Source organism: Coregonus clupeaformis, chromosome 16 (genome assembly GCF_020615455.1).
Source record: "Coregonus clupeaformis isolate EN_2021a chromosome 16, ASM2061545v1, whole genome shotgun sequence".
Taxonomy (NCBI): Eukaryota; Metazoa; Chordata; class Actinopteri; order Salmoniformes; family Salmonidae; genus Coregonus; species Coregonus clupeaformis.
Window position 1 is genome coordinate 20,049,151 of NC_059207.1, and position 69,850 is coordinate 20,119,000.

The 69,850-nt window shown below is 44.6% G+C and overlaps 1 protein-coding gene across 1 annotated transcript; it reads right to left on the minus strand.

Moving 5' to 3' along the window:
- Positions 1 to 13,643: 13,643 nt before the first annotated feature.
- On the minus strand, positions 13,644 to 60,215 carry LOC123492762 (glutamate receptor ionotropic, delta-2-like). Its single transcript, XM_045225957.1, has 4 exons — positions 60,207 to 60,215; positions 57,836 to 58,002; positions 22,758 to 22,998; positions 13,644 to 14,179 (listed from the first exon to the last, which is right to left on the minus strand). The coding sequence occupies exons 1-4, from the start codon at positions 60,213 to 60,215 to the stop codon at positions 13,751 to 13,753; spliced, it is 846 nt and encodes a 281-aa protein (XP_045081892.1). The 3' UTR covers positions 13,644 to 13,750.
- Between the last annotated feature and the right edge of the window lie 9,635 nt (positions 60,216 to 69,850).

The following is a 69,850-nucleotide window of genomic DNA, read 5'->3' on the forward strand; positions in this document are numbered from 1 at the left end:
AATAACACACATGGAATCATGTAGTAACCAAAAAAGTGTTAAACAAATCGAAATATATTTTATATTTGAGATTCTTCAAATTGCCACCCTTTGCCTTGATGCCAGCTTTGCACACTCTTGGCATTCTCTCAACCAGTTTCACCTGGAATGCTTTTCCAACAGTCTTGAAGGTGTTTCCACATATGCTGAGCACTTGTTGGCTGCTTTTCCTTCACTCTGCCGTCCGACTCATCCCAAACCATCTCAATTGAGTTGAGATCAAGGGATTGTGGAGGCCAGGTCATCTGATGCAGCACTCCATCACTCTCCTTCTTGGTCAAATAGCCCTTACACAGCCTGGAGTTGTGTTGGGTCATTGTCCTGTTGAAAAACAAATGATAGTCCCACTAAGCCCAAACCAGATGGGATGGCGTATCGCTGCAGAATGCTGTATCACAGACTGTGTCAGCAGCAAAGCACCCCCACACCATAACACCTCCTCCTCCATGCTTTATGGTGGGAAATACACATGCAGAGCTCATCCGTTCACCCACACCACGTGTAACGATCCCGGCTGTCTGAGTCGGGGTCTGGTCGTAGTCTCCAGTTTCCCGAGGGTTCGGGAACGCTCCGGGGAGCGCTCTGGTTTCCGCACCTGATTCCTGTTAGCAATCTGCACACCTGGGCCTAATCAGCACCTTTCTTAGGCTCTGGCCCAACATCCAGTTCCTGCCGGATCGTTAGCCATGAACAGTAGGTGTACTGTGTATCAGTTAAGAGTATCTTGCGTGAGTTTTTGTTATTTTGTACTTTGTTGAGTTTTGTGTTCTTACCTCCGTTTTTGTTCCACCTGCAGTCACACGTCCGGAACCTTCACTCCACCTCTGCCTGATGGTCGGCGGCTGCCGCGAGCCATCACTGGACCCAGACTGCACCCCCAACTACTCAACCACGCCGCCCCTCTGTCCCTGGATTATACTGCACCTTTTTGTCGTATCCAATAAACCCTCACCTTCGTTCAACTCTCCTTGTCCTGGTCTGCTTTTTGGGTTCTGGCTGAGGGAACTGTGACAGAACGATCCGTCCAATTAGAACCCAGCGGACCTGGACTCTGTTCGCCATGCCATTACCCAGCAGGAGAAGATGTTGGGCCATCATAGCATGGTACTACAGGAGATCGCGTTGTCAGTTCGGAACCTTTCTACCGGCCTGACGGAGGTCCCAGAACCAACGCCAGTGTCCGGTGGAGGACTCACTACACGGTTTCACCCATCTCGCCTGCCGCTTCTGAAGTTGTGTCCCTCCCGTGAGCCCAAGGTGCCGACACCGGATAAGTATGAGGGGAGCTGGGAAGATGCCGTTCCTTCCTTATGCAGTGTGGATTAGTGTTCGATCTACAGCCCTACTCTTATGCCACTGACAAGGCTAGGATAGCCTTTTTGATTGAGTTGCTGCGTGGTCGGCGCTGGAGTGGGCTTCAGCCGTTTGGGAACGACAGGATCCCTGCATGGCTTCATACCAGGGGTTCACGGCCGAGATGAGGAAGCTCTTCGACCATTCCGTCCGAGGGAGGGACGCAGCTAGGCGTCTGTTTTCTCTTCACCAAGGAACTCGCGTAGCGTGGCGACTTCGTGATCGAGTTCAAGACGTTGGCTGTGGAGAGTGGGTGGAACGAGGAGTCTTTGCAAGCGGCCTTTTACCAGGGCCTGTCGGAGCAGCTCAAGGATGAGTTGATCTCCTATCCGGAGCCTAGTGACCTGGACAGCTTGGTAGCCTTGTCTATTCGGGTGGATAATCGAGTCCGAGAGCGAAGGAGGGAGAAGCAATGGGGTCCGTCCAATCGATCAGCTTCTCAGTTCCCAGTCGGATCGGGTGGTGGACCAGAACACGTCGATCATTCTCCACCACTAAGGATTAGTAGAGAGGACCTCTCCCCGATTCTGAACCCATGCAAGTGGGGCGGCACGGGTTAACCAAGGAGGAGCGTCAACCTAGACGTAAGACCAACTGCTGCCTCTACTGTGGTCGCTCGGGACATTACATCTCCACTTGTTCCCGGCGGTCGTCAAACTGCCCGGCTCGCTAAAGTTGGGAGGACTTTTAGCGAGCCAGTTTCAACCTCTCAGTACCTCTGTCAGACCCCGCTTCCCGGCTACCCTTGTGAACAGGAATCAGAGCTTAGCGCTTAACGCTTTTATCGATTCAGGTGCCGATGGAAGCTTTCTTGATGCCGAGTTGGTGGAACAGCTGGGGCTTTCCAAGGAGCAATTGCCGGAAGCCATTGAGGCGACCACTCTGAGCGGCAGTAGTCTGGCACGTATCACGATGAGGACTGAACCGGTTAAGATGCGGTTGTCGGGGAATCATTCGGAGATGATTTCATTTTTCATTCTGCCGTCTTCCCATGTTCCTCTGGTCCTTGGATACCCCTGGCTGAAGGAACACAATCCCACGTTCGATTGGGCGACGGGCAAGGTAACGAGTTGGAGCCTTGATTGTCATGCTAACTGTCTCAAGACTGCCTGCCCCCATTCGGTTCCCAGTCAGGTGATTGAGGCTAAACCCCCAGATTTGTCCCTGGTTCCCGAGACATATCACGATTTGGGGGAAGTTTTCAGTAAGCAGAAGGCTCTGTCACTTCCTCCCCACCGACCATATGATTGTGCCATCAACCTGGTTCCTGGAGCTGTCTACCCCAAGGGAAGGTTATACAGTATCTCCCGACCTGAACGTGAGGCGTTGGAGACCTACATCAAGGAGTCCCTAGCTGCTGGTCTCGTTCGGTCCTCGTCATCACCCCTGGGGGGCAGGATTCTTCTTTGTGGGAAAGAAGGATGGCTCTCTTCGACCGTGTATTGATTATCGGGGGTTGAATGACATCACGGTCAAGAACAAGTATCCCCCTGCCCTTGATGAGTTCTGCCTTCGACTCCTTACAGGGTGCTACGGTGTTCACCAAGTTAGACCTACGCAATGCGTATCACCTGGTCCCGGATCAGAGAGGGGGACGAGTGGTTGGGGGTTTCAATACACCGATGGGGCACTTCGAGTATCAGGTGATGCCGTTTGGACTGACCAATGCTCCAGCGGTATTCCAGAGTATGGTGAACGACGTCCTGAGAGATATGATCGGTCTCTTCGTGTTTGTTTACCTGGATGACATTCTGATCTTCTCGAAGGAACCTTCCGACCACGTCCAGCATGTCCGGCAGGTTCTGCAGCGATTATTGGAGAATCGCCTGTTCGTGAAGGCCGAGAAGTGCGAGTTTCACGCCCACACGACATCCTTTCTCGGGTACATCATCTCCAGGGGTGAGATTAGGATGGACCAGGAGAAGGTTAGAGCGGTTCTGGAATGGGCCCAGCCCGGTACGAGATTGCAGCTCCAGAGATTTTTGGGGTTTGCGAATTTCTACCGCAGATTCATCCGGGATTACAGCCGTGTGGCCGCTCCATTAACTGCCTTGACTTCCAGCATCAGGACCTTCAAGTGGAATCCGGAGGCGGATCGAGCGTTTCTGGATTTGAAGAGGCGATTCACCAACGCACCGATTCTCTCTCAACCGACACGGCCCGTCAGTTCGTCGTTGAAGTGGACGCGTCTGATGTGGGAGTTGGCGCCATCCTGTCGCAGCGATGCTCCACGGACAGTAAACTCCATCCCTGCGCCTACTACTCTCGTCCGCCTTTCGCCTGCGGAGAGGAATTACGATGTGGGTAACCGGGAGCTTCTCGCGGTGAAACTTGCCTTGGAGGAGTGGCGCCACTGGTTGGAGGGGCGGAGCAACCGTTTATTGTCTGGACTGACCACAAGAATCTTGCTTACGTGCAATCGGCTAAAACGTCTCAACTCCCCGTCAGGCCAGGTGGCGTTGTTTTTCGGACGATTCAAGTTTGCCCTGACGTTCCGACCTGGATCTAAGAACGGCAAGGCGGACGCCTTGTCCCGGATGTTCTCCAAGACGGAGGAGAGTGGGTCCAAGACCGAGACTATTCTCCCCCGGCACTGCGTCGTGGGAGCAGTGATGTGGAAGATTGAGGAGGAGGTGCTGGCGGCCCTTCGGACTCAGCCCGGTCCCGGTAGCAGTCCACCGGTCGGTTGTTTGTGCCTGAGTCGGTTCGTCCTGCTGTCCTCAAATGGTCCCACGCCAGCAAGATGGCTTGTCACCCGGGCGTGGCTCGACGATGGCGTTTCTTCGCAGACGTTTTTGGTGGCCTGCCATGGCCGAGATACTCGGGGGTTTTGTTGCTGCCTGTCCAGTGTGTGCGCAGAATAAGAGTACCAATCGGCCCAGCTCTGGACTACTTCATCCCCTTCCTATTCCCCGGCGTCCATGGTCGCATCTGGCCCTGGACTTCGTCACGGGGTTGCCCGCTTCTGAGGGGAACACGGTGCGTTCTGACTATCGTGGACAGATTCAGCAAGTTCGCCCACTTTGTGCCTATTGCCAAGCTTCCCTCTGCCTCGGAGACGTCCGAGATCCTGGTTAGGGAGGTTTTCAGGGTCCACGGGTTGCCCAGTGATATCGTTTCCGACCGTGGCCCTCAGTTTACCTCTGCTGTCTGGAAGTCCTTCTGTTTGGCCATTGGAGCTACAGTCAGTCTCACATCTGGTTTTCACCCCCAATCCAATGGTCAGGCGGAGAGAGCCAACCAGAAGATGGAATCCACGCTACGCTGTCTGGTCTCTTCCAACCCCCACCTCCTGGGCCTCTCAGTTGCCTTGGGTTGAGTATGCCCACAATACTCTCCCCTACATCGGCCACTGGGATGTCTCCCTTCCAGTGCCTGTATGGCTACCAACCTCCCCTGTTCCCTTCTCAGGAGAAGGAGCTCTCAGTGCCTTCTGTTCAGGCCCATTTCGGCTTGCCACCGGACCTGGCATCGGGCCAGAAAGGCACTCCTTAGAGGTTCGGACCGGTATCAGCTCCAGGCGAATCGTCGCCGGATCCCCGCTCCCACCTATACCATCGGAGATAGGGTTTGGTTGGCCACACGGGATCTTCCGTTACGGACTGAGTCTAGGAAGTTGTTACCGAGTTTATTGGTCCGTTTGTGGTGGAGAAGGTGATCAATCCAGTGGCCGTGCGACTCAAACTACCGAGGACGCTCAGAGTCCATCCCACTTTTCATGTCTCCTGCCTCAAGCCTGTCTTCCTCAGTCCTCTGTTGCCTCCTCCGCCTCCTCCTCCTCCTCCTCGGATGATCGGAGGTGGTCCTGCCTACACGGTGCGTCGCATTATGGATGCCAGACGGCGGGGCCGGGGTTTCCAGTATCTCGTGGACTGGGAGGGGTATGGTCCGGAGGAGAGGAGTTGGATTCGCGGCGACAGGTCCTAGATGCGGATCTCATCAGGGACTTTTACCGCCTCCATCCTGGCGCTCCGGGAGTCCGCCCGGTGGCGTTCGTCGGGGGGGGTACTGTAACGATCCCGGCTGTCTGAGTCGGGGTCTGGTCGTAGTCTCCAGTTTCCCGAGGGTTCGGGAACGCTCCGGGGAGCGCTCTGGTTTCCGCACCTGATTCCTGTTAGCAATCTGCACACCTGGGCCTAATCAGCACCTTTCTTAGGCTCTGGCCCAACATCCAGTTCCTGCCGGATCGTTAGCCATGAACAGTAGGTGTACTGTGTATCAGTTAAGAGTATCTTGCGTGAGTTTTTGTTATTTTGTACTTTGTTGAGTTTTTTGTGTTCTTACCTCCGTTTTTGTTCCACCTGCAGTCACACGTCCGGAACCTTCACTCCACCTCTGCCTGATGGTCGGCGGCTGCCGAGCCATCACTGGACCCAGACTGCACCCCCCAACTACTCAACCACGCCGCCCGCTCTGTCCCTGGATTATACTGCACCTTTTTGTCGTATCCAATAAACCCTCACCTTCGTTCAACTCTCCTTGTCCTGGTCTGCTTTTGGGTTCTGGCTGAGGGAACTGTGACACCACGTCTCACAAAGACATGGCGATTGGAACCAAAAATCTCAAATTTGGACTAGAGCAAGGGACACATTTCCACCGGTCTAATGTCCATTGCTCGTGTTTCTTCATCCAAGCAAGTCTCTTCTTATTATTGGTGTCCTTTAGTAGTGTTTTTTTTTGCAGCAATTCGAAGGCCTGATTCACACAGTCTCCTCTGATGTTGAGATGTGTCTGTTACTTTAACTCTGTGAAGTATTTATTTGGGCTGCAATTTCTGAGGCTGGTAACTCTAATTAACTTATCCTCTGCAGCAGAGGTAACTCTGGGTCTTCCATTCCTGTGGCAGTCCTCATGAGAGCCAGTTTCATCACAGCGCTTGATGGTTGTTGCGACTACACTTGAAGAAACTTTCAAAGTTCTTGAAATTTTCCGTATTGACTGACCTTCATGTTGTCAAGTTCGTTAAAGAACGGGTCAGACCAAGGCGCAGCGTGATATGCGTACATGTTTATTTAACGATAAACACTCGACAAAACAACAAAGGAAACGAAACGTGAAGTCCAAGGTAGAACACACAACATACCTTACAAGGAACAAGATCCCACAACTACACAGTGCCAATAGGCTGCCTAAGTATGGTCCCCAATCAGAGACAACGAGCGACAGCTGCCTCTGATTGGGAACCACACCGGCCAACATAGAAATACACATACTAGATAATAAAACATAGAACATACACAACAAAGAATATACACACCCTGACTCAACATATAAGAGTCCCCTGAGTCAGGGCGTGACACATGTCTTAAAGTAATGATGGACTGTCGTTTGTCTTTGCTTATTTGATCTGTTCTTCCCATTATATGAACTTGGTCTTTTACCAAATAGGGATATCTTCTGTATTCCACCCCTACCTTGTCACAACACAACTGATTGGCTCAAACGCATTAAGAAGGCAATTCCACAAATTAGCTTTTAAGAAGGCACACCTGTTAATTGAAATGCATTCCAGGTGACTACCTCATGAAGCTGGTTGAGAGGATGCCAAGAGTTTGCAAAGCTGTCATCAAAGCAAAGGGTGGCTATTTGAAGAATCTCAAATATAAAATATATTTTGCTTTGTTTAACCCTTTTTTGGCTACTACATGATTCCATATGTGTTATTTCATAGTTTTGATGTCTTCACTATTATTCTACAATGTAGAAAATAGTAAAAAAAATTAAGACAAACCCTTGAATGAGTAGGTGTTCTAAAACATTTGACCGGTAGTGTAGCCTGTCTTCTCTTGAGAGCCAGGTCTGCCTGCGGCAGCCTCTCTCAATAGCAAGGCTATGCTCACTGAGTCTGTACATAGTCAAAGCTTTCCTTAATTTTGGGTCGGTCACAGTGGTCAGGTATTCTGCCACTGTGTACTCTCTGTTTAGGGCCAAATAGCATTCTAGTTTGCTCAGTTTTTTTTGTTAATTCTTTCCAATGTGTTAAGTAATAATCTTTTTGTTTTCTCATGATTTGGTTGGGTCTAATTGTGTTGCTGTCCTGGGGCTCTGTTTGTTTGTGAACAGTGCCCCAGGACCAGCTTGCTTATGGGGACTCTTCTCCAATTTCATCTCTCTGTAGGTGATGGCTCTGTTATGGAAGGTTTGGGAATCGCTTGCAGTCTCTCTCTCTCTCTCTCTCTCTCTCTCTCTCTCTCTCTCTCTCTCTCTCTCTCTCTCTCTCTCTCTCTCTCTCTCTCTCTCTCTCTCTCTCTCTCTCTCTCTCTCTCTCTCCCTCCCTCCCTCCCTCCCTCCCTCCTCTCTCTCTCTCTCTCTCTCTCTCTCTCTCTCTCCCTCCCCCTCTCTCTCTCTCTCTCTAACAAATGTTTGACAGTGAAACAGCGCCACTTCATGGTTAAAAATGAAACACCCACTAGTTTGAGTAATGATAGGTAGCTCATCATAAAGATACCACCACTTGCTTCAAATGCTGGCATCCCCTTGAATAGATTCTTCACCATATTGTGAAGTAATCAGACAAAAATGTATTTCACAATGCCCCACAACTAAAGCTCTTAGACTATGTTTCAAGGTTCACACTATTTCAATACTCCCAGAGTTTCATAAAAGGTGTAGAATAATTTCTTCTGACTAGGTGAAAAATCTGTCGATGTGCCCCTGAGCAAGGCACTTAACCCTAATTGCTCCTGTAAGTCGCTCTGGATAAGAGCGTCTGCTAAATGACTAAAAATGTAAATGTAAATAAAAATACTTCCTTTACACATAAACCAGCTAGCCTGGACCCAGAACTATTTGTGCTCTTGCCTACTTTTATTTATTCATTTTATTTTTCATTTAACCTTTATTTAACCTTTATTTAACCTTTATTTAACCTTTATTTATTTCTATTTAACCTTTATTTAACTAGGCAAGTCACTTAAGAACAAATTCTTATTTACAATGACGGCCTACCAAAAGGCAAAAGGCCACCTGCGGGGACGGGCGCTGGGATTAAAAATAAAAATATAGGACAAAACACACATCACGACAAGAGAGACACCACAACACTACATAAAGAGAGACCTAAGACAACAAAATAGCATGGCAGCAACACATGACAACACAGCATGATAGCAACACCACATGACAACAACATGGTAGCAACACATGACAACACAGCATGATAGCAACACCACATGACAACATCATGGCAGCAGCACAACATGGTAGCAGCACAAAACATGGTACAAACATTATTGGGCACAGACAACAGCACAAAGGTTAACAACAATACATCACGCGAAGCAGCCACAACTGTCAGTAAGAGTATCCATGATTGAGTCTTTGAGTCTACTGTCTTTATCACTCATTACCAAAGATGACATGGAGTGGCAAGGAGTGGCATGATGGCACAAACAGACCAACATAGAAATATAATTAATTCATTATTCACTATTCACTTTAAACTCCAGAGGACTTTGACTTGCTTGGTACCTCATGTGCTCTCCCAACACAGTAATGACTCCAGCTGCTCCAATTGGCAGGATCCTTCTTTTGATGTGGCATTGAAAAAGACCTCACTGGGATGAAGATGAAATAAACTAGAACACTTCTACATTAATGTGGATGCTACCATGATTACGGATAATCCGGAATTATCATGAATAAAAATGTTATTGTAATGGTCACTCATAATTATTCATGATTCATTCAGGATTATCCGTAAACATGGTAACATCCACATTAATGTATAAGTATTTAGAATCATATTCTTATTTACAATAAAATCACTCCAAAATTACACAATACATTATTTACCTTTGATTTCCATTGGGCACAAAATAATCTGAAACACAACCAAAACAAACAGCAAATGCATCCAACAAAGATTGTAGAGTTACAAGCTTGATCTAGTCATTGCGTGCTATGAATATGATACCAAATACTTAACTTTTTACTACTTTAATGCACATATTAGTAAATTTGTCCCAATACTTTTGGTCCCCTAAAATGGGGGGACTATGTACAAAAAGTGCTGTAATGTCTAAATGGTTCACCTGATATACCTTCAAATTAAAGCTGACAGTCAGCACTTTAACCTCACAGTCATTTTATCATCAAATCCAAAGTGTTGGCGTACAGAGCCAAAACAAAAAATATATACTTTTTAGAGCTCACTGTATTTGTTTAAAATCTATCACTTGATGGTTTTATTTTAGAGAGCCAAATAATCCTGTTTTTTTGCAAAATGTACATATCCGCCTCACTCTCGGATAAATAAGTAGAACTGCTAGGTTTTACACAGTCAAATGTAACCCATAACTACATTTTTAATCAATAACTGTACAAATTATACAATTGTGACATCAATATTTAAAAATCTGTATGCAAAACATATACATTTGGCATTTTAGTCATTTAGCAGATGCTATTATCAAGAGCGACTTACGGTAAGTTAATTCATCTTAAGATAGCTAGGTGAGACAACCACATACAGTGGGGGAAAAAAGTATTTAGTCAGCCACCAATTGTGCAAGTTCTCCCACTTAAAAAGATGAGAGAGGCCTGTAATTTTCATCATAGGTACACGTCAACTATGACAGACAAATTGAGGAAAAATTTTCCAGAAAATCACATTGTAGGATTTTTAATGAATTTATTTGCAAATTATCGTGGAAAATAAGTATTTGGTCACCTACAAACAAGCAAGATTTCTGGCTCTCACAGACCTGTAACTTCTTCTTTAAGAGGCTCCTCTGTCCTCCACTCGTTACCTGTATTAATGGCACCTGTTTGAACTTGTTATCAGTATAAAAGACACCTGTCCACAACCTCAAACAGTCACACTCCAAACTCCACTATGGCCAAGACCAAAGAGCTGTCAAAGGACACCAGAAACAAAATTGTAGACCTGCACCAGGCTGGGAAGACTGAATCTGCAATAGGTCAGCAGCTTGGTTTGAAGAAATCAACTGTGGGAGCAATTATTAGGAAATGGAAGACATACAAGACCACTGATAATCTCACTCGATCTGGGGCTCCACGCAAGATCTCACCCCGTGGGGTCAAAATGATCACAAGAACGGTGAGCAAAAATCCCAGAACCACACGGGGGGACCTAGTGAATGACCTGCAGAGAGCTGGGACCAAAGTAACAAAGCCTACCATCAGTAACACACTACGCCGCCAGGGACTCAAATCCTGCAGTGCCAGACGTGTCCCCCTGCTTAAGACAGTGCATGTCCAGGCCCGTCTGAAGTTTGCTAGAGTGCATTTGGATGATCCAGAAGAGGATTGGGAGAATGTCATATGGTCAGATGAAACCAAAATAGAACTTTTTGGTAAAAACTCAACTCGTCGTGTTTGGAGGACAAAGAATGCTGAGTTGCATCCAAAGAACACCATACCTACTGTGAAGCATGGGGGTGGAAACATCATGCTTTGTGGCTGTTTTTCTGCAAAGGGACCAGGATGACTGAACTGTGTAAAGGAAAGAATGAATTGGGCCATGTATCGTGAGATTTTGAGTGAAAACCTCCTTCCATCAGCAAGGGCATTGAAGATGAAACGTGGCTGGGTCTTTCAGCATGACAATGATCCCAAACACACCGCCCGGGCAACGAAGGAGTGGCTTCGTAAGAAGCATTTCAAGGTCCTGGAGTGGCCTAGCCAGTCTCCAGATCTCAACCCCATAGAAAATCTTTGGAGGGAGTTGAAAGTCTGTGTTGCCCAGCGACAGCCCCAAAACATCACTGCTCTAGAGGAGATCTGCATGGAGGAATGGGCCAAAATACCAGCAACAGTGTGTGAAAACCTTGTGAAGACTTACAGAAAACGTTTGACCTGTGTCATTGCCAACAAAGGGTATATAACAAAGTATTGAGAAACTTTTGTTATTGACCAAATACTTATTTTCCACCATAATTTGCAAATAAATTCATAAAAAATCCTACAATGTGATTTTCTGGATTTTTATTTCTCATTTTGTCTGTCATAGTTGACGTGTACCTATGATGAAAATTACAGGCCTCTCTCATCTTTTTAAGTGGGAGAACTTGCACAATTGGTGGCTGACTAAATACTTTTTTCCCCCACTGTATCACAGTCATATATACAAGATACGTACATTCCATTCCAGCTAATATATAGCGTTTAGCCCCCCCCCCCCCCAAAAAAGGCATAAATGTCTAAAATCTATTAATTAAAAGTCTAAGAACAGTAATATTTTACACACACATGAAGGTAGCCATAAGCAATCATTTCTGATTAAAAAACACAATGTGAAAAATTAGTGGATATAGCGTTTTGGAAATAAACTCTTTAAATGGAAAACTGAAACAACTTGCCTGGCAAGCCTACACATTCACAGCAAAGACTACAAAAACCATACCACTGTAGAAAACAAGTTTATTAGACAAATTATACACAGAAAGCTTTGCCACTTGTAACAGAGGCCTCAGTTTGTTCCATTTGAATAATATGCAACACACACAACACCATAGGCCTATATTAAATACTGTACATTATAATCAGTTGAACATGATCAAGTATGTATGAAATAAAAAAATGTTATGGGCATAGCAAGTTGTGCATGCTTCTTTTTAAGAACTTGCCTCTGTTATTAGCCAGCAAATCAAAATGAACTCAAAATGACATGAGAAAGCTTGTGTGTGGTCTGGAACTGGGGGAAACGAAAATGTGTAGGGTGACTGCTAACTCAATGCTCATATGATATATTATTTGTATTAAACAAAAATAGCATCAACATGTAAAATATACACATTTCATAATGTCTCTGTCATTTATACTAAATAAAACTTCTTTAAACGTTGTCTGTGTCCTATTGTCATTCGACAGCCATACTGCAGGTTAAGAATATAACATCTAGAACGCTTGCATCAAACACTGCTGCTCTTCTCTATGCACAACATTTGCGGTTTAGTCTTAAGATAACAAATTGAAAGCTCATTCTAAACAACTAACATTATTAAATATTAATACAGCGTTAGTGAAACGGTTTGGTTCCTCTTTTCCCTTCACATTATTATTTTTTTGAACCCCTCCCCCCAAACCTCACCTTAATGTTCTCTTTTAAACAATTGGCACTTTAAAAACGTTAGATAAACAGTACCCTTAACATTTACAAAATGAAATAGAAAGATCTTTCAAAATGGTTGCCATCAGCTCTACAGTTCCAATGGCAAGAAATCCTATTGAAACAGGAGACTGGCAAGGACAAGCCAGCCTGTACTGATAAGGCTTGTGCTGAGGATGTTATCGGAAAGGGCTTCTCCTCAATCTGAGCCCAACTGTTTGCCCTTACAACAGTCAGTTAGTGGACTGGAGAATGACACGAATGCACAAAAACGTGACTTTTTTTCTGACTGAGCCCTGGCAGAACTACAAATAAGGTGAAAAACAACTTGAATATGATTTATGATGCAAATCAGAGTAAAACTATAGCGCTCATTTAGCGGTTTTCAAAATTGGCTGAGAAACACGTAGACCGTTCAGAACAATGTTTTTTTTTTTTTTTTACTTCCTGACAAAACACATTCCACGCATTAAAATGTATTTTCAAAACAAATTCAATAAAATACATATAATAGCCTTAGCTGCTTTTAAAGTAATTTTTTCTGTCTTTTATCTCAGTTATTTTCAGTCCTTTATGTGCCTCTATGCGTCTCTCAAGAAGTGTCCGTTTTAGAGGCTGAGGCTCTCACCTTGAAATAGACATCACAGTACTGGTGAGAAAGAATATCCAAACTACATACAATCAAACACAGGTCTGTGGGCACTGGTGCAGTGAGTGCAGTGGAATTGATAGAGTCTTATATGCACCAAAATGGCGGAGCGTTTCCAGAGCTCAGATGGTGAGGTCTCAGTATGCAGGGTAGCTGAGCCAATGGACACCCATTTTGGGGCAGATTTCAGATTTGGAGCACAGGCATTGATGAGCAACACCAAAGAACTGAATTGGATGGAGTCCCATAGCGCGAAAGGCAAAGACAAGAACATCCTCCAAATGAGCATTGGGTAATAGCCGATTGTGGATCTCAAGAACAGACAGACAAGTGTTTTCTGTTATAAAAACAAAAAATACATAGGAGTCATATGCTTCTTCAGAAAAGCAGTCCACAAATGCGATGGAATGAAAAAGAGAAAACAGGTCCCTGTCACACACCAAAAATCCCCTGGAAACCACAAGAACGATAACAATAAAGAAAACATTCAAGTCCCCACCCACCCACCGCCCCCACTCCACTGAACAAAAGCAACCCCCCCAAAAAAAAACAGAACTGAAAAAGATTCCTATGTACACAGAGCTTTGTGAGTGAGTTTGTTTACATCTCTCTCACTGTGTGGCCTACTCCTCCTCGCCTCATATGGACGTACCCCGATCGGGATCGTTGCCGTAGCTGAAGTTGGGCTGGGGAGTAGGCTGGTAGGGTATGGAGGACATAGTCTTGATGGGGCTGCGGAAGAAGCCACCGTTGGGGGCTCTCTGTCTGAAGGTCCCCCCAGTCCGGTGGTCCTGCACGGGACCGAAGGCGAAGCCCTGTTGGGCCTTGGTGGACAGGCTGCGGCTGAGGGTCTGGATCTGCTCTGGGATGAAAGTGGTGGTTGTGATGTGCGTGTTACGGAAGTCGCTGATCTGCTCCAGGGCCTGCCGGGCGGCCGGCATAGAATCCATGTCAAGGGGCGTCAGGTCAATAGAGGAGGTGGAGAACTGCTTGTGGGGACTGTCGTCCTCCGTGCACAGGCTGTTAACCCGGCGGTGAAGGTGCTCCAGGTCGATCTCCTTATCGTCCTGCAGGGGGGAGGGGGAAGGTGGGGGGGGGGTCAGAGAAATAGAGAGAGAGGAGGCGGAGGACATGGGGTCAAAGGAGAGTGAGGATAAAGGTGGAGGAGGAGGAAGAGGAGGAGGAGGGGTGGAGGAGGAGGAGGAGGGGAGGAGGAGGGGAGGAGGAGGGAGAGGAAAAAGGAGTGGTTGTTAAAGGAGGAGAGGAGAAAGGAGGATGGGGGAAGGCACAGTGGAGTGAACGAACGGTGAGGTGAGAGAAGAGGGGAGATTGCATGGCCAAAGGAAAAAGGAGTGTCAAGGAGGATGGTATGGTTGTATAATGAGGATGGTATGGTTGTATAATGAGGATGGTATGGTTGTATAATGAGGATGGTATGGTTGTATAATGAGGATGGTATGGTTGTATAATGAGGATGGTATGGTTGTATAATGAGGATGGTATGGTATGGTTGTATAATGAGGATGGTATGGTTGTATAATGAGGATGGTATGGTTGTATAATGAGGATGGTATGGTTGTATAATGAGGATGGTATGGTTGTATAATGAGGATGGTATGGTTGTATAATGAGGATGGTATGGTATGGTTGTATAATGAGGATGGTATGGTTGTATAATGAGGATGGTATGGTTGTATAATGAGGATGGTATGGTTGTATAATGAGGATGGTATGGTTGTATAATGAGGATGGTAGGGTTGTATAATGAGGATGGTATGGTTGTATAATGAGGATGGTATGGTTGTATAATGAGGATGGTATGGTTGTATAATGAGGATGGTATGGTTGTATAATGAGGATGGTATGGTTGTATAATGAGGATGGTATGGTTGTATAATGACGATGGTATGGTTGTATAATGAGGATGGTATGGTTGTATAATGAGGATGGTATGGTTGTATAATGAGGATGGTATGGTTGTATAATGAGGATGGTATGGTTGTATAATGAGGATGGTAGGGTTGTATAATGAGGATGGTATGGTTGTATAATGAGGATGGTATGGTTGTATAATGAGGATGTATGGTTGTATAATGAGGATGTATGGTTGTATCTGACAATAGTTCAAGGTAGCTACATTTATTCAATGATCTGTTTTGTAAATCGAGATACTTTTTTTTAGAGCGGAAAGGGGTTTACCCATTTCCCCCAGATATTTATATTGAACAAAAAATGTATTTGTCAAAAAATAGTTGATACAGACATATAAATAGCACTACTACATCCAAATAAAAATGATTGGTCAACATCTTTGGGATGGTCACACTTAGAGAGTGGTGTCTCATGCTTGTGCTGAGAGGAAAGTGGCTCAGCTTGTGAGATGATTGTGTCCATTGTGGGGGTACGGGGGTACGGGGAGTGGGGTACTGTGGGGTGGAGGTGGGGAACACACAGCCTTCCTCTATTTTGAGAGAGAGCATCCCCGGTGAGGGGTATGGACAGAGTCACAGACAGCTACTGACCATGTAGCGTGGAGGGGGGTCTTGCCCCGGCTGCGATGGGGGGGCAGAGGGGACCACGGTTACCCTCTTCATCTTAGAAGGGGAGGGGGCAGGAGGAGGTGCTGTTTGTCGGGACCTAGTCACGCCACAAACCCGGGAGGGAGGGGGGATGGACTAAGGAGGGAGGGTTTGAAAGTATAGGAACGAGGGAGGGGGTGGTGAGAGAGAACAGTCAGTTTGTTGACTGCGAGAGCCAGGTTACCTTATGGGTAACTGTCGTACGACAAGAGGAACAGCCTGCTGTTGGTTCAACTGCAGAGGGTTCTGTGTAGCAGCACTTTGCTAACACACAAAGCTGAATATAAAACAGAGTTAATACATTTAAGTACTCTAAGAGATTGGCCTCTGTTTCAATCAGACCGATGTGAAGGGCTCATTTTGGTGGAGAATTCGTTCATGTTTGAGTGGCTACACCTTCATTCATTTGAATTGGACTGTACAGATCCATACTGTAGGCCTTAGCCAAACATGCACCTGTTAACCCACTACAAGCCCTCTAGTGGAGGGAAGGCATCATAGCTCATTACATGACTGCACACTAAACCCTATTCTGCCCTGGTCAGAAAGAGCATGCTGCAAGCCCTCTAGTGGAGGGAAGGCGTCGTAGTTCATTTATCGACAGGCAGTGCCTGTGACTAGAAATGTCATCAATGCCATAGTTTTTTTGTCATCATAAAACAAGAAATATGACAATCTGAGTTGTATTCGACAACTGAATGTTTCGGGATTTGCTCTAACAAGACTCTTCGTATGGGCTCATGCTTAAAGGCCCTGTCATGGGTATAACCTGGAGGTGGGAGGAGAGGCAGTAAAAGTTGTCATTCTCATTTTGGGGGTGAGTTGGGAGGGGTCGTCGTTGGGTTCGAACGTGTGCTGGACGATCAAGGCACATGGGATGTCACAGCATGCGGGTGACTTGGGGTAATGGGGGGAGGGGGCGGTCCTGAGAGTGGTGAGGGGGATGTCATTGGGGGTGTCATGTTGGTGGCAGCATGGTTCAGCTTGCCTGGCGGAAGTGCCATCGGCCTGTGTGTGTGTGTTTGTGTTTGTGCGTAGGTCAGAGAGAGAGAGAGGGACAGACAAGACAGACAGATGGACAGATACACGGACGGACGGACAGACAGAGGATGAGAGCAGGCAGATGGGAGGGTGAAGGAGGGATTTTTTGGGAGGCCAGGGTGAGCAGAAAAAACAGCGCAGTCAGCACACACACACACACACACACACACACACACACACAGACTCAGTGTTTTTTTTTCTTCATGTTCGAGGAGGAGCCTTCGAAGATATACCTGGAAGGGTGAGATGTATAAATGGCATTTTGTATTGCTCTCCCTCGCCCGCTTTACCCTCAACACAGAGTACTTATCTACAAAACAAAACAACAAGGGAATGAAAGCTTTCAGCCAGCAGGGACAGTAAATCAAACATGATCAAACATCTTGTGCTCAGCATCATCAACAAAGTGGCTGTCCATTGTGTGTAGTGTCCATTGTGTGTAGTGTCCATTGTGTGTAGTGTCCATTGTGTGTAGTGTCCCCCTATAGCCACCCTCCCGTAAAGCCAGACAGATCCACCACCCACCACCCAAATGTCCCCAAGTAACATCAACATCTGTGGTACATGTATAAAGCCACAAAAGCACAGTCGTGCAATGTAGCAGCAAAGGAGATGCATTGGTGACCAGCGTATAAGGATTTATTGGAGTATTGCCTTTGTGTTATTCTATAACTGTTGTGTACTGTGTCAAGTATTTTATGTTTTCTGTGGACCTCAGAAAGAGTAGCTGCTGCATGAGCAACAGATACTTGGGATCCTAATAAACTAACTAAACTGGTTCAAAGCCACAGTGAGCCATATTGTGTGTAGTCTACACTACTGTTATACCTATGGACAAGGCACCTCTCCCCACATTGACGTTAACTATTGTATCTGCTGGACATGTCCAAATGCATCTGGCAATCCGATTGGGTTGGAAATTAATCCTGCAACACTGAAGCATTGAAATGTTTTCATTTAAGAGACCCCCAATACCCAAATCTTATATTTGCTTGGAGGGTAGTGTTCATGCATGACCAGTAGTAGAGGACTAACTCTATTGAACTCTACTGAACTCTACTGAACTCTATTGAACTCCACTGAACTCTACTGAACTCTATTGAACTCCACTGAACTCCACTGAACTCTATTGAACTCTACTGAACTCTACTGAACTCTATTGATCACATGGAGAGCTCATCACAGTGTTAATCATTACAAAGCACAACACATCACACAACACAACACAGATATGCAACACAGAAACACTGACAGTGATCACATAGAAACAGAGGCCTCAACAGGGACAGGCCTCTAGAATATTGGGATGTACAGTGTGTACCAGGAGGAAGACAGAGACACAAACACAACTCGTCCCCAGGCAGCTAACGTGGCTTTGGGTTGGAGCTCAGTGGGAGCTGTGTGTCTGTGTCGACTGTGTGTGTGGACTGTGTGAAAGAGGACAGGTGCAAATGAAACATGTAGGATTGTGTGTGTATGTGTGTGTGTGTGTGTTCCCATAGAGAGTAATAATAAATAATTATGATTATTATTATTGTTGGATATTTAAGTGACTCCTTTTTCTGATTGTGAAAGATGAAGGAAAAGGAGAAGAAGGATTGGAAATTATTGAGGCATTATGCAAAATAAGCAACAAAGGGGACAAAGTACATTTGACTTCTTGAGAGCAGGTTGGAGTATTTCCCCTCAAAGCTGAGCACTAGCTTAATTGCGACAAGCCAAACGTGATTGATATCATAATACTGATAGCAGCTGTGACATCCCTCATTTGTTGTTGGTGTGTGTATGCTTGTATGCACGTTTTACGCTTTTCTTTGTCTGTGTGAGAGAGCTAGGGAGCATGTATACTATGCCTGCATCCCAAATGGCAACCTGTTCCTTACATAGTGCACTACTTTTGACCAGTGCACTATGGGTTTAGTGCACTATAAAGGAAATAGGGTGCTATTTAGGACACAGCCTATATTAAGGAGCAATATTAAGGAGTACAGTACTACTGACCCCAGGCCTGCTCTTAGTGTCGTAGTCCCCTGTAGCTCAGTTGTTAGAGCACGGTGCTTGCAACGCCAGCGTTGTGGGTTCGATTCCCATGGGGGACCAGTATGAAGAAAAAAAAAATGTACGCACTCACTAACTGTAAGTCGCTCTGGATAAGAGCGTCTGCTAAATGACTAAACATGTAAAAAAAAAAAAAAAAAAGGAGGAGAGGGAAGAACCAATCCTAATGAGAAAAGGCAGTAGTGCTCCTAGTCATATCCTCTTCCCTACAGACACACTGCACTGGGCCCAGCAGGATGTGACCTCACCACCACCACCCTGCTGACTGTAACCACGATCTGTAACCACGGTCACAAGCATTGCCATGGGCCATAGTGTAGGGGTCCTCACTACCTTCACCAGGGCAGCATTGGGCCACTGCTGAAACCCTTGGATTCCATAGATGGTATAATGTTAGACATTTAATGCAGCACTCAATATTCAGTTCTATATGAATTAGATTCCAAATCAGTTCAATATTCAAAAGTAGGTGAGGGCTCGCAACAGATCACTACGAACTTCCAGCTTTAAACTCAGTTGATACTCTCCCGAGTGGCGCAGTGGTCTAAGGCACTGCATTGCTGTGCCACTAGAGATCCTGGTTCGAATCCAGGCTCTGTCGTAGCCGGCCGCAACCGGGAGACCCATGGGGCGGTGCACAATTGGCCCAGTGTCGTCCAGGGTAGGTAGAGCATGGCGTTTGCAATGCCAGGGTTGTGGGTTCGATTCCCACGGGGGGCCAGTATGAAAAAAATATAATGTATGCACTCACTAACTGTAAGTCGCTCTGGATAAGATGATGTAATGTAAATGTTGATTCTTTAATTTTTTTATTTTAATTTTCTTTTACAGTGCAACCAATATCCATGAAGTACCTAACCAAAGTAAATGTCAATTCTGATAGGACTATTTGAGTGCTAAATGAAGTGAGTTGCTAATCACATTGATTTCTCAACGCTGTCCATTGCAAAGACCTTGAACCCCAGTAATAGACACACTGGTCAGTCATGGTCCCTGTATTGAAGGTTAATAAAGATGGCGCGGTGCCCGCTGGGCTTCTTTGCCCAGGACCACTGGCAGACAGGCTCACTGGTCAATCTGACACATTAAAGCTGCTGTGAGTGCAGAGGGTCGTGAGTAGGGGGTACAGGGCCAGGGTGGGTGCTATGATGGGGAACAGAGCTGAGACAACACAGGCCTCGCTCCCCTGATCAAAAGCCTTCATTATTGTCAAGCTGGAGAGATTAAACAGCCATTCTGTTGAGCACGCAGCTTCCTGTGGCATGGCTCTGATGTCAGGACACAGTCAGAACACAACACACAGACACCAGCTGAGAGGGGGAGGGGAGTGGAGGGAGAGAGAGAGGAGAGGAAATTAGAGGAGGGGAGTGGAGAAGAGGGGAGAGGAGGGGAGGGGAAACAAGAGGAGAGGAGAGGAGAGGAGAGGAGAGGAGAGGAGGTGGAAGGGGGTGGTGTGTGGATCATATTGATAGTGGTGTTTATGATGGTGTCTGTATGGTTGGTTGTGACTTGATAGGTTGAGAGGATCTCTGCATGACTAACTCATAACTAATAGCTTTTCATACTTGTCAGATTGCTTTCAATCAGATAACGTTAACTAACATATTAGGGCCAATTCTGACCACTAGCCCACTGCTACAACGTAATGGATTTGATAAATTACTCTCAACATGGGAAATTTAAAAATATTATTTCAGTGGAGTAAAACCATTATCTTAGTGGTAAACTGACCCCCATTCTAAGATTGATAAAAGCGTCTGCTAAATGGCATATTATTATTATTATTATTATTATTATTATTATTGACTTTACTTTATTAGGTGTTCACAGCGGACATGGCAATTAATATTCATCCGGTGATTGGTTGAGGCTTCTTGGGTGCGTGACGTCACTCCGAGTCCTTACCAAAACAAAAAACATGTCGGAGACTTTCGCTCGCCTTGGATCTGAAACCAGTAGTAACCACCAACTTGAATGACTTTTAACTTTAAATTAAATGTCAAATCTAACATACCCGCGCCTCAATAACATTGTCACGGAGGAGGGCTTGCTAGCTAGCTACAGGGTTTGAGTCATCTCGTTTTCTTGTAAAACAACTCAGTTAGCTAGCGAAATGCTAATTCACGACGCTAGCTAACGTGTAAACTAGACTGCTTCTAGACTCGGGAGCTCATGGTGGCTTCAGGAGCCAGCGGGTTAGATTATTACACCATGGGTAACAACAACTGGCTACTAGAACTGAGCCGATGGACATGGGACAATTACATGTGTTATGTAAACCTTATGTATACAGTACGTCCTTAGAAGCTGTGTGAATATAAAGTCGCTTCACCAGACCAGTTGGTGGCACCATAGGATACTAGAGCAATAACTATTGATCAAGTGGACTTTCTCTCATGCAAATGAATGTTAGATTTAAATGATGCAGGCGAACAAAGTGTAGGGGTCATAATCACACTGTTGTCCTATTATGTGGTCTGAACGTAGTGAAAAGTGGCTATTTTATTCGGTAAATTGAGAAACCGAAAGTCCTGCGGCTTGCACAGCCAGCGTATTACAGCTGTGAGAGCGTATTGAAGTATTTTGGAACGCTAATGTGGAGCGTACCAACTGAGATTTAAATCAACATGGTAATGCTTTCACTGATTGCACATAAATAAAGATAGTTCCTACATGACAGAGTGCTTGCTTTGTTTTCCAACTGATCTTGTGTCCTTTCTGTCAATCTGTGAACCCTGTTCATTGCTGCTCACAGCTATATTTATAAAATGTATTTGCTATAACATTATCCTAATTCAGTGCCACTCCATGGCATGATTTAATTTGTGATTGTAACTAATACATGACTAATTAACACTAAACTGGGCGTGATAATATTTATGTTCCATAACTGCATTGCTCTTAGCTCATTAGTACATTTCATATCAGCTTTACTGTGTAGGATTTCACAGTCTTTGAAACGCTGGGCCATTTCCATAACCACTTTGCTCGGATCTAGAAGTGATCAAAACACCTTGGCTATGCCTACCTGCTCATTATGGGCACAAGTGGAATAAGATATATGACAGAAAGAGAGATATAGGAAAGGGCAATTATGGATGTGCTATGTATGGCTGTACCTTGTGTGAGCAGTCAAATGTTCAGGGACATCTGAATTGAATACAGGCCTTTAACATTAGGTAAGTTTCTGTTTTAAGCTGGTAGGCCTTCGTCTCCAACTCTATGGCACTTCAGATGTTTCTGAGAGTCTGCATTTATTTCTCTGTTCAGAATCGGACTGGCCAAAAGGCAGTTCGGGCAAATGTCAGATGGGCTGGTCCATCTTTAGCCCAGTGAACCTCTCGAAATTGGGGTTTCTGCACAGAATGATCATTATTTGAGGGCCTTGAGGAAATCATATACTACCGTTTGTTTGCATCCCAAATGACACCCTATTCCCTATATAGTGCACTACTTTTGAACAGTGTCCTATGGGACACCCTATGTGTCCAGGTCAAAAGTAGTGCACTATATGGGAATAGGGTGCCATTTGGGACGTGTCCTATTTCATGTGCAGTCCCAGCAACAGATATCAGTTAAGTTGATGATATCTTCTGAAAATAGGTTTGTTCTCACACCTTATGTAGTTCCAGTGGCAAAGAGAAAAAAAACACAGGAGTGTGCCAGAGTTTCACTGTGTACGAAATCTTATCAAACACCAAATGAGACATTTGTTTATTATCCGTCCAACCAGCTGGCCGTGGATAGCTTGGACACCACAGCAAGGGACAGACACTTGACTGACAGTTTAAAAGGTAAACGAGAGCTCTCCTGACTACGTACAAACATCTGTAACATCATGACACTGACACCATGTACAGTAGACATGACATACAGCCACAGAAGTAAAACAGAAGGTTCAAGTCAAGTGTTACCCAGACCTCCAGACCCAGCCCCCACAACCACCCGGCCTCCCCCAGCTCCTCACCTCCTTGGAGGGGACTCGTGAGCCCTTCCTCCTAGTCCACCAGGTCTCCACCATGGCGATGAGACAGGAGAGCACCACGCCGGCCGCAAGCACGCAGAACACGCCGGCGAAGCTGTGGATGTCCAGGGCGCTGCCGCGGTGTTTGGTGTGCACCGCTGAGTACAGGTCACATGGGCTGTCCCGGGGCCACCATTTCAGTTTCAGGATGTCCATGTCCCCGTTCTGCTGCAGCTCCAGGATCCTGACACACACACACACACACACACACACACACACACACACACACACACACACACACACACACACACACACACACACACGGACGCACACACACACACACACGGACGCACACACACACACACGGATGCACACACACACACACGCACACACACAAACACACACTAATTGAGTACAGGTCTATGGTATTGTCTGTAGGTGTATACAGGAACAGGAAAGGCTTAATAAATCTCATTCAGATTGGACCGCATCACATTTTCTTCAGGTTGTAGTAAGTACCTTAGACCCAGAAACATATACAGCCGCTAGTGAAAGTCTACACACCCCTTGCACAGTCTTCAGATTTTGCTGCGTTAAATCTCAAAAGGAAATAAATTAGATTTTCTTCTTACCGATCTACACAACCTACTCAACATTTTCAAAGTGATAGAAAAATTATTGAAAATGCTCTAAATTAAAAAAACATTTATAAAAAAGATGTCTCGATTGCGTATGTCTTCACACCCCAGAGTTAATACTTGGTGGAAGCACCTTTGGCAGCCATTACAGCTGTGAGTCATTTTTTTTACAAGATTCTACCAACTTTAACAACATACAGTGCATTCGGAAAGTATTCAGACCCCTTTACTTTTTCCACATTTTGTTACGTTACAGCCTTATTCTGAAATTGATTGAATTTTTTATTTACATAAGTATTCAGACCCTTTACTATGAGACTCGAAATTGAGCTCAGGTGCATCCTGTTTCCATTGATCATCCTTGAGATGTTTCTACAACTTGATTGGAGTCCACCTGTGGTAAATTCAATTGATTGGACACTATTTGGAAAGGCACACGCCTGTCTATATAAGGACCCACAGTTGACAGTGCATGTCAGAGCAAAAACCAAGCCATGAGGTTGAAATAATTGTCCGTGGAGCACAGAGACAGGATTATGTCGAGGCACAGATCTGGGGAAGGGTACCAAAACATTGCTGCAGCATTGAAGGTCACCAAGAACACAGTGGCCTCCATCATTCTTAAATGGAAGAAGTTTGGAACCACCAAGACTCTTCCTAGAGCTGGCCACCCGGCCAAACTGAGCAATCAGGGGAGAAGGGCCTTGGTCAGGGAGGTGACCAAGAACCCGATGGTCACTCTGACAGAGCTCCAGAGTTCCACTGTGGAGATGGGAGAACCTTCCAGAAATACAACCATCTCTGCAGCACTCCACCAATCAGGCATTTATGGTAGAGTGGCCAGACGGAAGCCACTCATCAGTAAAAGGCACATGACAGCCCACTTGGAGTTTGCCAAAAGGCACCTAAAGGACTCTCAGACCATGAGAAACAAGATTCTCTGGTATGATGAAACCAAGATTGAACTCTTTGGCCTTAATGCAAAGCGTCACGTCTGGAGGAAACCTGGCACCATCCCTATGGTGAAGCATGGTGGTGGCAGCATCATGCTGTCGGGATGTTTTTCAGTGGCAGGGACTGGGAGACTAGTCAGGATCGAGGGAAAGCTGAACAGAGCAAAGTACAGAGAGATCCTTGATGAAAACCTGTTCCAGAGTGCTCAGGACCTCAGAATAGGGAGAGGTTCACCTTCCAACAGGACAATGACCCTAAGTACACAACCAAGACAACGCAGGAGTGGCTTCGGGACAAGTCTCTGAATGTCCTTGAGTGGCCCAGCCATAAAATAGCTGTGCAGCGACGCTCCCCATCCAACCAGACAGAGCTTGAGAGGATCTGCAGAGACGAATGGGAGAAACTCCCCAAATACAGGTGTGCCAAGCTTATAGCGTCATACCCAAGAAGACTCGAGGCTGTAATCGCTGTCAAAGGTGCTTCAACAAAGTACTGAGTAAAGGGTCTGAATACTTACTTAACTGTGATATTTCAGTTATTTATTTTTAATACATTTGGAAAAATGTCTAAAAACCTGTTTTTGCTTTGTCATTATGGGGTATTGTGTGTAGATTGATGAGGGAAAAAACTATTTAATCCATTTTAGAATATGACTGTAACGTAACAAAATGTGGAAAAAGTAAAGGGGTCTGAATAGTTTCCGAATGCACTGTATATCCAATGTTTTTGTGAAAATTGCTCAAGCTCAGGAAATTTAGTTAGGAGTCATTGACGGACATTTCACTAGGCAATGTATATATACGGCTAAACAGAAAGATGGTTGTTTTATTCAAAGGAATCCACTGAGTATGATTAATGTCCTTCACATTGCATGATGATCTGACGGGTGAATCTCAATTACAAACACTTCATTCCTCTCCTCCTCTCTCCTCACCTCCTTCTCTAAATGCATTAGAAGAGAAGGTCAGAGGGGAGAAACCCCCAATGCGAGGAGAGGACATGAGGAATAAAATAAATACAATTTAGATCCACCCTGAGTCTCTGCAGTTGTTTGAATGATCCTCCAACACTAGAGGGCGATATCGGCCAGATAATGGTGCCACAGACTGACAGCTGTATTAGCCTGTCAAAGTAATTGTAAGAAATATTAATATGTTTTGTAGCTGAGTGTAAGTACTTTGCTGTAATTACATTATGCTGTCCAGATAAAGAAAATGATCTATCACATCCAGTAAAAACCAGTAAAGGTTAACTGTTCACTTACGTCACGTGCCAAACTCATTCCACGGAGGGCCGAGTGTCTGTGGGTTTTCACTCCTCCCTTGTACTTGATTGATGAATTAAGGTCACTAATTAGTAAGGAACTCCCCTCACCTGGTTGTCTAGGGCTTAATTGAAAGGAAAAACCAAAAACACGCAGACACTCAGCCCTCTGTGGAATGAGTTTGACACGTGACGTAAGTGAACAGACGCCTCCAGGACGCGGCAACCCCTGATATACGGCATTGTATTTCAGAGGTCTGACTTGTGGTATCGCTTGTAAAGAAAAAATTAACTGCAAACACATACGCACACAAACGTACCCACACACGCATGCACACAAGTGACTTGAATGACAATGCTTATCTTCGACTGTGTCGCTACTAAGTACAGCATCTAAAAATGCTATCTATCTATCTATCTAAAATGCAAATGTATTGAAATGGTAGTTTACATAATTGGCAAATGAATAACGGCACAGAGGAGCACATCTTCTTTCAATAACATATCATTCTCTATTATAGACATTATTTTATCCTCTCGACTCCTTAGAACTAGAAGGGACACACATGGACAGCTGGCCAGATGGGCTACAAGGACGGAATAAAGTATTTGAGAGATACGTGCGTATAGAAGAACTGTAAAATGTGGGATTACTGTTGGGAGACTAAGGTCTGATCTGGGATTACTGTTGGGAGACTAAGGTCTGATCTGGGATTACTGTTGGGAGACTAAGGTCTGATCTGGGATTACTGTTGGGAGACTAAGGTTTGATCGTTGCGATTACTGTTGGGAGACTAAGGTCTGATCTGGGATTACTGTTGGGAGACTAAGGTTTGATCTGGGAATACTGTTGGGAGACTAAAGTCTGATCTGTTGGGATTACTGTTGGGAGACTATGGTCTGATCTGGGATTACTGTTGGGAGACTAAGGTCTGATCTGTTGGGATTACTGTTGGGAGACTAAGGTTTGATTTAGGATTACTGTTGGGAGACTAAAGTCTGATCTGTTGGGATTACTGTTGGGAGACTAAGGTCTGATCTGGGATTACTGTTGGGAGACTAAGGTCTGATCTGGGATTACTGTTGGGAGACTAAGGTCTGATCTGTTGGGATTACTGTTGGGAGACTATGGTCTGATCTGGGATTACTGTTGGGAGACTAAGGTCTGATCTGTTGGGATTACTGTTGGGAGACTATGGTCTGATCTGGGATTACTGTTGGGAGACTAAGGTCTGATCTGTGATTACTGTTGGGAGACTAAGGTCTGATCTGGGATTACTGTTAGGAGACTAAGGTCTGATCTGTTGGGATTACTGTTGGGAGACTAAGGTCTGATCTGGGATTACTGTTGGGAGAATAAGGTCTGATCTGGGATTACTGTTAGGAGACTAAGGTCTGATCTGTTGGGATTACTGTTGGGAGACTAAGGTCTGATCTGGGATTACTGTTGGGAGACTAAGGTCTGATCTGGGATTACTGTTGGGAGACTAAGGTCTGATCTGGGAATACTGTTGGGAGACTAAGGTCTGATCTGTTGGGATTACTGTTGGGAGACTAAGGTCTGATCTGGGATTACTGTTGGGAGACTAAGGTCTGATCTGGGATTACTGTTGGGAGACTAAGGTCTGATCTGGGATTACTGTTGGGAGACTAAGGTCTGATCTGGGATTACTGTTGGGAGACTAAAGTCTGATCTGGGATTACTGTTGGGAGACTAAGGTCTGATCTGGGAATACTGTTGGGAGACTAAGGTTTGATCTGTTGGGATTACTGTTGGGAGACTAAGGTCTGATCTGGGATTACTGTTGGGAGACTAAGGTTTGATCTGTGATTACTGTTGGGAGACTAAAGTCTGGTCTGTTGGGATTACTGTTGGGAGACTATGGTCTGATCTGGGATTACTATTGGGAGACTAAGGTCTGATCTGGGAATACTGTTGGGAGACTAAGGTCTGATCTGGGATTACTGTTGGGAGACTAAGGTCTGATCTGGGATTACTGTTGGGAGACTAAGGGCTGATCTGGGATTACTGTTGGGAGACTAAGGTCTGATCTGGGATTACTGTTAGGAGACTAAGGTCTGATCTGTTGGGATTACTGTTGGGAGACTAAGGTCTGATCTGGGATTACTGTTGGGAGACTAAGGTCTGATCTGGGATTACTGTTGGGAGACTAAGGTCTGATCTGGGAATACTGTTGGGAGACTAAGGTCTGATCTGGGATTACTGTTGGGAGACTAAGGTCTGATCTGGGATTACTGTTGGGAGACTAAGGTCTGATCTGGGATTACTGTTGGGAGACTAAGGTCTGATCTGGGATTACTGTTGGGAGACTAAGGTTTGATCTGGGAAAACTGTTGGGAGACTAAAGTCTGATCTGTTGGGATTACTGTTGGGAGACTATGGTCTGATCTGGGATTACTGTTGGGAGACTAAGGTCTGATCTGTTGGGATTACTGTTGGGAGACTAAGGTCTGATCTGTTGGGATTACTGTTGGGAGACTAAGGTCTGATCTGGGATTACTGTTGGGAGACTAAGGTCTGATCTGTTGGGATTACTGTTGGGAGACTATGGTCTGATCTGGGATTACTGTTGGGAGACTAAGGTCTGATCTGTTGGGATTACTGTTGGGAGACTATGGTCTGATCTGGGATTACTGTTGGGAGACTAAGGTCTGATCTGTGATTACTGTTGGGAGACTAAGGTCTGATCTGGGATTACTGTTAGGAGACTAAGGTCTGATCTGTTGGGATTACTGTTGGGAGACTAAGGTCTGATCTGGGATTACTGTTGGGAGAATAAGGTCTGATCTGGGATTACTTTTAGGAGACTAAGGTCTGATCTGTTGGGATTACTGTTGGGAGACTAAGGTCTGATCTGGGATTACTGTTGGGAGACTAAGGTCTGATCTGGGATTACTGTTGGGAGACTAAGGTCTGATCTGGGAATACTGTTGGGAGACTAAGGTCTGATCTGTTGGGATTACTGTTGGGAGACTAAGGTCTGATCTGTTGGGATTACTGTTGGGAGACTAAGGTCTGATCTGGGATTACTGTTGGGAGACTAAAGTCTGATCTGTTGGGATTACTGTTGGGAGACTATGGTCTGATCTGGGATTACTGTTGGGAGACTAAGGTCTGATCTGTTGGGATTACTGTTGGGAGACTATGGTCTGATCTGGGATTACTGTTGGGAGACTAAGGTCTGATCTGGGATTACTGTTGGGAGACTAAGGTCTGATCTGGGATTATTGTTGGGAGACTAAGGTCTGATCTGGGATTACTGTTGGGAGACTAAAGTCTGATCTGGGATTACTGTTGGGAGACTAAGGTCTGATCTGAGATTACTGTTGGGAGACTAAGGTTTGATCTGTTGGGATTACTGTTGGGAGACTAAGGTTTGATCTGTGATTACTGTTGGGAGTCTAAAGTCTGGTCTGTTGGGATTACTGTTGGGAGACTATGGTCTGATCTGGGATTACTGTTGGGAGACTAAGGTCTGATCTGGGAATACTGTTGGGAGACTAAGGTCTGATCTGGGATTACTGTTGGGAGACTAAGGTCTGATCTGGGATTACTGTTGGGAGACTAAGGGCTGATCTGGGATTACTGTTGGGAGACTAAGGTCTGATCTGGGATTATTGTTAGGAGACTAAGGTCTGATCTGTTGGGATTACTGTTGGGAGACTAAGGTCTGATCTGGGATTACTGTTGGGAGACTAAGGTCTGATCTGGGATTACTGTTGGGAGACTAAGGTCTGATCTGGGAATACTGTTGGGAGACTAATGTCTGATCTGTTGGGATTACTGTTGGGAGACTAAGGTCTGATCTGTTGGGATTACTGTTGGGAGACTAAGGTCTGATCTGGGATTACTGTTGGGAGACTAAAGTCTGATCTGTTGGGATTACTGTTGGGAGACTATGGTCTGATCTGGGATTACTGTTGGGAGACTAAGGTCTGATCTGTTGGGATTACTGTTGGGAGACTATGGTCTGGTCTGGGATTACTGTTGGGAGACTAAGGTCTGATCTGGGATTACTGTTGGGGGACTAAGGTCTGATCTGGGATTACTGTTAGGAGACTAAGGTCTGATCTGTTGGGATTACTTTTGGGAGACTAAGGTCTGATCTGGGATTACTGTTGGGAGACTAAGGTCTGATCTGGGATTACTGTTAGGAGACTAAGGTCTGATCTGTTGGGATTACTGTTGGGAGACTAAGGTCTGATCTGGGATTACTGTTGGGAGACTAAGGTCTGATCTGGGATTACTGTTGGGAGACTAAGGTCTGATCTGGGAATACTGTTGGGAGACTAAGGTCTGATCTGTTGGGATTACTGTTGGGAGACTAAGGTCTGATCTGTTGGGATTACTGTTGGGAGACTAAGGTCTGATCTGGGATTACTGTTGGGAGACTAAAGTCTGATCTGTTGGGATTACTGTTGGGAGACTATGGTCTTATCTGGGATTACTGTTGGGAGACTAAGGTCTGATCTGTTGGGATTACTGTTGGGAGACTATGGTCTGATCTGGGATTACTGTTGGGAGACTAAGGTCTGATCTGGGATTACTGTTGGGAGACTAAGGTCTGATCTGGGATTACTGTTGGGAGACTAAGGTCTGATCTGGGATTACTGTTGGGAGACTAAAGTCTGATCTGGGATTACTGTTGGGAGACTAAGGTCTGATCTGGGAATACTGTTGGGAGACTAAGGTTTGATCTGTTGGGATTACTGTTGGGAGACTAAGGTCTGATCTGGGATTACTGTTGGGAGACTAAGGTTTGATCTGTGATTACTGTTGGGAGACTAAAGTCTGGTCTGTTGGGATTACTGTTGGGAGACTATGGTCTGATCTGGGATTACTATTGGGAGACTAAGGTCTGATCTGGGAATACTGTTGGGAGACTAAGGTCTGATCTGGGATTACTGTTGGGAGACTAAGGTCTGATCTGGGATTACTGTTGGGAGACTAAGGGCTGATCTGGGATTACTGTTGGGAGACTAAGGTCTGATCTGGGATTACTGTTAGGAGACTAAGGTCTGATCTGTTGGGATTACTGTTGGGAGACTAAGGTCTGATCTGGGATTACTGTTGGGAGACTAAGGTCTGATCTGGGATTACTGTTGGGAGACTAAGGTCTGATCTGGGAATACTGTTGGGAGACTAAGGTCTGATCTGGGATTACTGTTGGGAGACTAAGGTCTGATCTGGGATTACTGTTGGGAGACTAAGGTCTGATCTGGGATTACTTTTGGGAGACTAAGGTCTGATCTGGGATCATTGTTGGGAGGCTAAGGGATCTAATTCAGATAAACCACGCATAACAGATCACTCAGAAACAGAGACAACATTGGAAGAAATGTCATCATGATTCATCAGAGTCAGTCTGGATGGAGACTTGAGCTTGATGATTGATACTGTAGTTGTTATGCCGCCAACAAAGACATGCATGAAAAGGATACAACAAAAATAGTTATTGCACTCAATCTGATGGAATGGAATGAGGGAGATGCCTCAGCTATCAAAACACAGGAAGTCATCATTTACATTACGTCATTTAGCAGACACTCTTATCCAGAGCGACTTACAGTTAGTGAATACATATATTTTTTTTATACTGGCCCCCCGTGGGAATTGAACCCACAACCCTGGCGTTGCAAACGCCATGCTCTATCAACTGAACTACATCCCTGCCGGCCATTCCCTCCCCTCCCCTGGGCCAATTGTGCGCCGCCCATGAGTCTCCCGGTTGCGGCCGGCTGCGACAAAGCCTGGAGTCGAACCAGGATCTCTAGTGGCACAGTTAGCACTGCGGTGCAGTGCCTTAGACCACTGCGCCACTCAGGAGACTAGTGTTGACAAGTGTTGACATTTTCCAAGGTGTTTGTTTGTCATCATTTCAGAATACTTTGTCTTTTATATTTTCCTTACAGAAATGTGGGTTTAGATTTTTACCCCAACCCCAATCCACCGACGCATGCACACACACATGAGGGATACATTTTTTATAGCTAATAAAAAAAGAACTGAAAAAAGGGACTATACTTTAGAGTAAATAGAAGACTTGAGATTTTGGCCAAAGCTCATTGATGTAAAAAAGCATAGTCGTTTATCACTGCCCTCATGCACTAATTGGAATCTCAATGTTCTGCAAAGTCTCACTCCTTTATGTGTAAGATCAAACTTTTACCATTGACAATGTCAATTGGAAAGAACCTCTGCTTTGACCAGCCGGGGGATATGCTGCTGAGCCTCCTAGGTGACATGATGATGAGTGTGGTATTCTAGCTCTGGTCCAGGGCATTAGTGCACGTTCCTCCAATGGATGCGTTGTGCACTAACGCCCTGGACCAGCGCTAGCGATACTTCACAGTAATAGGCTGCTGCGGCCAGCTCAAGGATAAGATTATATCATTGCTGCCTGTTCATGGATATTGGAAAGAGAGATTTGGAGACCAATCCCGCTGCAAGCATCATGAGTAATATGATCATTTTGTCGAATTCTTTTCAGCATGTTTTGTTGCTGCTCCTTGTATTGCAATATTTTAATCAAGAACAGATATATCATATCAAGTTGCTCATGTAGAATACACAGAATAAGACATGGCTCCGTTACATTCCAAATGATTTATCCTATCACAGCTACTACTAAGCTCAGTCTCCTATGCGTTCAAACACAGTCTAGTCTAGCCACAGCACACTGTGACTTCCAAATAGTCAAAGTCTTCTTTCTTCTTCTGCCACTATTGTGTTTCAAATGAGCTACCATGAGTCAACACAGGCAATACAAAAGAGGCGTCCCCCTCCTCCTTCCCCCCTCCACACCCCAATTATACTGTCTCCATCTCCCTTTCCTGCCCTCAGTTCTTCTGAAATAAAAATCAATTTGATGCTGTTGGGCTTGCGATAACCAATCATTTGGAAAAGGAGAGAGATTACACAGCCGGGGTACAGGCCCGACTTTACAAATCCACCATTTTGTATTCTCAATAGCCAATAGCGTCTATTGATCACCCTCTGTCTTGAGAGGCTAGTAACAGCAGCCATGGTTCAGAAGATCATTGGTGGTGAATGGTATATAAGGGACCTTTGCAACCTTCATGACGTTGACAATTTGAACAGCTGCTGCTCAAACAAATGAACACCCTGTGTTCTTAATGAATTATAACTCTGAACGGTCTCTGCTCATTGAGGCCACTGGGCCTCGAATTAATTGACAACCACCCAGGATGGAGGGATGGAAGCACAGAGGGATGGAAGGACAGAGGGATGGAAGGACAGAGGGATGGAAGGACAGAGGGATGGAAGGACAGAAGGATGGAGAGATGGAGAGATGGAGAGATGGAGGGATGGAGAGATGGAGAGATGGAGAGATGGAGGGATGGAGAGATGGAGGGGTGGAGAGATGGAGAAATGGAGGGATGGAGAGATGGAGAGATGGAGGGATGGAGAGATTGAGAGATGGAGGGATGGAGGGATGGAGAGATTGAGAGATGGAGAGATGGAGGGATGGAGGGATGGAGGGATTGAGAGATGGAGAGATGGAGAGATGGAGGGATTGAGAGATGGAGAGATGGAGGGATGGAGAGATGGAGGGATTGAGAGATGGAGAGATGGAGGGATTGAGAGATGGAGAGATGGAGGGATTGAGAGATGGAGGGGTGGAGAGATGGAGAGATGGAGGGATGGAGAGATGGAGAGATGGAGAGATGGAGGGATGGAGAGATGGAGGGATGGAGAGATGGAGAGATGGAGGGATGGAGAGATGGAGAGATGGAGAGATGGAGGGATTGAGAGATGGAGAGATGGAGGGATTGAGAGATGGAGGGATGGAGAGATGGAGAGATGGAGAGATGGAGAGATGGAGAGATGGAGGGATGGAGAGATGGAGGGATTGAGAGATGGAGAGATGGAGGGATTGAGAGATGGAGAGATGGAGGGATGGAGAGATGGAGGGATGGAGAGATGGAGGGATGGAGAGATGGAGAGATGGAGGGATGGAGAGATGGAGGGATTGAGAGATGGAGAGATGGAGGGATTGAGAGATGGAGAGATGGAGGGATTGAGAGATGGAGAGATGGAGAGATGGAGAGATAGAGGGATTGAGAGATGGAGAGATGGAGAGATAGAGGGATGGAGAAATGGGGATGAAGAGATGGAGAGATGTAGGGACAGAGGGATGGAGGGATGGAAGGATGGAGGGATGAATGGCCTACAGTCACCCGGGCCCTGTGCAGTGATGACAGGCGTTATCACCCAACAGATGAGCTCCAACTGGGGCTAGAGAAATGTCACCTCCAAGGATAGGATGGCTGGTCTGGGCCGATACATACTGTAATAATAACAGCCTATATAATATTGTACGCTTCCTTGAATTTGTTCTGGATTTGGGGACTGTGTGTTTGTCAGAGCTGTGTGTAAATTGACTATGCAAACAATTTGCGATTTTCAACATATTAATGTTTCTTATAAAAAGAAGAAGTGATGCAGTCAGTCTCTCCTCAACTCTTAGCCAAGAGAGACTGGCATATATAACTCTGAATAGTCACCTAGGTCTGGTCCATAACCCACATATAACTCTGAATAGTCACCTAGCTCTGGTCCATGACCCATATATAACTCTGAATAGTCACCTAGCTCTGGTCCATAACCCATTGTATTGGCCTAATCACTCTCATTCATACACACACGCACAAACACACACACACACACACTTCATGACATCAAGGCCTTGCCGAGGAGTTCTGTGTTATTATGGACAGAGCTCTCATACATAACATGTTCCAGGAAAATAATTTAATGTCACAGCATGTAATGTATGCAGTCTATTATTGGTGGTGGTGGGATGTAAATGTGTTTGTTGCTCCCCCAGTCATTCAGTTCAGTCTGTATGTCTTTACAAGCCAGCCTATCTGCCTCCTGGGCTTTTCATGGCCATTAGTGAGGACTGCTGGAGCTGTTGCCATGGCAACCAGCTGCAGCAGAAATAATCACATGTTATTAGATGGCTCTGACAGTGGCAGACAAACTACCCTACTTGATAAGACTAAAGGACAAGAAAAAAAGACAGAAAAAAAGGAATAAAAGATGATAACATCTGAGAGGCACACACACACACACACACACTCACGCACACGCACACGCACACACACACACACACACACACACACACACACAGAGACCCAGACACAGACCCAGAAACACACACACACACACACACACACACACACACACACACACACACACACACACACACACACACACACACACACACACACACACACACACACACACACACACACACAAACAAACAAAGACACACAGACACAGACACACAGACACACACAGACACACACAGACACACACACACAGACACACACAGACACACACACACACACGCAAACACACACACGTAAATGTTCATGTTCATGTATTAGCGTGCACACACACACACACACAAATTGATAAATCCGGGGTCTAGTGTCTTCAAAACAGAATTTTGTCTCCTCAGGTTCGTATTCACAGGCAAATTGCTTCATTACGTAGTCATGGACCCCACACCGCAGGCATCCTCTAGACCAGGAGTTACCGGGCACCAGGCCATGAAAATAATAGAGCCAAACAATTTTTTATCCCAGTAGCAATAAGGCTTCTGAATTACGATCACTAGTTGGTCTAGCAGGCAGTATAGTTAATACTGTAGCCGATAGCGTACAGATGAATCATTATGAATCACACATGGACTGCCTTTTTTCTACTCTTATTGACTGTCTTTATTGTCTCTCATTGACTGTCTTTATTGTCTCTTATTGACTGTCTTTATTGTCTCTTATTGACTGCCTTGTTTCTTATTGACTGTCTTTATTGTCTATCATTGACTGTCTTTATTGTCTCTTATTGACTGTCTTTATTGTCTCTTATTGACTGTCTTTATTGTCTCTTATTGACTGTCTTTATTGTCTCTTATGGACTGTCTTTATTGTCTCTCATTAACTGTCTTTATTGTCTCTTATTGACTGTCTTTATTGTCTCTCATTGACTGTCTTTATTGTCTGTAATTGATTGCATTTATTGTCTGTAATTGATTGCATTTATTGTCTGTAATTGATTGCATTTATTGTCTGTAATTGATTGCATTTATTGTCTGTAATATCTATGCACTTTGTCTATGCTTGATATGTTTTTAAGAGTCACAAACAACATTTCCTCATGGAGATAATATAATTATTATCTTATCTTATCCAGTGTCATGTATTCATGGGTGCCAAGGGAAGCCGGCTTCCCAAAAACATTTACCAAGAAAAAAAAAAAAGCATACTAAATAATTTATCTTGTGTCTCTCTGTGTTTCATAAATGTCCTTAAATTTGCAAGAGGCTGAATGTATCTCACCCGAGAAAGTATCCGAGAGAATTAAACAGCGCCCCTGTGTCTCAGTATGTGTAGCGTATCTATATGATGATGTAAGATGCAAGGGAAGCCAGCGAGCATTTGAACTCCCTTGATAAAAATAAATAAAATAATAGCCAATCAGCGTTGAGCTAAACTGAGTGAGCTCAACTGTGAATGGTCCTGGCACACCAAAACAAGTGTAAAGGGAAGCCAGTTTGGATTTGGCTTCACTCCAATCACATCACATCAGAAGCCAAACATCATTGACAAAAAAAACTTGAATTGTTGCATCTTGTTGTGTTGTTGTCCTCCGGTGGCTAGCTAGCTAAAATCACCCCTTTTCTTAAATTAGCCATGGATGGAGATAGGGATTTGGAGTTGTGGTTTTACTTAATTCTCTGTAATGGCCAATGATTATAACGGTGATTCTGATCCAACCATAAATTAATATGTGCCCCTGACCTGAGAGGATGGAAGTTCAACATGTAGCTAGATGTAGTATGCTAATGTTAACTAGCTGGCCTGGCGCATCAGTGCCCATGAAAGGAAGTTAGTCTAGCGAGCAAGCATTTTAGCCAGGTAGCTAGAACAACAAAAACTAAAAGTGTGTACTGTATGACAGAGTCATGGACTGTTTAGGCAACATGAAAGAGGAGGGTGGCATTGGCATTTATCTACAAGTAGGGTGAGTCAACTTGAAAGGAGGATGGCATTGGCGTTTCTCTACAAGTAGGGTGAGTCAACATGAAAGGATGGTGGCATTGACGTTTCTCTACAAGTAGGGTGAGTCAACATGAAAGGAGGGTGGCATTGGCGTTTCTCTACAAGTAGGGTGAGTCAACATGAAAGGAGGGTGGCATTGGCGTTTCTCTACAAGTAGGGTGAGTCAACATGAAAGGAGGGTGGCATTGACGTTTCTCTACAAGTAGGGTGAGTCAACTTGAAAGGAGGATGGCATTGGCGTTTCTCTACAAGTAGGGTGAGTCAACTTGAAAGGAGGATGGCATTGGCGTTTCTCTACAAGTAGGGTGAGTCAACATGAAAGGAGGGTGGCATTGGCGTTTCTCTACAAGTAGGGTGAGTCAACATGAAAGGAGGGTGGCATTGACGTTTCTCTACAAGTAGGGTGAGTCAACATGAAAGGAGGGTGGCATTGGCGTTTCTCTACAAGTAGGGTGAGTCAACATGAAAGGAGGGTGGCATTGGCGTTTCTCTACAAGTAGGGTGAGTCAACATGAAAGGAGGGTGGCATTGGCGTTTCTCTACAAGTAGGGTGAGTTAACATGTTTTTCTACTTGCTTGGCTTCCCCGGTGATTTTACCCACGCACCGCTACTGATTTTCTCTAATCCTATTTTATTTTATCTGATCTTATTTAATCTAATCCTATTTTATCTGATCTTATTTTATCTAATCCTATTTTATTTAATCTTATTTTATCCTATCTGATCTGATTTTATCTCATCTTATTTTATCTTATTTGATCTAATCCTATTTGATCCTATTTGATCTTACCTAATCCAATTTTATCCTATCTGATCTGATCCTATCTGATCTGATCCTATCTCTAGCTTTATACAACGAGGTGCAACTTGTTCCATTGTATCCACACTTCTCCATGTTTCATTTATAAGACACCCTTCAATGTGACAAAAAATGCAAAAATAGGAAATTGCAGCATGTTCCATCTGGTAGAATGTCTGACAACATGATTACAAAATGTCAAAATGAGCGCAGGAGAGATATTGTACTAAAATGAACGTATGAGAGATTTTGGATGTCTTTAGGATGGGATGTTAAATGGGTGTCCTGACTCTCTGTGGTCACTAAAGATCCCATGGCACTTATCGTAAGAGTAGGGGTATTAACCCCGGTGTCCTTGCTAAATTTCCAATCTGACCCTCATACCATCATGGCCACCAATTCATCCCTAGCTTCCAATTGCCACATTCATCCCCCCTCCTCTCCCCTGTAATTATTCCCCAGGTCGTTGCTGTAAATGAGAATGTGTTCTCAGTCAACTTACCTGGTAAAATAACGGTAAAATAAAATAAATAACAATAAATACTAAAAGGAGAGTATGATAGATATTGTACTAAAAGGAGACTATGAGAGATATTGTACTAAAAGGAGACTATGAGAGATATTGTACTAAAAGGAGACTATGAGAGATATTGTACTAAAATGAGCTCCTTCTAGAGATAACACATTGAGTGGCAGCTCCTTAAATGAGGACAACAGAGGCATGACGGCTGTTACTGAACGCACACAGCCAGCCAAACTGTATTCTCACTATCTGACTACTGCTCCCTCCAAAGAGCTTGACTGGATAATGTCACTCATGCTCATTCCAGTTATAAATCACCATAATAAGGGGTTCAACTACATTACCACAATAATCCAATCATATGTAGTGATGTAAGTAAAAGAGTTCAGAGAGTAATGGTGGCTGGCTATCTAACCACATAGCACGTTTGGTGACCAATGCATGTCTTCACTACATTTGCAATATGTCATTATCTAGCTTAACAAATCACAGTCAGCTAAAATAATAGGGTTTCTAGAAGTTTGAGAAAAATCCTTATATAACATACAAGTTATCTTAATTATACTTGCAAATGTATTTTGACGGTGTAGCGACCCGTGTATTGGGAAAAAGAAAACAACTGAGGAAATCTCTGATAGCAGAAACGTCAACCACTCAGTCATTAAGTCCCACTTATGAGCTTTAATGACAGTTTCAGGGGCGTGAGATTTTATAATCTTGATGGATAGGACTTTAAGTGACAGCTCTGTCATTGTTCCAGATGATGGGTGATTAACTTGATATCGCCGTAGCCACAGTGGAGCCTCACTTCAAAATTGAGTAATTTCCTCAAACTGGAAAGCAATCCCGAGGCAATGGCAGGAACACACAGGCCGCGGACCCTCATGTTTTAAGAAGAAAGCTGTCACTGTGCCATTGGTGGCGGAATACCATTACTAGTGTCAATAACCCATCCACTTTGGGAGAGCTCCACCCACACCGATTCTAGAATTATAAAACAATTAAAGTAACAGTTTCCTGGCCAAGCATTCTCTGCTCTTTAGGCAATGTAATGAATGTGGTTGATACCTGTATTGTGCTAGGTGCCACTAGACTGGAGGCCTTACACTGTGCCCCTGTACACATTTCCTTTAACCACTAATCCTAATTCAATGTCTCCTTCTACACATCACTTTCCTATTAGAGCCAGACTGTGCTTTTAAACTCTACAGTCTGGCTGGAGTAAACCGTTTATTCATCCTGTGACAAACAAGCCAAATGAAAGCACCAAGGAGGACTCCGCCACCACAACAAGAACAACAATGAAAAATGAAAGGCCATTATGAGCCGTGGCTGGCTGCACCGTTCCACAGTACTGCGTGAGCACTAAAGACATTAGAGAATAAGTCATATGAATCTACATCTGTCATGTGTCTCCTACAGCCCTTGAGTGTGTGTGTGTGTGTGTGGGAGGGGGGTATACGTGTGCGTGTGTGTGTGTGTGTATGTATGCATGTGTATAAGTGTGTGTCTGTGTGTGTGTCTGTGTGTGTGTCTGTGTGTGTGTGTGTCTGTGTGTGTGTGTGTATCTGTGTGTGTGTGTGTGTGTCTGTGTCTGTGTGTGTGTATCTGTGTGTGTGTCTGTGTCTGTGTGTGTATCTGTGTGTGTGTCTGTGTCTGTGTGTGTGTCTGTCTGTGTGTGTGTATATGTGTGTGTGTGTGTGTGTCTGTGTGTGTGTGTGTCTGTGTGTGTGTGTGTCTGTGTGTGTGTGTCTGTGTCTGTGTGTCTGTGTCTGTGTATCTGTGTCTGTGTGTGTGTCTGTGTGTGTGTGTGTGTGTCTGTGTGTGTGTGTGTGTGTGTGTGTGTGTGTGTGTGTGTGTGTGTGTGTGTGTGTGTGTGTGTGTGTGTGTGCTGTTTACAAGAAAGAACAAGGTTAGAGAATTCTCATCTGAAATCAGTTGTTCTGATCTAACCCCTGAAAACAGCAGCATTCTCAGTCTACACTACGTCATTACCACTCTGTCTACACTACGTCATTACCACTCTGTCTACACCACGTCATTACCACTCTGTCTACACTACGTCATTACCACTCTGTCTACACTACGTCATTACCACTCTGTCTACACTACGTCATTACCACTCTGTCTACACTACGTCATTACCACTCTGTCTACACTACGTCATTACCACTCTGTCTACACTACGTCATTACCACTCTGTCTACACTACGTCATTACCACTCTGTCTACACTACGTCATTACCACTCTGTCTACACTACGTCATTACCACTCTGTCTACACTACGTCATTACCACTCTGTCTACACTACGTCATTACCACTCTGTCTACACTACGTCATTACCACTCTGTCTACACTACGTCATTACCATCCTTACCAGTCTGGGTACAACACATCCTTACCAGTCTGGGTACAACACATCCATACCAGTCTGGGTACAACACATCCTTACCAGTCTGGGTACAACACATCCTTACCAGTCTGGGTACCACACATCCTTACCAGTCTGGGTACAACACATCCTTACCAGTCTGGGTACCACACATCCTTACCAGTCTGGGTACAACACATCCTTACCAGTCTGGGTACCACACATCCTTACCAGTCTGTGTACCACACATCCTTACCAGTCTGGGTACAACACATCCTTACCAGTCTGGGTACCACACATCCTTACCAGTCTGGGTACAACACATCCTTACCAGTCTGGGTACAACACATCCTTACCAGTCTGTGTACCACACATCATTACCAGTCTGGGTACCACACATCCTTACCAGTCTGGGTACCACACATCCTTACCAGTCTGGGTACAACACATCCTTACCAGTCTGGGTACAACACATCCTTACCAGTCTGGGTACCACACATCATTACCAGTCTGGGTACCACACATCCTTACCAGTCTGGGTACCACACATCATTACCAGTCTGGGTACCACACATCATTACCAGTCTGGGTACAACACATCCTTACCAGTCTGGGTACCACACATCATTACCAGTCTGGGTACAACACATCCTTACCAGTCTGGGTATAACACATCCTTACCAGTCTGGGTACCACACATCATTACCAGTCTGGGTACAACACATCCTTACCAGTCTGGGTACAACACATCCTTACCAGTCTGGGTACCACACATCATTACCAGTCTGGGTACAACACATCCTTACCAGTCTGGGTATAACACATCCTTACCAGTCTGGGTACCACACATCATTACCAGTCCAGCACATTATATATACACATCACCGTGCACCGGCCTGGTGACTCACACTCTCCAGTAAATGGAACAGGATTGCTTTCTTGGAACTGTTTTCTTGGTTGTTTGAGTCTACCAAGGTGAACAACAAGTCATTTGGAATGTGGTATATACTGGCAGTACTGTATCAAAGACAAACTGTCCTCGACACACGCACACCCTCTCACTCTCTCTCTCAAAGCAGATCAAATATTTTTCATCTTTCTCTTAATCCTCAGGGAACTGCAAACTCTAAACACTGTTAGTACACAGGAGACAGAAGAAATACCCAGTGCACTTCTAAAATCCACAGGTTCCCTCTCCAATAACCAGTGGACTTCTAAAATCCACAGGTTCCCTCTCCAATAACCAGTGGACTTCTAAAATCCACAGGTTCCCTCTCCAATAACCAGTGGACTTCTAAAATCCACAGGTTCCCTCTCCAATAACCAGTTGACGTCTAAAATCCACAGGTTCCCTCTCCAATAACCAGTGGACTTTGAAAATCCACAGGTTCCCTCTCCAATTACACATCATAATAATAATATGCCATTTAGCAGACGCTTTTATCCAAAGCGACTTACAGTCATGCGTGCATAAATTTTTTTGTGTATGGGTGGTCCCGGGGATCGAACCCACTACCTTTGCGTTACAAGCGCCGTGCTCTACCAGCTGAGCTACAGAGGACCACACATAAACCACTGACTATGTGTCTGACTACTGATAGCGTGGAGATATTTGATTACACATGAATCACTGACTATTTGATTTGACTACTGATAGCTTGGAGATATTTGATTATGGTGCCTCTGTTTTCTTCCTAGGACCTGAGGTTCTGATTGAAAAGGCCAACGAAAGCCTTGGAGTGGCCTTTGTTTTTATTCAAAAGAAATATCTACCCCAAGCTATCCCATTCCACGCCTTGAAATACCAATAGTTGAGAAAATGTTGACACAGTTTGATAATGAATATTGATGCCATTTCCAAGCCCCATATGATCCCACACACAGCCAAACTTCAAATGGACTTCTCCTCTGCCACAGAGTGAACAGCAAAGTAAATCTCCTTTCGCTTCGAATGAGGCAACGCATGGAGACACATCTATTTGTGATGATAGTGGGGAACACCATGCAGAGTGAAACATTGCATTACTGGGAGACAAATACAATTTGTCCATAATTTCAGCTTTGTGCTTCATTGACTTGACTAATCCAAAAAGTCTGAAAAAAAAACATGTTTTCCTCGACAATGTTGTCTCAGTAATTTCCCTTGCATTGTTGCAGGAACCATAGGGAACACTGTTTTATGAAAATGAGTTTGGGAAGTGCTCCCCAAGAGCCTGACAGTGTCCTGGAAATAATGAAAAGAAATTAAATAGGACTGTCAATTAATAACTTGTTTACTTCATTAACCACCAATATTCAGCACTTTAGTGCATCAACAGACAAAGAGGTGTAAACAGAATAAACACTGACTCACACGCTGGCACACACGAATACACCACGTACACACACACCCACACACACACTCACACGCTGGCACACACGAATACACCACGTACACACACACCCACACACACACCAGGCACACCCCGGAGCATTCAGAAGCACACATGCAATTAACAAACACATAAAAAAAGGCACATGCGCACACACACACACACACACACACACACACACACACACACACACACACACACACGCACGCATACATCAACAATACACACACACACACGTTTTCATTCTAAATACAAATTAAGCTTGCAACCGCCACATGATGGCATGCAAGATCCTCTAATGTGTGTATAGAAATGTAGCCAAATGTCTTTCTCAGTGTTGTAGCACAGCATTAAAGGTGGGTGGAACACTTGAGCATGTCAGAATGATTGAGTTTTACTACATGCCCTTGTCAGTAATCTCAAAGGCAATGTCTAATAGAGAAGGGATTTGGCAGTTTGTCTTAGTGTACTTTGGCAATCTAACAACCACATATAATCCCATCACAACATTTTATGTCCTTTCACAAATCGACAAGCACAAACTCCAGTCTGCTGAATAAAAGAAGGTGACATTTCACTAAAAGGCCATACAGCAGTTGACAAAATCCGAGTTTTTCCCATTCTTCTCTGCAGATCCTCTTAAGCTCTGTCAGGTTGGATTGGGAGCGACGCTGCACAGCTATTTTCAGGTAGATCCAGAGATGTTTGATTGGGTTCAAGTCCGGGCTCTGGCTGGGCCACTCAAGGACATACAGAGGCTTGTCCCAATGCCACTCCTGCGTTGTCTTGGCTGTGTGCTTAGGGTTGTTGTCCTGTTGGAAGGTGAACCTTCGCCCCGGTCTGAGGTCCTGAGCAGTCTGGAGCAGGTTTTCATCAAGGATCTCTCTGTACTTTGCTCCGTTCATCTTTCCCTCGATCCTGACTAGTCTCCCAGTCCCTGCCGCTGAAAAACATCCCCACAGCATGATGCTGCCACTACCATGCTTCACCGTAGGGATGGTGCTAGGTTTCTTCCAGACATGACGCTTGGCATTCAGGCCAAAGAGTTCAATTTTGGTTTCATCAGACCAGAGAATCTTGTTTCTCATGGTCTGAATGTCTTTAAGTGCCTTTTGGCAAACTCCAAGCGGGCTGTCATGTGCCTTTTACTGAGAAGTGGCTTCCGTCTGGCCACTCTACAATAAAGGCCTGATTGGTGGAGAGCTGCAGAGATGGTTGTCCTTCTGGAAGGTTCTCCCATCTCCACAGAGGAACTCTGGAGCTCTGTCAGAGTGACCATCGGGTTCTTGGTCACCTCCCTGACCAAGGCCCTTCTCCCTCGATTGCTCAGTTTGGCCGGGAGGCCAGCTCTTGGAAGAGCCTTTTTTATTGTATATATTTTTTTTGGGGGGTAGATCATTTTTTAATTTGCAGATAGATTGTAACTTCCATCAATGTAATTGTCTCCATCACTTCCAATCCCCCATATATTTGTTTCTCTCCAAATATACACTACCAGTCAAAAGTTTGGACACACCTACTCATTCAAGGGTTTGTCTTTATTTTTACTATTTTCTACGTTGTAGAATAATAGTGAAGTCATCAAAACTATGAAATAACACATATGGAATCATGTATTAACCCAGAAAGTGTTAAAGAAATCAAAATATATTTTATGTTTGAGATGCTTCAAAGCAGCCACCCTTTGCCTTGATGACCGCTTTGCACACTCTTGGCATTCTCTCAACCAGCTTCATGAGGTAGTCACCTGGAATGCATTTCAATTAACAGGTGTGCCTTGTTAAAAGTTAATTTGTGGAATTTCTTTCCTTCTTAATGCTTTGGGCCAATCAGTTGTGTTGTGACAAGGTAGGGGTGGATACAGAAGATAGCCCTATTTGGTAAAAGACCAAGTCTATATTATGGCAAGAACAGCTCAAATAAGCAAAGAGAAATGACAGTCCATCAATTCTTTAAGACATGAAGGTCAGTCAATCTGGAAAATGTCAAGAACTTTGAACGTTTCTTCATGTGCTGCCGCAAAAACCATCAAGTGCTATGATGAAACTAGCTCTCATGAGGACCGCCACAGGAATGGAAGACCCAGAGTTACCTCTGCTGCAGAGGATACGTTTATTAGAGTTAACTGCACCTCAGATTGCAGCCCAAATAAATGCTTCACAGAGTTCAAGTAACAGACACATCAACTGTTCAGAGGAGACTGCGTGAATCAGGCTTTCATGGTCAAATTGCTGCAAAGAAACCACTACTAAATGACACCAATAAGAAGAAGGGACTTGCTTGGGCCAAGAAACACGAGCAACGGACATTAGACCGGTGGAAATCTGTCATTTGGTCTGATGAGTCCAAATGTGACTAGGTGAACGGATGATCTCCGTATGTGTGGTTCCCACTGTGAAGCATGGAGGAGGAGGTGTGATGGTGTGGGGGTGCTTTGCTTGTGACCTTGTCTGTGATTTATTTAGAATTCAAGGCACACTTAACCAGCATGGCTACCACAGCATTCTGCAGCGATACGCCATCCCATCTGGTTTGCGCTTAGTGGGACTATAATTTGTTTTTCAACAGGACAATGACCAAAAACACACCTCCAGGCTGTGCAAGGGCTATTTGACTAAGAAGGAGAGTGATGGAGTGCCGCATCAGATGACCTGGCCTCCACAATCACCCGATCTCAACCCAATTGAGATGGTTTGGGATGAGTTGGACTGCAGAGTGAAGGAAAAGCAGTCAACAAGTGCTCAGCATATGTGGGAACTCCTTCAAGACTGTTGGAAAAGCATTCCTCATGAAGCTGGTTGAGAGAATTCCAAGAGTGTGCAAAGCTGACATCAAGGCAAAGGGTGGCTACTTTGAAGAATCTCAAATATAAAATATATTTTGATTTGTTTAACACTTTTTTGGTTACTACATGATTCTATATGTGTTATTACATTGTTTAGATGTCTTCACTATTATTCTACAATGTAGAAAATAGTAAAAATGAAGAAAAACCCTTAAATGAGTAGGTGTGTCCAAACTTTTGACTGGTACTGTATATATCCTTTAAAAAAAAATACATTTTCCTTTATTACTTTCTAAGTCTACCACCCCTCCCCTAATTGGAGCAAACTAGTGTGAAGACCCTCCCACTCTGTCTGCCGTATTCTCTCTCTTTGCTCTTGTTTCCTTATTAGGATGTCGGTGGGCGGAGTTGGGAGGGTCGTCAGCTACATGGGGAAACACCTGGGCTTGGGTGTGTCCAAGGATAAATGGACCTCTTCCACATTCATTGGGGAGACTCTCTCCATGCAGACACCTTTATAGATTTTTGTTGTGGTATTTTTGTGGCTTTTTGGTTGTTTGCTTTGGCACCTTTCAACACCTTACATTATTACATTTATGCATGCATAACACTCACTTACACTACTGATTACTGATTACACACACCATTGTTAATTGTACTTAGTTTACTTTAGTTAATAAATATATATTTTGGTATTCCTTGTCTCCACGTTGTCTCCCTTTTGTTACGAACTTTGAGCCGGTTCGTGACAAGTGGGGGTTCATCCGGGATCTTGAAAGTGTTGTGTTTGGGAGATAACGTGGAGTTAATGTTAAATTCTGTAGGTGCTTTGGTTGTATATTTTGTTAGTTTGTTTGAGTTTGATAGGCCCAGTATTGGTTGCCTTTGGTTTTTTGGGTTGTGTACTGAGTTGGAGAGAGTACATTGGTTAGTTTCCAGGCCCTGCCCAGCCTGGAAACTCTTGCTCTACTCGCTGTTGGGACATTGGTCTGAGGAGGTGAGTACAATCGGCTGTGTACCTCAGTGGGAGATTTGGATAGGGTAGTGATATTTGCTACCCGGAGCTATAGCTTTTTCTCCTGATAGGCTTAGTGACGTGTTTTGGAATACGTTGGGCATGGTTAAATGTTTGTTATTTTTGTGTGGTGTCTGTGGACTGAGCAGTTGTCTCGGGGGCACATCCGTGGCTTGGTGGAATCTACCAGCGTGCTGGGGGGTATATTTCCTTGCCAGCGGGCTACAGTGCGTAATTACCCACCGCGAATCCGCACGAAGACTAGGGTTGAGTTATTGTAGGTTTTGGGGAAGCTCCATATCCCATCTCTCTTCTGTGGTGCTCGGTGTGATTGTCATTTCTCGTGTTGTGTCTGGTGTGCTCAGCAGAGGGGTTGAGCGAGATTATTATAATATGCTTTTTCTTCTTTTTATTATGGCGTCTAATATAGACGAGTTCATTCGCTTTCCATCAGAGGAACTGTTAGAATTATGTACTAAAGAACAGCTGTTGAAGGTTGCTGAACACTACAAGGTTGAAATGAGTGATAAACGTCAAAAAAATTATATTAGGTTAATATTGATGGCCGATTTGATGGAGAGTGGTATTCTTGAAGTTACCACTGGGGCAGCCTCTGCTGAGGACTCGTTGTCTCCCCGATATGTTACAATGACCGCTCCATCGGTTAGTCATAGTAGTCTTCTTTTTGAATAGCAGAAAGAACTGCTTCTGTTACAGCTAGGGCATGATCGTGTAAAATATGAAAGGGAATTGGAATTTAAACAGGATATGGAGCGTGCTAAAATCAAGCTACAACAAGAGCGACTAGAGTTGGTTAGGGAAGGAAAGCTCTCAGGGGAGAGTTTGCTCTGGGAAGGTGACCCAGAGTTACCTAGGGGTCGTTCCTCTTTTGGTCGTGACCCAGACACATTTGATATTGTTGGGAACTTATGGTTGTTGCCTCAGTTTAATGAAAAGGACCCTGAGACATTCTTTTCGTTGTTTGAGCGTGTTGCTGACGCTAGGAGTTGGCCTGATTCTGACTGCACTTTGATGTTGCAATGTGTTCTGACTGGTAAAGCGCAGGAAGCATATTCAGCTCTTAGTGTAGCCGACAGTGTCAGTTATGATAAGGTTAAAACGGCTGTGTTACAGATTTACAAATTGGTCCCTGAGGCTTACCGCCAACGATTTAGAACTTTAAAAAGGGATGATCAGCAGACTCATGTTGAGTTTGCGCAATAATTATCTTCACAGTTTAATCGCTGGTGTTCCGCCTCTGCAGTTATGACTTTCCAAGGGCTGTGTGATCTGATTATGTTAGAGCAATTTAAGGACACAATCCCTGATCGTATAGCGACGTACGTTAACGAATGAAAAATAAAGACTGTCGCTGAGGCTGCGGTTTTGGCGGATGAATATGTTTTGACTCATAAAAATGTTTTTGCAGAACCCCGTATTCGGAGTGAGTGGGGGCATTCGCAGAGATTTGGGCCTCGCTCACCGAGATACTTTGGTTCACGGGCAGAGTTTCATTCAACTAGGGTTGAGCCCGATTCCCGTGGGAAAACTGTCTTTGGTCAAGAGTGTCACTACTGTCAAGACTTAGGTCATTGGAAAAACGAATGTCCGGTTCTCAGGTCTAGGGGTAAATTCAGTACAGGTGCCTATGTTAAATCTAAGCCTACGGCGTTAGCTGCGCCTGTTCCACATCAGTTCACTCCTGATACATTGTCTCATGCCCAGGGGCATGTGAAAGTCCATATTGATCCAGACTATTTACCTTTCATTACGGAAGGTTTTGTGTCTATGTTAGGAAGTAAGAACCTAGTGCCAGTGAAGATCCTAAGAGACACAGGTGCCTCTGAATCGTTTGTGTTGGAATCTGTGTTACCCTTCTCTGCGGACACTGATTCGGGGAATAGTGTTCTAATTAGGGGAATAGGTTTGAACACTCTGTCAGTTCCATTGCATAAACTGATGTTGGATTGTGGACTGGTGAAAGGTGAGGTTGTTGTGGGGGTGCGTCCTTCATTGCCTATTGAGGGTATCGACGTGATCCTTGGGAATAACTTGGCTGGGGAGCGTGTGTGGCCTATCGTGTCTCCATCTTTAGTGGTTTCCACTAAGCCGTTAAGTGTAGGGATTCCTGAATTCGATTGCGCAGAATTTCCCAGAGGTGTTCCCTGCGTGTGCAGTGACGCGTCCTATGATCCATGACGACCTGGTCACTGAACTGGCTAACGAGAATACCACAAAGAAGTCTGTCACTGTTTTTCCCTGTTATCCCGTTATCTGTATCCCGCTCCGATTTAATCGAGGCGCAACAGACTGACCCCACATTAGAAGAGTTGCGGGACCAAATTGTGCCTGTGGAACAGTTGGGAGATGTCGCACAGGGCTATTTTCTCCAAGAGGAGGTCCTGATGAGAAAGTGGATGTCTCATGGTAGTTGTTTTCTGTGGGAGGCGATTAGTCAGGGTGTGGTACCAGTTAAGCTTTGTGAGTTGGTGTTGACAACTTCTCACAACGACGTTGCTGGACATATGGGTGTGAGGAAAACCTACAATCGCATATTAAGAAATGTATTTTGGCCTAGATTAAAGAAGGATGTTTCTGATTTCATCAAAACTTGTCACACCTGTCAATTAACTGGTAAACCTAATCAAGCTATTAAGCCGGTACCACTGTTTCCTATTCCTGTACTCAGTAAACCTTTTGAGTATCTGATTATTGACTGTGTTGGTCCTTTGCCTCGTTCTAAAAAGGGTAGTAATTATTTGTTGACTGTGATATGTCAGACCACTAGATTTCCTGATGCCTATCCTCTCCGGTCTATCACCACTAAGTCTGTGTTAAAAGCTTTGACTCAGTTTCTCTCACTGTTTGGAATCCCTAAGGTCATTCAAAGTGATCAAGGATCTAATTTCACCTCTAATCTCTTTGGCCAGGTTCTACAACAGCTCCATATTAAACACAATTTGTCTAGCGCCTATCACGCACAAAGTCAAGGAGCACTGGAACGTTTCCATCAAACACTTAAGTCTTTGTTGAGAGCTTATTGTACTGAGATGGATAAGGATTGGGAGGAGGGGTTGCCTTGGTTACTGTTAGCCGCTAGGGAGGTTTCACAGGAGAGCACGGGTTTTAGTCCAAATGACCTTGTATTTGGACATAGGGTGCGTGGGCTTTTATCTGTTCTCCAGGATGACTGGAAGTCTCCCGAGCCTCCCCAGTCCCTGTTATCATATGTGTGTGATTTTCGGCAACGCTTGTATGCCGCTGGTGAAATTGCTAAAGAGAAGCTATCATCTTCACAGGACAGGATGAAGAGCATATTTGATCGCCGAGCTGAGCCTCGTCACTTTAGTCCAGGTGATCAGGTTCTGGCTCTGCTGCCAATTGTTGGTTCTCCTTTTCAAGCCAAGTTTCAAGGTCCATATACAGTGGTGCGCCAGTACACTGAGCAAAATTATCTAGTTGTCACTCCAGAACGGAGGAAAGCACATCAACTGTGCCATGTAAATTTGTTAAAACCCTATTATGCACGTTCCTCTGAGACTGAACAGTGGGAGTCTACAGAGGACGGTAAAACTGTTATTTTGGCTGATACTGTTATTTCCCTGGGTTCTGGTCATGCTAGGTCTGTGCATGAGGAGGAAGATGGATATTTTAGATAGCCTTCTTACTCATCTACCTGTTGATGGACGGAAAGAGATGGTTGGTCTGATTCTGAGATTTCCAGGTTTGTTTGCTAATACACCTACACGTACAAACTTAATAGAACATGATATTGACATTGGAGATGCTGACCCCATTCGTCAACGGTTCTATAGAGTTTCTTCAGAGAAACTGCGTTGTCTGGATGCTCAGGTCAGGTACATGCTGGAGAGTAAAATAGCAGAGCCTTCTTTCTCGAGTTGGGCTTCTCCCTGTATCTTGGTCAGTAAATCGGATGGAACAAACAGATTTTGTACAGACTACTGTAAGGTAAACGATGTCACTAAGCCAGATTCATTTCCTCTTCCTCGGATGGAGGACTGCGTTGATCAAGTCAGCGCAGCTAAGTTTGTGAGCAATCCTTCCATCTAGATGTGCGGCATATTCCGGGGGACTGATAACGTGATTGCTGATGCGTTCTCTTGTGCGCCCTGTTCCTGAATGTTTAGGTGACTGACCATTGTATGGTTTTGTCATGTTCTATCTTTCCTGTCTGTTCCCTCCTGGTCTTGTGTTCTTCTTTCCTCTTAAACGTTGCTTCCTGTGTGTAAAGGATGCTGAGGTCTGGGGAGGAGGATGTTGGCTGGGGCAAGTGGAGGTGTGAACATGTAACAACTTGTTAATTTGGGACGCAGAGGCTGGTATGTTGTTCCGGGGTGGGGTGGGGTGGGTGGGGGGGGTGACGACCCTCCCACTCTGTCTGCCGTATTCTCTCTCTTTGCTCTTGTTTCCTTATTAGGATGTCGGTGGGCGGAGTTGGGAGGGTCGTCAGCTACATGGGGAAACACCTGAGCTTGGGTGTGTCCAAGGATAAATGGACCTCTTCCACATTCATTGGGGAGACTCTCTCCATGCAGACACCTTTATAGATTTTTGTTGTGGTATTTTTGTGGCTTTTTGGTTGTTTGCTTTGGCACCTTTCAACACCTTTCCATATTACATTTATGCATGCATAACACTCACTTACACTACTGATTACTGATTACACACACCATTGTTAATTGTACTTAGTTTACTTTAGTTAATAAATATATATTTTGGTATTCCTTGTCTCCACGTTGTCTCCCTTTTGTTACGAACTTTGAGCCGGTTCGTGACACTAGTGAACAACAACGCCCAGGCCTCCACTTCCAGCTTATTAATACTATATACATTTTTTGGACACAGTCAATTTTATAATTGTTCTATTTTGTTTGTTTTTACTCCTGAATTTCCTCTACCCTCAACCTCTCCGATCATTTTCATGATGTCCATCCGGTTTGCTTCTATATGTCTTATCTTTCAAACTGTGCTCTTTCACAAAAGTTCTTAACCTATAACCTATATACGTATTATGGACACAGTATGTTTTACATTAGTTATCTTGTTGTTATTAGTTGTTATTAGTCCCAACCTTCAGCTCCATTCAACCCCTCCCATCTTTCTCTTAACACCATCCATATTGGATTTATATTTGCCATATATTTTTCAACTGTACTGTGATGTTTAACAAAAGTTCTGAACCTTTCTATTCTCATTGTTGCTACAGATTGTAAATTGAAAATATTTAATTTTGCTAAAAGTATTATATTACTGATTAATTGACTATGACTTTTCAGATCACCCAGTAGTGCTATCTGCAGGGTTAGCTCCAGGTAAATATTGCAATTCTTCAGCCATTCCTGGACCTGTGACCAAAAACAAGCTACGAATGGACAGTTCCAAAATAAATGATCTAATGATTCTGTCTCTTCGCAGCAACATCTGCAGAGCGGGGAAGATTGTATCCCCCTTATAAATAACATTCTATTGGTTGCAAGAATTTTGTATAATAATTTAAATGGAACAATCCTATGTTTTGAATCCGGCATCGTTTTGCGTATCAGTTCATAAACCATGTGCCATAAAATCGGTACGTCAAAAATCTCTTCTCAACTATTTTGCAATCTAAATGGGACGGCTTTAAATCCTTTGGTATACTTTTTTATTTATCACCATTTTCTTTCAACAATTATGGTCTTTAATGCAGGGCCGACAGACAAGTTCCTTACTTTTTCCCCCTTCCACTTTCCTCTGCAATTATTTGGTTGTAATTTTGGGTAGAGCAGATATTTCCATATGTTTTTGTTAGCTGCATGTGCGACATATCTCCACCAGTCCTACCTATGATATCATTTACAAAGATTATTTTTAAACATTTTTTTATCAATTAGTATATTTGAGTTTACTAACTTTCTATGGATTGTTTTAGAAATAGTGACATTTGGGAGATGATTTCCTTTTTAAATAATCTGTAATCTGAATAAAGGGAAAAAGACCATTCTTGAACTTAGGGTGAGACAATCTTATTAATTTGCTAGAGAACCAGTTCGGATTTAAGTATAACTTTTGTATGACTGAAGCTTTTAGTGATAGGTCTAATGCTTTAATATTTAATAATTTCTGTCCTCCAAATTCATATTCATTATATAAATAGGCCCATTTAATTTTGTCTGGCTTGCTGTTCCAAATAAAATTGATAATTTTTTTCTCGTATAATTTAAATAACCGTTCGCTAGGCGTAGGCAAGACCATAAGCAAATAGGTAAACTGGGATAATACTAAAGAGTTAATCAGGGTGATTTTTCAACAAATAGACAGGTATTTAGCTTTCCATGGTAGCAAGATCTTATCTATTTTTGCTAACTTTCTATTAAAATGTATTGGAGAGAGATCATTTATTTCATTTGGGATATGTATACCGAGTATATACACATCACCATCAGCCTATTCCCCCTCAGGAGACTGAAAAGATTTGGCATGGGTCCTCAGATCCTCAAAAAATTATACAGCTGCACCATCGAGAGCATCCTGACTGGTTGCATCACCGCCTGGTATGGCAACTGCTTGGCCTCCGACCGCAAGGCACTACAGAGGGTAGTGCGTACGGCCCAGTACATCACTGGGGCCAAGCTTCCTGCCATCCAGGACCTCTATACCAGGCGGTGTCAGAGGAAGGCCCTCAAAATTGTCAAAGACTCCAGCCACCCTAGTCATAGACTGTTCTCTCTGCTACCGCACGGCAAGCGGTACCGGAGTGCCAAGTCTAGGTCCAAAAGACTTCTCAACAGCTTCTACCCCCAAGCCATAAGACTCCTGAACAGCTAATCATGGCTACCCTGACTATTTGCACTGCCCCCCCACCCATCCTTTTTACGCTGCTGCTACTCTGTTAATTATTTATGCATAGTCACTTTAACTCTACCCACATGTACATATTACTTCAACTACCTCAACTAGCCGGTGCCCCCGCACATTGACTCTGCACCGGTACCCCCCTGTATATATAGCCTCCCTACTGTTATTTTATTTTACTTCTGCTCTTTTTTTCTCAACACTTTTTTTGTTGTTGTTTTATTTTTACTTTTTTTGTTAAAAATAAATGCACTGTTGGTTAAGGGCTGTAAGTAAGCATTTCACTGTAATGTCTGCACCTGTTGTATTCGGCGCATGTGACCAATACAATTTGATTTGATTTGATTTAGATTTGATTTGATTTGATTGGTAAACTACACGGTAATGTAAAAGTTGTATTTTTTAGTGATCCAATATGTAATATAATACACTTAATAATTTGGTTGTAATCCAGAGAGGTTAGAAAATGTATCTAGGTCCTCTATGAGGCTGTGGAGGGATTCATGTTGTGGCTTTATAAGAAAACATGAATCATCAGCGTACAATGACACCTTTGTTTTTAAGCCCTGGATTTCTAATCCCTTGATATTACTGTTGGATCTGATTTTAATAGCTAACATTTTGATGGCCATAATAAATAGATATGCCGATTGTGGACAACCTTGTTTTACTCCTCTTGACAGTTTAAAACTTTCAGAGAAATAGCCATTATTTACTATTTTACACCTAGGTTTACTATACATGATTTTAACCCATTTTATAAGAGATTCTCCAAAATTGAAATGCTCCAGGCATTTATATATAAATTCCAGTCGTACTTTATCAAAAGCCTTTTCAAAGTCAGCTATGAATAGCAGGCCTGGTTTCCCATATTTTTAATAGTGTTCTATTGTTTCCAGTACTTGCCTTATATTATCTCCAATGTATCGTCCATGTAAAAAACCTGTCTGATTAGAATGAATAATGTTCCACAATACCTTTTTAATTCTATGCGCTATACATTTTGCTAGAATTTTTGCATCAGAACACTGAAGTGTAAGGGGCCTCCAATTTTTTAAATGGACTGGATCTTTATATTTCCCACTTGTATCCTGTTTCAGTAATAATGAAATCAGACCTTCTTCTTGAGTGTCTGATAATCTACCATTTACATAGGAGTGGTTAAAACATGCTAATAACGGTCCTCTGAGTCTATCAAAAAGGTTTTGTATACCTCAACTGGTATGCCATCCAACCCTGGAGTTTTCCCGAACTTAAAGTCTTTAATTGCATCTAGAAGTTCCTCCTCTGTAATTTCTGTATGGCTGTTAATTTTACATTTTCAATAGAAAAAAAATCCATACAATTAGCTTCAGTTAGAGGAGATGGAGGCGACTGAAATGAAAACATAGACATAAAGTACTTTGCTTCCTCCTTCAAAATATAATTTGGTGAATCATGGGTGACTCCGTCATTCATAACCAGTTTCAGTAAATTATTTTTGGTAGCATTTCCATGTTGAAGCTTAAAAAATGAATTTGGTGCATTTTCCCCCATATTCCATCCAGTTTGCTTTATTTTTTATAAGATATTACACTTGATCTTTCTTGAATAAGTTCCTCCATTTATTTTTGTTTTTCCTCTAAATTATACTGAGCCTCTATGGTACAGTTGTATTGCTATCTATCTGTTCTGTTAGACCTTCTATTTCCTTTGTTAGTATGGAGTCTTTTGACCTAAATTGCTTTTGTTTTCGAGATGAGTACTGGATTGCATGGACTCTAAAGGCACATTTAAAAGTGTCCCATACAATAAGGGGATTTGCTATGTTATGTCGGAAAAATTCAGTTATAAATTCCTCTGTCCTAGTTAAAAACAAGTTATTATCCAATAGGCTTTGGTTAAATTTAAAATATCCTCGCCCACGTGGAAATTCAGTAAGAGTAATGTATATGATGGTTAGACCGCATTTTGTCCCCTATCAACACTTTTTAAACTTTTGGTGCCAACGAGAATGACATAAGAAAGAAGTCAAGACGACTAGCTTGATTGAGTTGCCGCTATGTATATCTCACTAGGTCAGGATATTTAAGCCTCCATATATCCGCTAGTTCTAATATATCCATGACATTCATGATTTCCTTAAGAGCATGAGGGTGATAGTTTGTAGTGTGATTTCCTTTACGGTCCATTGAGGTATTTAAAACAGTATTATAATCTCCCACCATAATAATAGAGTCTTGTATTGCTTGCAGGGTTGATCATTTATTATATATATTTACAAAGAAGCGTGGTTCATCATTATTTGGTCCATAAAGGTTAATGAGCCATATATGTTTATGGTCTAATAACATATTTATAATCATCCATCTACCTTGCGGATCTGTTTGGACAATTTGCACATTCTGATCAAAATTTATGTTAATTAATACCATCACCCCTTTTGAGTTTCTTTGCCCATGGGAGAAGTACATTTCGCCCCCCTGAGTCCTTTTCCCACACAACTTCATCTAGAATTGTTGAATGAGTTTCCTGTAAACAATAGATATTATATTCCTTCTCTTTGAGCCATATAAATATTGTTATTCTTTTCTTATTATCTGCTAAGCAATTACAATTAAAACTGGCTATACTTATTTCACCATTTACCATAATGCGATACATGTTCTATTTATCATAATATATGTTTATAAATGTGCCATTAAAAAGTACCATAGTGCTCTACCATGATATTTGCATTGCTACTAAGTAACCCTCCAATTGTTCTCCACTATTCCCCCTGCCAAAGCCCCTCCCCATCCCAAGTTGGGTTGTCATCCCAGTGATCGGCAGACCACCCCCGTCCCCACTCAATTTATATAGCTATTAAAAATATATATTTATTCAAATAACTTGCATATCTTAATTTCCATCATTATCAATTAATATGCGTAATAATGTCGGCAGTTCATGCAAAGGATTGTTACCTATAACCCGGATTGCCATTGCATTACATTTTTGTCAAGCAATTATTATTTTAGCAAACAATTATTGTGGTTCATTCTATATTCTCCCTAACATCCTTACCCCATTGCAACAGATGTGGGATACATACATACACACACACATTCTCTTACACACTCAACCCCTTTCCCCCACAATCAACCATAAGCTCAGATTCTCAACGGTTGTTACATCCCAGAGCCCAACTCAAGAAAGGACCGGATTTACGAATGCATATACAGTTACAGCTGTTTGAGAAAGCATGCAAGATTGAGCAAAAATGACACAAATTTGAGATTTGATTAACCAATGTCAAGTCCTAGGTGATGGAGATCAGATCCACCCCCTTCCCCTGAAACACACACACTCTGGTCCCCCGTTGTAACCATTTTCCCAAACATCTCTGTGCAGTCAGACCTTTTTGTGCCACCAGGGCCACACTAATATGCCCCTTCTCTGATTGTTCGAGTGTGACCCCCTCCCCATGGGTTACTGCAGCCAGTGTTGTCAGCACTGCCACAACCTGGGTGTGGGTACCCCACCGGAATCCCCACCGGCTAGGTACAAGGTCGTCTAGGAAGAGTCTGGGTGGCTCTAAACTTCTTCCATTTAAGAATGATGGAGGCCACTGTGTTCTTGGGGACCTTCAATGCTGCAGAAATGTTTTGGTACCCTTCCCCAGATCTGTGCCTCGACACAATCCTGTCTCGGAGGTCTACGGACAATTCCTTCGACCTCATGGCTTGGTTTTTGGTCTGACATGCACTGTCAACTGTGGCACGTTATATAGACAGGTGTGTGCCTTTCCAAATCATGTCCAATGAATTTAATTTACCACAGGTGGACGCCAATCAAGTTGTAGAAACATCTCAAGGATGATCAATGGAAACAGTATGTACCTGAGCTCAATTTCGAGTCTCACAGCAAAGGGTCTGAATACTTATGTAAATAACTTATTTCTAAAAGCCTGTTTTCGCTTTGTAATTATGGGGTATTTCGTGGAGATTGAGGAGGATATTGTAAAAAAAAATACATTTTAGAATAAGGCTGTAACGTAAACAAAATGTGGAAAAAGTAAAGGGGACTGAATACTTTCTGAATGCACTGTATGTATTTATGCATGTATGCACATTGTATTGCATGCTGCTTGACTATTATTACTTGTTATAAACATGTATGAGCTCTAATAATGCTTAATACCAGGGGCGCAACTTTCACTTTCATTTTTGTCCTCCGCAGTTTTATCATTTGAATGTGATACAAAAGCCGGCAACTGTGTGCTCTAGGACCATGCGGATGCCTCCGAGCAGTCGGGAAGGCTGTTTGGAGTGTGTTTCCGTCTAGATAAAAATAAATAAAGATAAAATAATAATAATTACGTCCTCCCCCGACTTCTAAAACCAAAGTTGAACACCTGCATAATACTGTACCTCTGGGAGAAGATGTCCCTGTATGGACTGCCGTGCTGCATGGCGAAGCCGTAGCCCCGATCTGGTGCGTTGCTCCCCACAGTGTAGAACGAGCAGTCCTCATCGTTGATGGCCGTATACTCCAGCACCGCCGCATCCCACACAAAGGCAAAACGCCCGTACTTCACCTGAGAGAAAAGTAGAAACACAGACATAGAATTACTGAGCGTATTCATGAGGGTCAAATTGCTATGTTCTGATGGGCTACGCCCTTTCTTGTAATTATATCTCTATGGGTAGAAACAGATGTAGAAACAGAAAACTATATGTTGACACTTGGGTAGAGAGATGGTAACATGATTGAACATGAACATTGACCGTGACTAACTGTGGAGGAGGGTGAAGTGTTGCCCCTAGACGCTGTTCTTGGGTCAGTTTAGCATTTTCCACAGTTTTCTTGTTTTTAATTGTACATGGTCCCTGACAAATTAATAGATTAAAATCTAAAAGAAGACATACACTACCAGTCAAAAGTTTGGACACACCTACTCATTCAAGGGTTTTTCTTAATTTCTACTATTTTTTACATTGTAGAATAATAGTGATGACATCAAAACTATGAAATAACACACACGGAATCATGTAGTAACCAAAAAAGTGTTAAACAAATCAACATATATTTTATATTTGAGATTCTTCAAAAATCGCCACCCTTTGCCTTGATGACAGCTTTGCACACTCTTGGCATTCTCTCGACCAGCTTCACCTGGAATGCTTTTCCAACAGTTTTGAAGGAGTTCCCACACACGCTGAGCACTTGTTGGCTGCTTTTCCTTCACTCTGCCGTCCGACACATCCCAAACCATCTCAATAGGGTTGAGGTCTACTTTTGACCATGGTCCATTGGGACAGAACAACACAGAACTGTATTTGGACTCTGACGTCTCATTAACTGTTATGGTACTTGATTAGATTTCCAGGCACCTCACACCAGTGTGTGTCTGGGCGGGGTTCAACGTGATTGCCCATGTCTGAATATGAAACACTCTTATTTGGTGATTTGGCTCAAACAGTAGACCCTGAGATGAGGAAATCAGACAGCTACACTATGGGTTCGTCCCAAATGGTACCCTATACCTTTGATAGGGCACTACTTTTGCGTGCACTATATAGGAAATAGGGGGCCATTTGCAGTATCTTCCTTCTCCTGGAATTCCCTTATATCACAGGGTCTTACAGATTTGCTTCCAGGAAAATGATTTTGGGTCAATCAATTCTACTGGCATGGAAGTTAGGATGACATCTGACCATAAGTGGTTGTTGAGGTTACTAGTCAATCATAGCCAGCAAGGAGTTTTGTGGGCTCAGAATGCACATTTTGGATTTATGTACTCAACAAAATTCTACAGAAACGCAATGGCACAATATCTTCCTGCATGTACTGAAGTTTCCCTCGTGGAAAAATTAATCAATTATATGATTATTATTATTATATTATTATCTTTTGTATTCTATTCTATTTTATGGTTGCAAGACAGATGTGAGATACTGAGATTCATCTCCTTGTTCAAATATGCTTTTATAACAGTTTTTTCCCCCTTCAAATTAATTTTATCTCCTCCCTGTCGCTTGTGCCCTCGTTCCTGAACACTTGATGAGGGTTTCTTTGTTTTTGAGAAAAGGCTATTATAATGGAATACACTGTTGATTATGATATTATCTACAATAACCCAAAACGAATGTAACACTAATGATTTAATAATGGGTGATCTAAACAGGAAGGTTTTGCCAAGAATGGGGCGGAAGCCTTTTGAACATTTACATTGTCTAATTTCCTCCACAATTGTGAAAATGTCCTTGAAAGTGTCTAGTGAATGTTGATCTACTTCATCACATGACATCATTAAAAAAGTAACAAAGCGAACGCTAAACATTTCCTTTTATGACCAACATTCTTATCCCTTATAATGTCAAACATCCATTGCGCAAGTGCAGGGAAGACATTTCGAGATTCCTATCGATTACCAATCGATTTCAGAGGAGAGCACGGAAGAGTTAAAAACAAGCAGGTACCACAAAGTCCTCGCCTCATTGATGTGATTCCAAGAAAAACAACTATAAATAGACTAGTAGAAACATAGAGAAAAAAAAGAGAGAGGGAACAGGAGGAGAGGAAGGGTAGAGGGTCAGGTAGTGGTTGAGTGGTGGCGCATGATGAGAGGAGAAGCAGTGAGCCACGTCTCTCCGTATGGAGCGAGTGCTGCCTGCCTGGAGCCATGGCAATCAGAAGGGCCCTGATCATTATTAAAAGTCATTGTCGTCAAACACCGGGCGCCCGGTGAATCCTAATCACATCATTGTTTTTTCCCGGAAATATGACTGCACAACTCACTAGATCCATAATCGTGAAATAAAAGTCATTCATCCGCTCCCCTGGGGTACGCTGGGGTAGCCTAATGTTGTTTACGTTTACATTTGTTGTTTGTTTTTGCATCCTCATTTAAAGGCAGGTGACGTCCTCGAAGCCGAGTTGTAATTACCGCGGCGTGAGCATACTTTAATGCTTAATTAACACAAATGCCCTTCCTTTCGCAACTTGAAACACATGATACTGTAGCCTACACCGATGACAGGGTTTACATTGTGGACAGAATACATAGGGGAAAAGTAAATTACATTAAAGGTACAACAAACCAAATAAATCTCAAGTTTGGGCTTAATATATACTGTAAATCAATATCAACTCCAACACACTAGCAATTTAATTAGCAAATCGCCGAACTCCCCCTTTCGGGCACATGCCTTAGATCGCTAACTGGTTGTGATTACTGTACCATAAATTATTTCAAGCGCTAACGCTTTAGAGGATTTAGAGCTTCACACTCAGCTTAAATGAGGAGATCTGTCACGGTTAACTAAGCCAGAACCCAGAAGCAGACCAGGACACGGTACGTGAGACAAAGGTGAGTGTTTATTAATAGAGTCCGAGTGAAGCTGAATAATCCAGGGAACAGAGCGGGTGGCGTGGATGGGTTGTTGAGGGTGCAGTGGTTGGTCCGGTACTGGCTCGGCAGCCGCCGACCATCAGGCAGAGGTTGGGTGAAGGTTCCGGGTGAGAGACTGCAGACAGAACAAAACGGAGGTCAGTACACAGCAAGTCAAAAGGTGCAAAACAACAAAACTAACACTACTGGCTCAGAGACTGATACGCTGACAACATACTGTTCATGGCTAACGATCCGGCAGGAACTGGATGTTGGGCCAGAGCCTAAGAAGGGTGATGATCAGGACCAGGTGTGCAGATTGCTGATGGGATGCAGGTGCGGAAAACCAGAGCGCTCCCCGGAGCGTTCCCGAACCCTCGGGAAACTGGAGAATACGAGCAGGAACACTAGTCACCAGACAGGACCCGACTCAGACAGCCGGGATCGTCACAGTACCCCCCTCCGGCAACGCCACCGGGCGGACTTCCCGGAGCGCCAGGATGGAGGCGGTAGAAGTCACTGATGAGGTCTGCGTCTAGGACCTGTCGCCGCGGAATCCAACTCCTCTCTTCAGGGCCATACCCCTCCCAGTCCACGAGATACTGGAAACCCCGGCCCCGCCGTCTGGAATCCATGATGCGACGCACCGTGTAGGCAGGACCACCTCCGATCATCCGAGGAGGAGGAGGAGGCGGAGGAGGCAACAGAGGACTGAGGAAGACAGGCTTGAGGCAGGAGACATGAAAGGTGGGATGGACTCTGAGCGTCCTCGGTAGTTTGAGTCGAACTGCCACTGGATTGATCACCTTCTCCACCACAAACGGACCAATGAACTCGGTAACAACTTCCCTAGACTCAGTCCGTAACGGAAGATCCCGTGTGGCCAACCAAACCCTATCTCCGATGGTATAGGTGGGAGGCGGGAATCCGGCGACGATTCGCCTGGAGCTGATACCGGTCCGAAACTCTAAGGAGTGCCTTTCTGGCCCGATGCCAGGTCCGGTGGCAACGCCGAATATGGGCCTGAACAGAAGGCACTGAGAGCTCCTTCTCCTGAGAAGGAAACAGGGGAGGTTGGTAGCCATACAGGCACTGGAAGGGAGACATCCCAGTGGCAGATGTAGGAAGAGTATTGTGGGCATACTCAACCCAAGGCAACTGAGAGACCCAGGAGGTGGGGTTGGAAGAGACCAGACAGCGTAGCGTTGATTCCATCTTCTGGTTGGCTCTCTCCGCCTGACCATTGGATTGGGGGTGAAAACCAGATGTGAGACTGACCGTAGCTCCAATGGCCAAACAGAAGGACTTCCAGACAGCAGAGGTAAACTGAGGGCCACGGTCGGAAACGATATCACTGGGCAAACCGTGGACCCTGAAAACCTCCCTAACCAGGATCTCGGACGTCTCCGAGGCAGAGGGAAGCTTGGCAATTGGCACAAAGTGGGCGAACTTGCTGAATCTGTCCACGATAGTCAGAACGACCGTGTTCCCTCAGAAGCGGGCAACCCCGTGACGAAGTCCAGGGCCAGATGCGACCATGGTCGCGGGGGAATAGGAAGGGGGTGAAGTAGTCCAGAGCTGGGCCGATTGGTACTCTTATTCTGCGCACACACTGGACAGGCAGCAACAAAACCCCGAGTATCCTCGGCCATGGCGAGGCCACCAAAAACGTCTGCGAAGAAACGCCATAGTCCGAGCCACGCCAGGGTGACAAGCCATCTTGCTGGCGTGGGACCATTTGAGGACAGCAGGACGAACCGACTCAGGCACAAACAACCGACCGGGTGGACCGTTACCGGGACCGGGCTGAGTCCGAAGGGCCGCCAGCACCTCCTCCTCAATCTTCCACATAACTGCTCCCACGACGCGAGTTCCGGGGGAGGATTGTCTCGGTCTTGGACCCACTCTCCTCCGTCTTGGAGAACATCCGGGACAAGGCGTCCGCCTTGCCGTTCTTAGATCCAGGTCGGAACGTCAGGGCAAACTTGAATCGTCCGAAAAACAACGCCCACCTGGCCTGGCCGGGGAGTTGAGACGTTTAGCCGATTGCACGTAAGCAAGATTCTTGTGGTCCGTCCAGACAATAAACGGTTGCTCCGCCTCCAACCAGTGGCGCCACTCCTCCAAGGCAAGTTTCACCGCGAGAAGCTCCCGGTTACCCACATCGTAATTCCTCTCCGCAGGCGAAAGGCGACGAGAGTAGTAGGCGCAGGGATGGAGTTTACTGTCCGTGGAGCATCGCTGCGACAGGATGGCGCCAACTCCCACATCAGACGCGTCCCACTTCAACGACGAACTGACGGGCCGTGTCCGGTTGAGAGAGAATCGGTGCGTTGGTGAATCGCCTCTTCAAATCCAGAAACGCTCGATCCGCCTCCGGATTCCACTTGAAGGTCCTGATGCTGGAAGTCAAGGCAGTTAACGGAGCGGCCACACGGCTGTAATCCCGGATGAATCTGCGGTAGAAATTCGCAAACCCCAAAAAATCTCTGGAGCTGCAATCTCGTACCGGGCTGGGCCCATTCCAGAACCGCTCTAACCTTCTCCTGGTCCATCCTAATCTCTCCCCTGGAGATGATGTACCCGAGAAAGGATGTCGTGTGGGCGTGAAACTCGCACTTCTCGGCCTTCACAAACAGGCGATTCTCCAACAATCGCTGCAGAACCTGCCGGACATGCTGGACGTGGTCGGAAGGTTCCTTCGAGAAGATCAGAATGTCATCCAGGTAAACAAACACAAAGAGACCGATCATATCTCTCAGGACGTCGTTCACCATACTCTGGAATACCGCTGGAGCATTGGTCAGTCCAAACGGCATCACCTGATACTCAAGTGACCCATCGGTGTATTGAAACCCGTCAACCACTCGTCCCCCTCTCTGATCCGGACCAGGTGATACGACATGCGTAGGTCTAGCTTAGTGAACACCGTAGCACCCTGTAAGGAGTCGAAGGCAGAACTCATCAAGGGCAGGGGGATACTTGTTCTTGACCGTGATGTCATTCAACCCCGATAATCAATACACGGTCGAAGAGAGCCATCCTTCTTACCCACAAAGAAGAATCCTGCCCCAGGGGGTGATGACGAGGGACGAACGAGACCAGCAGCTAGGGACTCCTTGATGTAGGTCTCCAACGCCTCACGTTCAGGTCGGGAGATACTGTATAACCTTCCCTTGGGGTAGACAGCTCCAGGGACCAGGTTGATGGCACAATCATATGGTCGGTGGGGAGGGAGTGACAGAGCCTTCTGCTTACTGAAAACTTCCCCCAAATCGTGATATGTCTCGGGAACCAGGGACAAATCTGGGGGTTTAGCCTCAATCACCTGACTGGGAACCGAATGGGGGCAGGCAGTCTTGAGACAGTTAGCATGACAATCAAGGCTCCAACTCGTTACCTTGCCTGTCACCCAATCGAACGTGGGATTGTGTTCCTTCAGCCAGGGGTATCCAAGGACCAGAGGAACATGGGAAGACGGCAGAATGAAGAATGAAATCATCTCAGAATGATTCCCCGACAACCGCATCTTAACCGGTTCAGTCCTCATCGTGATACGTGCCAGACTACTGCCGTTCAGAGTGGTAGCTTCAATGGCTTCCGGCAATTGCTCCTTGGAAAGCCCCAGCTGTTCCACCAACTCGGCATCTAGAAAGCTTCCATCGGCACCTGAATCGATAAAAGCGTTAATCGCTAAGCTCTGATTCCTGTTCATAAGGGTAGCCGGGAAACGGGGGTCTGACAGAGGTATTGAGAGGTCGAAACTGGCTCGCTAAAAGTCCTCCCAACTTTAGCGAGCCGCGCAGTTTGACGACCCGACTGGATCCTGAGAAGCTGATCGGTTGGACCGGAATCCATTGCTTCTCCCTCCTTCGCTCTCGGACTCGATTATCCACCCGAATAGACAAAGCTACCAAGCTGTCCAGGTCACTAGGCTCCGGATAGGAGATCAACTCATCCTTGAGCTGCTCCGACAGACCCTGGTAAAAGGCCGCTTGCAGAGACTCCTCGTTCCACCCACTCTCCACAGCCAACGTCTTGAACTCGATCACGAAGTCGGCCACGCTGCGAGTTCCTTGGCGAAGCGAAAACAGGCGCCTAGCTGCGTCCCTCCCTCGGACGGAATGGTCGAAGAGCTTCCTCATCTCGGCCGTGAACCCCTGGTATGAAGCCATGCAGGGATCCTGTCGTTCCCAAACGGCTGAAGCCCACTCAGCGCTCGACCACGCAGCAACTCAATCACAAAGGCTATCCTAGCCTTGTCTGTGGCATAAGAGTAGGGCTGTAGATCGAACACTAGTCCACACTGCATAAGGAAGGAACGGCATCTTCCCAGCTCTCCCTCATACTTATCCGGCGTCGGAACCTTGGGCTCACGGATGGACACAGCTTCAGAAGCGGCAGGCGAGATGGGTGAAACCGGTAGTGGATCCTCCACCGGACACTTGCGTTGGTTCTGGACCTCCGTCAGACCGGTAGAAAGGTTCCGAACTGACAACGCGATCTCCTGTAGTACCGTGCTATGATGGCCCAACATCTTCTCCTGCTGGGTAATAGCATGGCGAACAGAGTCCAGGTCCTCTGGGTTCATTACGGGCCGGATCGTTCTGTCACGGTTAACTAAGCCAGAACCCAGAAGCAGACCAGGACACGGTACGTGAGACAAAGGTGAGTGTTTATTAATAGAGTCCGAGTGAAGCTGAATAATCCAGGGAACAGAGCGGGTGGCGTGGATGGGTTGTTGAGGGTGCAGTGGTTGGTCCGTTACTGGCTCGGCAGCCGCCGACCATCAGGCAGAGGTTGGGTGAAGGTTCCGGGTGAGAGACTGCAGACAGAACAAAACGGAGGTCAGTACACAGCAAGTCAAAAAGGTGCAAAACAACAAAACTAACACTACTGGCTCAGAGACTGATACGCTGACAACATACTGTTCATGGCTAACGATCCGGCAGGAACTGGATGTTGGGCCAGAGCCTAAGAAGGGTGATGATCAGGACCAGGTGTGCAGATTGCTGATGGGATGCAGGTGCGGAAAACCAGAGCGCTCCCCGGAGCGTTCCCGAACCCTCGGGAAACTGGAGAATACGAGCAGGAACACTAGTCACCAGACAGGACCCGACTCAGACAGCCGGGATCGTCACAAGATCCTTTTTTAATAATAACATTTTAACATTTTGGTCATTTATAAGAACTCCCATGGTGCCGACTATCAGACAGAAGACTTGGGAGAACAGGCCGGAGCTATAGAATGTCCGAAATGCCATAGGGCTCAGGTCAAAAGTAGTGCACTATATAGGGAATAGGGTGCTATTTCTGACTCAGACTTCTTTGTGGCTTGTTCAGCTCATGTTCTCTAGCAGACTTCAAAAGACTGAAGCACTGAAGGGCATGTTTTACACACTTCATCTTGCCTCACGATTAAAGTCCTCACACATACCTAAAGTGGTATTTTCTCCCAATCAGTTTAAGTTCATTTGAAGGGGCTCATATTTAGGGTTTTAACTCTCTAACACAGCGCTTGGGCTTTGCTCTTAATCTCTGGGCTATCTCAAATGATTCTGTGGCAGCACACACAACTGCTAGAGAGTCACAAAGTGAGGAACTCACAGCGACTGCATGCGTCAAGTATTCAAACAAGTATGATGACGTTATGCACAAAACTGTCATAGGCGTGTGTAAAGGAGAGGGTTTCAGAGGTTAACAGAATCAAGGAATGATGAAACTGTGGCAGATTTAAGGGATTAAGGTTAGAGTTAGCGTTAAGGTTAGGGGCGTGTTTACACAATGTGGGTGTAAAGCAACTGCTTTTTCTACAGTTGCGTTTTCAGATGTCGTCTCAGGTCAGTGCCTGGCTGGGCTGGGTCAGTGGAAGGTCAGGCTACCTGAGACAGACCAGGCCCGTATCCACAAAGCGTCTTAGAGTAGAAAATTGGTGGTAGAGTGGCTTGCGAAAGTATTCACCCCCCCTTGGCATTTTTCCTATTTTGTTACCCTACAACCTGGAATTAAAATTGATTTTTGGGGGGTTTGTATCATTTGATTTACACAACATGCCTACCACTTTGAAGATGCAAAATATGTTTTTATTGTGAAACAAACAAGAAATAAGACTAAAAAACAGAAAACTTGAGCGTGCATAACTATTCACCCCCCCCAAAGTCAATACTTTGTAGAGCCACCTATTGCAGCAATTACAGCTGCAAGTCTCTCTGGGTATGTCTCTATAAGCTTGGCACATCTAGCCACTGGGATTTCTGCCCATTCTTCAAGGCAGAACTGCTCCAGCTCCTTCAAGTTGGATGGGTTCCGCTGGTGTACAGCAATCTTTAAGTCATACCACAGATTCTCAATTGGATTGAGGTCTGGGCTTTGACTAGGCAATTCCAAGACATTTAAATGTTTCCCTTAAACCACTCAAGTGTTACTTTTGCAGTATGCTTAGGGTCATTGTCCTGCTGGAAGGTGAACCTCCATCCCAGTCTGAAATCTCTGGAAGACTGAAAAAGGTTTCCCTCAAGAATTTCCCTGTATTTAGCACCATCCATCATTCCTTAAATTCTGACCAGTTTCCCAGTCCCTGCTGATGAAAAACATCCCCACAGCATGATGCTGCCACCACCATGCTTCACTGTGGGGATGGTGTTCTTGGGGTGATGAGAGGTGTTGGGTTTGCGCCAGACATAGCGTTTTCCTTGATGGCCAAAAAGCTCAATTTTAGTCTCATCTGACCAGGGTACCTTCTTCCATATGTTTGGGGCGTGGTCCCATGGTGTTTATACTTGTGTACTATTGTTTGTACAGATGAACGTGGTACCTTCAGGCGTTCGGAAATTGCTCCCAAGGATGAACCAGACTTGTGGAGGTCTACAATTTTTTTTCTGATGTCTTGGCTGATTTCTTTTGATTTTCCCATGTCAAGCAAAGAGGCACTGAGTTTGAAGGTAGGCCTTGAAATACATCCACAGGTACACCTCCAATTGACTCAAATGATGTCAATTAGCCTATCAGAATCTTCTAAAGCCATGACATCATTTTCTGGAATTTTCCAAGCTGTTTAAAGGCACAGTCAACTTAGTCTATGTGAACTTCTGACCCAATGGAATTGTGATACAGTGAATTATAAGTGAAATAATCTGTCTGTAAACAATTGTTGGAAAAATTACTTGTGTCATGCACAAAGTAGATGTCCTAACCGACTTGTCAAAACTATAGTTTGTTAACAAGAAATGTGTGGACTGGTTGAAAAAATGAGTTTTAATGACATGCAACAGTATCTCTTGCGCTTTTGACAATGATTTCACGAGGCCTATTTCACATGATATGCCTAAATACTTATAACCACTAGGCTAATAAATAAACATGTTTTTATTTTGATTGTTTAATTACCTACATCATGTTAGTTCAAGTTATCCATTTGGAATATCCGTTGGTAAAAATATGTCTAAATTGGGTATCCTTAAAAGTTGGCCAACTGAAGGCATCTAGGGCTTATGTTAACTTTAATTGTGTTAGATGAAAATCATAGACCTTTCATACGTTGTATGCAACATTATTGGCAAGTGACTTGATGCCTACTGTGCCAAAGCGATTTAGGGTTGTTAAACGGGGTAGCGATTTTGTGTTGAAATAATGGTAATTAATGTAAAAATTCCGCTTTTAACAATCATCAGAATTGGTTAAAAAAATGTCATGCATGCCAACATGCAGTATTAGGCAATGATTAAGAGTAGGCTAATTTATTGTGTCATGTGAAAAATTATATCAAATTGCCACATTTGATGTACAGTCACATTCACTGAGGTTGTCTGAAGCATGCTATAGAGTTCACAGTCTGATCATGCCTCATCAGGACTTACAACAATGTCAATGTCATCACTATCATTCCTTTGCGGTACCTCAAACTGTCCTGATTACCAGCTGAGATACACTTTTATTTGTTGATTTTACTCCTGGCTCAGAGTTTGTCTGGGCAGTGTCTCAACATCATCCTAAATCCTACTCTGAACTGGGAGTTTTTTTTTAGTCCTAAAACAGGTTTTAACATGATTCCTAAGACCTTTTTTAGATGCTTTATGAATACCGTCCCAGGTCAGGCTACCTGAGGAAGACCAGGTCAGTCACAGACCAAGGCTACCTGAGACAGACCAATGTCACCTGAGACAGACCAAGGTCACCTGAGAGATCAAGGCTACCTGAGACAGACCAAGGCTCCCTGAGACAGACCAAGGCTCCCTGAGACAGACCAAGGTCACCTGAGACAGACCAAGGCTACCTGAGACAGACCAAGGCTACCTGAGACAGACCAAGGCTACCTGAGGAAGACCAAGGTTTTGTCATGCAGTCTAACCTTTTAGACCACAGCTTGCTTCTCTCTCCTATTCAGAGAGCCAACAATACCTCTCTCTCTCTCTCTCTCTCTCTCTCTCTCTCTCTCTCTCTCTCTCTCTCTCTCCTCTCTCTCTCTCTCTCTCTCTCTCTCTCTCTCTCTCTCTCTCTCTCTCTCTCTCTCTCTCTCTCTCTCTCTCTCTCTCTCTCTCTCTCTCTCTCCTCTCTCTCTCTCTCTCTCTCTCTCTCTCCTCTAATTATTACAGAAAAAGGGCTGACGCTCAAGCTATCTTAGATTACTGGGATCCATGACTGACGGAGCATCCCCTGCACCGCCACCACCCTCTCCGTGATAGTTAGGTCTCCCCGAGGACACGTGGATACACAGGGGATGGCTAGGGAGCCACGGAGAGCAGAGAGGAGAGGAGAGAGAGGGAGGAGAGAAAGAGGAAAGGATAGAGAGAGGAGAGAGAGAGAGAGAGAGAGAGAGAGAGAGAGAGAGAGAGAGAGAGAGAGAGAGAGAAGAAGATGAAAAGGAATGTGTGAAAGTTCCTGTGTCAGTGTGATACACCATCAATCTTAACATCACTCCTCCTCTGCTCTTCACCCTCCTCTTATTCACTCTCTCTCCTCCCTCTCTCTTCCTCTCTCCCTCCCTCTCTTCCTCCCTCTCTCTCCCTCCCTCCCTCCCTCCCTCCCCGGCTGGCTCAACCCTCTGTTTGTACTG

What these genes read in the sequence shown, in the direction of transcription:
- LOC123492762 (XM_045225957.1), bottom strand. An exon ending in AGGGACATCTTCTCCCAGAG is followed by an intron (nt 22,999 to 57,835) that starts GTACAGTATTAT and finishes TGTGTGTGTCAG; the next exon opens with GATCCTGGAGCTGCAGCAGA. An exon ending in CACGAGTCCCCTCCAAGGAG is followed by an intron (nt 14,180 to 22,757) that starts GTGAGGAGCTGG and finishes TCCCCCCTGCAG; the next exon opens with GACGATAAGGAGATCGACCT.